This window comes from Rhopilema esculentum, chromosome 7 (assembly GCF_057945365.1).
Source record: "Rhopilema esculentum isolate cy_ngs chromosome 7, ASM5794536v1, whole genome shotgun sequence".
NCBI lineage: Eukaryota > Metazoa > Cnidaria > Scyphozoa > Rhizostomeae > Rhizostomatidae > Rhopilema > Rhopilema esculentum.
Window position 1 is genome coordinate 4,670,707 of NC_142821.1, and position 60,741 is coordinate 4,731,447.

General features: G+C 36.0%; 6 protein-coding genes across 10 annotated transcripts; 4 read left to right on the forward strand and 2 right to left on the reverse strand.

The window, feature by feature from the left end:
* Positions 1–2,048: 2,048 nt before the first annotated feature.
* On the forward strand, positions 2,049–14,215 carry LOC135683754 (tubulin-specific chaperone E). Of its 4 annotated transcripts, none has more exons than XR_010515809.2 (17): positions 2,049–2,161; positions 3,592–3,673; positions 3,784–3,972; positions 4,515–4,609; positions 4,967–5,066; positions 5,611–5,713; positions 5,881–5,960; positions 6,053–6,145; positions 6,483–6,541; positions 6,729–6,790; positions 7,393–7,468; positions 7,833–7,906; positions 8,253–8,409; positions 10,108–10,167; positions 11,331–11,390; positions 12,627–12,768; positions 13,005–13,096. XR_010515809.2 is itself a non-coding variant. In XM_065199103.2 (17 exons), exons 1-17 carry the CDS (start codon positions 2,077–2,079, stop codon positions 13,954–13,956), a joined length of 1,557 nt encoding a protein of 518 aa, XP_065055175.2. In that variant the 5' UTR covers positions 2,049–2,076; the 3' UTR covers positions 13,957–14,215. The 4 variants fall into 4 exon arrangements, 3 of the variants coding, with proteins under 3 accessions (XP_065055175.2, XP_065055177.2, XP_065055176.2); XM_065199103.2 differs by lacking the exon at positions 12,627–12,768 and adding an exon at positions 13,867–14,215; XM_065199104.2 differs by lacking the exon at positions 12,627–12,768 and adding an exon at positions 13,867–14,215 and having other exon boundaries at positions 2,098–2,161; positions 3,592–3,669.
* A 308-nt stretch (positions 14,216–14,523) lies between these two features.
* Positions 14,524–18,986, reverse strand: LOC135683758 (E3 ubiquitin-protein ligase rififylin). The gene is made up of 4 exons (XM_065199109.2): positions 18,487–18,986; positions 16,915–17,322; positions 16,387–16,606; positions 14,524–15,793 (listed from the first exon to the last, which is right to left on the reverse strand). The coding sequence occupies exons 1-4, from the start codon at positions 18,538–18,540 to the stop codon at positions 15,588–15,590; spliced, it is 888 nt and encodes a 295-aa protein (XP_065055181.1). The 5' UTR covers positions 18,541–18,986; the 3' UTR covers positions 14,524–15,587.
* Positions 18,987–21,020: 2,034 nt separating this feature from the next.
* On the forward strand, positions 21,021–28,368 carry LOC135683756 (uncharacterized). Its single transcript, XM_065199107.2, has 3 exons — positions 21,021–21,205; positions 25,647–25,961; positions 27,522–28,368. Exons 1-3 carry the CDS (start codon positions 21,055–21,057, stop codon positions 28,139–28,141), a joined length of 1,086 nt encoding a protein of 361 aa, XP_065055179.1. The 5' UTR covers positions 21,021–21,054; the 3' UTR covers positions 28,142–28,368.
* A 1,384-nt stretch (positions 28,369–29,752) lies between these two features.
* Positions 29,753–40,775, forward strand: LOC135683749 (uncharacterized). The gene is made up of 8 exons (XM_065199098.2): positions 29,753–30,046; positions 32,166–33,397; positions 34,471–35,980; positions 36,464–36,634; positions 36,803–38,338; positions 38,813–38,854; positions 39,628–39,702; positions 40,327–40,775. The coding sequence occupies exons 2-8, from the start codon at positions 32,260–32,262 to the stop codon at positions 40,427–40,429; spliced, it is 4,575 nt and encodes a 1,524-aa protein (XP_065055170.2). The 5' UTR covers positions 29,753–30,046; positions 32,166–32,259; the 3' UTR covers positions 40,430–40,775.
* Positions 40,776–41,123: 348 nt separating this feature from the next.
* On the reverse strand, positions 41,124–52,009 carry LOC135683760 (ribosomal RNA small subunit methyltransferase NEP1). The gene is made up of 6 exons (XM_065199110.2): positions 51,749–52,009; positions 46,804–47,047; positions 46,116–46,174; positions 43,360–43,411; positions 42,589–42,686; positions 41,124–41,572 (listed from the first exon to the last, which is right to left on the reverse strand). The coding sequence occupies exons 1-6, from the start codon at positions 51,863–51,865 to the stop codon at positions 41,459–41,461; spliced, it is 684 nt and encodes a 227-aa protein (XP_065055182.2). The 5' UTR covers positions 51,866–52,009; the 3' UTR covers positions 41,124–41,458.
* Positions 52,010–55,808: 3,799 nt separating this feature from the next.
* Positions 55,809–58,257, forward strand: LOC148959928 (uncharacterized). Of its 2 annotated transcripts, none has more exons than XM_089109502.1 (2): positions 55,809–56,167; positions 57,436–58,257. In XM_089109502.1, exon 2 carries the CDS (start codon positions 57,464–57,466, stop codon positions 57,986–57,988), a length of 525 nt encoding a protein of 174 aa, XP_088965628.1. In that variant the 5' UTR covers positions 55,809–56,167; positions 57,436–57,463; the 3' UTR covers positions 57,989–58,257. The 2 variants fall into 2 exon arrangements, with proteins under 2 accessions (XP_088965628.1, XP_088965627.1); XM_089109501.1 differs by having other exon boundaries at positions 55,809–56,164.
* The last annotated feature ends 2,484 nt before the right edge of the window (positions 58,258–60,741 follow it).

Consider the following 60,741-nt stretch of genomic DNA (forward strand, 5'->3'; position numbering starts at 1 on the left):
AAAATACCTTTTTTGTTTGCCGTTCCCCCTTCCTGTGACGCAATATGAATGAAAATCTTTACTATCCATCTAATACTGGGATTGAAAAAAAGATTCTGGAACTCATGGAAAAAATAATAACTGCATTTAGTGACTGAACTATTGAGGGGATGGGTACCTGCCTCCTTATTTAAAATAATCGAAAAACTTACTTCGACAATCGAACATTTTGTTTTGGGAATAGCAGAGAAACTCGATAATCTGAAGTTAAGGTCGAATGCTGCTCCAGGATAGAATTCGAAAATCCTCAGGGCTTCCCCTCTTAATGAAATGGAAGAGTTTCAATCACTGTCTACATTTTATCCCAACTATTCTCTAAAAATAATTAAGATAACTGCTTGATGTCAACCAGTTTTGGTGAAAAAGGAAAACCACTGCTTACCAGTTTCATGTAATTTTTTACACTGGGTGCCAGAGTCTAAAGATTTCAGTTCCAGAAATATAGTTATCTGTCTATTATACAGTATCATGTCGTATCATACGGTATCCCGGGTTTCTTGAGGCTCTAGTACTTTTTAGACCAAAATGCTTCACTCATGAAAGCTATTTGCGGTAAAACAAGTAAGATCAAGTTCAGGATTTACCAAAGGGAATCCAATCTTTGCTAGAACTTTGACCGCTAGGTAAATTTTGACGCAACCGTGGCGCAAGGCACAAGGCGAGCCATTCGATGATATAAAAGCGCCGAAGGCGCTAGATGTCTAACTGGGCATAATTGCCCATTGAGCTAGTGAGGCAAAATCAGGTCGCGCTCGACTTTGGCGAATCAGGTCGCGCGACCCTTGCGATTGCTCAACTGCAATCGCAGTATTGATTTCCACTCTTGAGATTTGGTCGAGCGATTGCTGTCAGTGCCCCAGAAGAATTAGGCGCGTAAACAATATGGCGATTTCAAGGCGATAAATGTTGATTCTCATTTTGTTGAGACGTTTATTAAAAAGAAAGGCACTACAGACTCATAAGAAAGGAAGATGCTGGGTAAGGAAAATATGTGCAGAGAGATGTGAAAAGGGAGAGTATTATCAGAGATGAAAGAGATGAGATGAAACTTTTAGACATTTTCAAACGCAAGATAATTTGACTGTACTGTAGGGAGTTGACTTTACTGAAACTGGCATAAAAGCTACATGACTTCTGTATCAACTGTTATTTTTCCATCGTCTTTTTCTCAGGGTAGCAGAGCGTGGAGTTGATTTTTTGGACAACCGCCAAAGAAAACAAGACAAGAGAATGAGGCATTTTACGTAAACCAGATAAGAAAACAAAGCATCTGATTGGTTCCTAATAATCTGGTCGCAGAAAAGTTAAAATCTATTCAACTCCCAAAAGCGTTCGCGCGACCGCCATTGCAAAGGGGAATCACTGTCATTGGTTGAATTTTAACCACAGAGCGTAAAAGATCACCATGAAATACTTTCAAATACGCAAAATTGGCCAAATATGTCTAAAATCGGTTGAGATATGGCTAATGAAAGATTTAAAGTTTGCTAACGAATCACTATCAATTTCAATTCAATTTCAATTTCATGTGTATTCTCAGCTTAATTACAATATACTGATCTAGTCAAACAATTTATCAAGATACAATTCCAGTTATACTTCAATACATACAAGGTTAAGATATTTAAAATAATTATTTGTATCTATAAAGTTATAGCTGAATGACACATGGAAATAACCCATAGGGGCTTTCGAGCCATGTGCCAACTTACCTGAATTTTGCCTGAAGTAATTATAAATCAATACACAATATTACTAAACAACAATAACACTGTTATTTTGGCTCTGTTCATAAAGTTATGAGGTTTGATACGGGGATAGTAAAAATACAGAGGTTTGATAGGGAGAGAACCAATAAACGAGTGGCCATATCTCTGCCATTTTGTAATACACTTGCCTGATTTTGCACATATGGGATATTTCATGATGCTCTTTTAGGTTATGGGATCCAAATTAGAAAATTCTAAAAATAGATTTTTGTGACGTCATCGCTTTGGAGCCATTGCATGACATTGAAAACGAGGTTCAAAAACAGTAATGGCGTTTCATATTGGCAAGAGATGTGAGTTTTCGGGCCACTATGGAACAATTAGATATTTCGGCGAAGTTGCATCAACTTCAGGTGAATTTTGCTTATTGATGCAAGAGGTGTTCTTGAATTCAAATTGAGACATATATCTGCAATAATGTCTAGGGATGTTCACATACAGAATCAAATGCCCCCGCGTTTTTATGTTTTTATGTTTGCGCAGCCAAGATCATCCTCCTAGACAGGTAACTTCCAGCAAGGAGTGAAGTCAAGAAAACTTTTTGGAGGGGTAAAGGAGTGCTTTTTGCCGACAAAGAGGGGCGTGTCTCACTTTTCAAGGGTGTGGTCAAAAGATAAATACTCTTATATGCTGCTTTTATGCGATTTTGTTTCAAAGTTCATACTTTAGTGCCATACTTTGAAAGTTCAGCTACGACAGAAAAGTTAAAACCTTGCCAATTGTTGCAAAAAGGTCCCAGGGTGAGCACAAAAATAGCTTCTTTTGCCTGGCAAAAATCCTCAATGTGCCGACGGAGAAATTATTGGGGGAGTACTGCACCCCCCGTATACCCCCTTTGGCGATGTTCCTGCTTCCAGCCGAAAAGCCATGTACACTAGCTTTTGAAAACTTGCTAACGTTACAATTGTTTATGAAATTTACAACAAATTTGCAAACTTTCAAGACTGTAAAGTATTTTTTTGCGTGGAAAATGCCAGAACAATTAAGTCCAAATTTGCAGATATAGAAAGCGAAGGTTTCTTGAGGTGTGTGGATCCTGTATGAGATTTAGGCAAGGCTTTCCAAGTGATCTTGTATTATTTATTTTATTCTTGTAATTTTGCCAAATATTGAGGAGAAGTTTAGATTTTGGAATATCATGGGGGAGAAACTGACCAGATAAACAAATATTATGAATGAATACTACAGCAGATTCTTCATAATGAGCAGGTAGAATGAAGGATGAAAATTGTTACAAAAACCAACTTAAAACTCTCAGGATAAAATGTCAGTTGAATGTCATATGGATTCAGTCAGGCCAGGTTATTTCGAGTGCAGCTTAACAGGATGCAACTGTACTTTGAGGTGTCTCTTTTTTATGAAAATCAGTTTTGGATGGCTCTTGTATCTAAAATTATGCACAAGCGATATGAATATCATTTGAATATGAATAGATTATTTGAATAAAAATGTCTCGAATGCATTGCCAAGTGATCTGTAAAAAGAAGAATCTCTGCACATTGTGAGGGTGCGGTCTCACAGACGTTTCCTTGTGATCATATCCCCCAATTTTATCCAGTTAGATATTGCTATTCAGTTAGATTTTGGTCTGCAAGAGTATCATCTCTAAACATGTCAATGTTGTTTTGGATGAAACGTTTGTCCCCTCCCCTCTCTGAAAACTGTGTCTTAGGCTGCAAATTTCAAAAAAGTTTCCTGATACTCTGTAAAACATTATTATTTGAGCTTAGCCAATTCTCTCAGGCTTTTACATTGAAAAGCATTTGCTCTGTTTTTGTTTAAGGTGACTGGTTTGGAGTTGAATGGGATGAAAAGAGGGGGAAACACAATGGAACTCATGAAAATAAGCATTATTTTAAATGCAAGTAAGAGCTTCATAAATTCATGATTTTCAAACAATTTCTTTTGCTTTTGTTTATTTTCTTTGTAAGAATAATCATACCATGCATCACATGTATTTGCTTTATTTCAATAGAGATGGGCACGGATCGTTTTTAAGGCCAAATAAGATAAACTTTGGAATCACTTTGAAGGAAGCAATTAAGAGACGATACGCTGATCATCCAGAGGAAGTAACTCAAGATGATATGTATGTTTTCGGCAGTGGAACACAAAAGACCTTAGTTGAAGTCATAGGCTTTGATAAAGTACATGAAAAATTGAGGTGTGTGATCAACCCTATATATTTGATTATTTAAGCTAATTTGCACAAAAAACAATTGTTTTGCCACAACCTGGTATAAGTGGCACTGTCATAAGGGCTTAGGGTATACTGCAAGCAGGTTGGCCAGTTTTATGTTTTCAGAGTAACTTTGGGAGCAGTGTTTTCAGATTGTGCCTACATAGCTGTCTCTTCAATTTTGAAAATGTATGTGAAAAATTACCCATATCCCTGTGTTACAAAAGCATTTGTATCATAAAATAATATTTAGCTATTTACAGTGTCCAGAAAATATCCTTGCCCTAGGTCATTAGGCTGTAAGCAGTCTTATTCACAGATAAAAACATGTTCTGGTGCAATAGTTGAATGCTCACTGGCCTTGTATCATACAATAATCTTTGGATACTAAATAGATTTTGTTGAATTTGTTTTGTCTCAGCATTAAGAATAATGGTAAGTGTCAATAACTATTTTTATCACTATATGCTATTTCCCTTAAAACACAACCCACATGCTACACCATTTAAAATTTTTTTCTGTTGCAGACAAGTTGCAAAATTAAAAAAAGTCTCTTTGGTTGGAATGTCTATTAAAGAGGATGATGCTGAAATTGATAGCAAGTTGCATAAAATTGCACCAAGTAAGAAAAATGTTTGTTACTTGGAACAATCAGTTTAAGAAGGTTGTGAGACATTTTTGTTTTTGTTGTTTACTGGATAATTAGCAATTTTTTTGAAACAACACAAAGGTTTTACTTCTTTCAGCAAAAGTTGCTACGTTTGGGGGGGGGGAAGGAAGGGGGGAGGAGGGGGGAGGAGGGGGGGAGGAGGCAGTGCACAGGCTTGGACCATTTCCATCATGTCTGAAAGCATGTAGTAATATATCTCTTTATAGCAACTCACTTACAAGAAAAAAACAAGTTTTTAATTACTGTCTTTCTAAACAGGTTCTTTTTCATAATGGCAGTATCTTTTTAATTTTCTTTTTGAATTTTCAGATGTCCAAGAGTTGGATATTGCAGGGAATTTGTTTGATAGTTGGTCTCAGGTTGTTGATATAATACAGAAAATGAAAAATTTGGTAGAATTGAATATAAGGTAATGTTCTGCTAAAATTCTGCTTTAAACGAGACTTTTTTGCTTTATACGGGCAATCATTGTGACAGAAAAATTTCTGAGTTTCTGGAAAGTGTGTTATATTTTGCTTCCATTTTAAGGTGGGTGTGATGTATATATTGTAAATTGTAAGTCTCATGACATGGAGATGAGACCTGTGTGGAAATTATTTGTGAAAATAACTGTTTATGCTGCAGTTTGCTTCTTTATAAAGCTGTGCGAGGATCTCTTCCATTATCATGTTTTTTAAGACTTGTGCATGCTACCCAAAGACAACTGTAGACTTTTACATTGGTACATATTTGTATGTCATAAGCATATATCTTTTGCTAATGATATTCCTGCTTTTCCTGTTCAAAAAATCTACCAAATGCATTGAACAATTGCAACAGTGTTAGCTATGCAGTTTCATTAAAGTCTGTAATGAATCTGATAAGATTTATAAGAAAAATTTAACTAGAAATGTAAATCACCTGAAAGCTAATTCTATTTCATATCATTATCACAACTTATTTTTTTCTTTTAGTGAAAACAAAATATCAGTAGATGCATTTCTTGAGGATGCTCATCCCAGATCTCTCACCTTGAAGGTTTTATTCGCCAATAGAATAAACATAACTAGTGATCAGGTTGGTTTTCTATTTCACAAAAGCTTATGCAAATTATCTCTTTTTCTGTCGTTTTGAAGAAATAGAGACTGCAGGCATAGTTAAAAGAGGAATCTTTAGTCATTTTGATTTACTGACATTTTCACCTGAAATTCTAGTTATTTCATGGTAGATCTCTTTTTTTACAGATAGTTGATCTACTTGATTTTGTTCCAAATTTATCAGAACTCCATGCCTGCTTCAATGGAATTCAAAGTATAACAAACAGGTATGTTCTCCACTTGCATCATACTTTAATATTGATATGCAGAAGCAGCCAATTGGGTTGTATATTATATTTTGTGATGTTTTCTCTTTCAGGCAGACTGCTCAGCTTCATTCCCTACGACTCCTGAACCTTGAAGGCAATAAACTGGAATGGAATGAAGTTATGAAGCTTTCATCATTGAAGAGGTTTCAATTTGCAGAGCTTGTATACCACAAAGATTTTGATATCTGAAAATTACTTAAAACAACTTCATAAGATATTTGTTTTGTTTAACTTTAGTTGCCAAGAGACAAGCAGTCTTGTTTGCAATGCCAGTCATCAAAATTGGTGTTTGACACCTTTCAGAGCAAGATGGTTTAAGTTATAACTCTGAGCATACTCCCAGTATACTCTGATCTTAAGGATGTTTTGGTCTTAAAAAGTCTGTTCTCATTCTGACATATAACAAGTATTTTGCTTGAGTAAGTTTTGATTTCATTGTCAGTTGTCATCTAGTGTAATTTCAAGTCTGTTTTGTTTCAGCTTGGAAACTCTTATTTTGAACAATAATAGAATATCCAAAATTTATCTCTCCGCACAAGGTAAGCTTAGGTGAAAATTTGTCTTCTTAATTTTCTGAGTTATTCCCCCTTTATTGTCATGTTTGTCTGAATTTACAGTATTTTTTGTTTTTGATGTCTGATGTCTGATTTCTGATATTTTATGATTGATGCTGATGTCTTATCAACTTCGTTTATTGAAATGATGTGTGATTCTTTTTCAAATTAGATGAAAACATGGGTTTTAAGGCTCTTGCTTCGATTTCTATAAGTGGTAATGAAGTGTCTGAGGTAGGTTTTATTAGGTTCTTTTAAAGCAAACAAATTTACTTTTATGTAGAATTGATGATAGGCTATTTTTTCATTGCTGTGGTATTATTGGATCTCTTTGAAAATTTTCAGTAATTGAAATTAATTTGAAAAAATAGGGTATTGTATATCATATACTTGAATTTTTACGAATAATATTTTGCCTTACACAGAAAGCGAAAAGTGGGGGGGGCCAAGGGAAAATTTAACACCCATAACAAAAGATTTTGAAAAAAACTCTATTGTTTTGCCAAGGCCCCCCCCCCCCCGGCCCCCCTTCGTCGGAGGCCCTGTTCTTTTCCTGAATACAATGCAAAAAGAAATCAATTTCTTCAATGACATCCCAATCTCATAAGAGGAAGGAAGACACGGCATGTGTAGTTAGTCAAAACAAAGAAAATCAGTCATGTTTGTTTCATACGATTCCTAGGAATCTTTAAAGTGTTTTATTTAGGTTTGAGGTTTACATTTTTTATGTCTCCTCATAAATCCCACGCTGATACCCAGTGAGGGTTCATTATGCAAACATGGTTTGGATTTACGTGCTTCTCTGTAAAGGTGAATATTTTATGTATTTTCTTTAGTGGACGTCAGTCAACAAGCTTGCCCTTCTGCCCACTTTGTCTAAAGTGAAGTTCAAATTAAATCCACTTTGTAAAGGTATGCCAGGAGTTTATTTTTTCATGTTTGGATTATTTTCTCCTTTTACTTATTTAAACTGATGGGTATAATCTATCATTTCAAACTATTACAGGATCTATAATAACCACTAGATTGAGGTTTTACAGCTCTCCCACGCCCTTGATTATTCATAATGATCTATGTGGTGCTTTGGATAATCATAGTTGTAAGGTGATTGTCACCATATATAATGCTGTCATAGTAGGTGCAACAAGCCTGGTGCACCATGCACGAAATTAGTTCTATTGTTTAATTCACGAACAGTTTTCTATAGAACGATGGTTACCTTTTTGTGTTTTATGCAAAAGCTTTTGAATAAGCAACTATTCGATTTCTTTTGCAGGAAAAACGACCTTTGATCTTAGACAAGAGTTGATCGCACGACTAGGGCGTGTGGTTGTTGTGAACGGTGGCGAGGTATCTGATGCATTTCAAAGCATTATTGCACTTTGAGCTCTTATCTATTCTGAATGCAAGTCAGTGCTACCTACCGCAGCAAAAATGGCAAGAGAAGGCAATTTACTGATGTCTTAAGAGCCTTTCTGTTTATAATTTGCAGAAGAAGTTTAGTATTTTTTTAGTGTATTAGAATACAACAAAGTTTATAACATTCTCTGAAAATTTCATATGTTTGGATTCAGAATTTTTGCCCATAAAATATTTTAACATTAAGGAGCATTCAGAAAAAATCCTTTTTGTCTTCACCTATTAAAGTTGGATACTTTTTATATTCAACCTACATTTTCTTTGATTTTCGAAACAGGTGACAACAAGAGAACGCAATGAATGTGAATTACTTTACATGAAAAAATATTGCCAGCTTTGGCTTGAATGTGGTGGAATCGATAACGATTTGAATGGTGAAAAGCTTTCTCAGCAATTCCAAGAGCTGCATCCCAGGTTCCTGGAACTGATTCGCTGTAAGTGGTTTTCATCTAATAATAAGCGCCCAGTTACAATGATTTGCTATTGAGCTTCTATTAATTTGCCCGACTGCAAAACCAGGGTCCAGCGTTGTTGCTAAACTTTGTTAGATTAAAGCACAGTCGTTTCATAAACCTCTTATTTGAAGGACCTAAAATCAATAAAGTCCAATTAAAGTACACTATATGTGGTTTTATCAGACCCGTTGATAGCAGTAAATAAAGCTACAAATTTCTGGTGGCTTGTTCATTTTTTTGCCTCTGATGATTTTCTTAAGCCCCAGCCCAACGCTCTCAATACTTCACTGAACGTTTTCGAACATTCGTGTTCAGTAAATGCTGAGACCGTTTGGCCGCCTTGTTCAGGCACTGGACATTTGTTGAAAGTTGTTCAGCAAATTTTGATGTTCAAAAATATTCACTGAACATTAGCTCGACTCAACCATGTGGCGACCGTTATGCCAACCTTGTTCGGCAATGTTCAGTGCAGGTATGCTTGCTAAAGTTTTTGCACACGAGGAAACGACTTGCAGTCTCGAGTTGGGAATAGGGATAATTTTAGTCTTTCTTGCCCTTCATTGACACCACACCGCCGCAAGCTCTTGAATCAGTCAAATGGGAGAGGAAACGGGGCATTGGTACAGTAGAAACCGTGAAGGTTGGGCCTTAAAATAAGAATAAATCTTTCTTCAGTGATACAAAGAAATTTTCATCCAAAAAGGAAAACGACGGAGTAATGAGGAGATATATAATTTGTTCATCGGTTGGGAAGTTTTTTTTATAATGTGTAGAATGTTCAGTGAAATGTTGGAACCGTTTGGCCAAGCAATGTTGAGCGTGGTTCAGCAAAAATGTTAATAACGTTTGGCTGGGGCTTTAGAAAGCCAAAACATCTCCTAGCGAATCGCTAAATTTTTAAAGCATGGATTTGCTTTAACTGTGTCTTCCCGTAGTGAGATTCGTTATAAACGGTTTAATGGAATCCTTCTCTAAACCAATGATCAATGACGTAAAATTATTAAGGTCTTCATCAGTGGGGATGCTTGAAAGTTTTTTCAGTACCACTTATAAAAAAATCAACTCAAAGCTCGTTTCCATTATTTTAAAGATTTGTATGATTGCAGTTTTAGTCCACAAGCTGTATCTCATTTGATTATTATCTTTGCTACGAACATTGAAAGTCGTTCGTTTGTTTTGCTTTATGATACCTTTTTGATGCTTATGGCTCCAACTAACACGAAACTATCAAAAACAAGAATTTCATAGAACAAATGTGTTTAAACTGAGTATTATAGGCAACAAGCTAATTTTTTGTGACTAGTAGTATCTCTTGTGCTTAACAACAAGATATTTTAGCTGATTATTTTGGGTCTGGAAAAACTGTTTTCGATACTTTTCAATGAATTTTGCTAATTGCGGATGGACCTCTCGCCCATATATAAAATGTTTGAGCGACTTCCTTGGGATCAGTACTATTTAAACATATAATCTTCTGCATTCCCGGTATCGTTTTAAAAGTTGGTAGATTTGAAGCCATAATAGAAAATATTTTTTTTGAAATTATACCTGACTTTATTAAGAATTGTTTGTTTGTCTTTTGTATTGTTTTTAATTTACACAATAAAAATAATCATCGCATTTCTTCAGTTCATAGCGCTAATATTTATTGACAGTTTTCTTTGTCTCTATTAACAGGCCACGGTCCTCCTGTTTTGTCGGTTCAAAAAGGAAAAACCCTCAAGGACAAACTGATCAGTATGCTTTTCGTGCCTATTATCTGGGGGTTTTCCCATTTCGCATATAGATGCTTTTCAACCAGATCTTAAGGTCACTGACATGTCATTAATGTGAAGCTTTATTAGGCCTTTTGTTACCAGTGACGTATATTTAAATGTTTATTGACATTTTTATCAAGCAATAAGCAAATGATAAGAATGATATTATTGATTTGACAAAATGCAACGGTTTCTTTGGATAGTTTAATACTTTACCCCTATTTTACCATTTTCATTTAATTTAATTACATTATATATTTGATCAACCAGGTTAAATCTTACGTGTCAGCTGAAGCTGATGTGGAACTCCTACTATGTCCATAGTAATATGAAATGTATAACTTGCTCAAAATTTCCAAAAATTAATAGAGTTTGCTTAGTTTAGTTAATTGTTAAAGCAAATAAAAGGTATAGAGAAAGATTGAATATACAAATTGATAATACAGCTTTGCTTTCGATGTATAATTTCCGTGTCTCAAAAATAGAAGGAAGCTTCTTTTCAAAACATAGCAATGTAACAAATTTCTGATGTCTTTGTATTTTCTCCTTGAACTGTTGTAGGCTACACGTGTTCCTTGTCTCGAAACTTAGTGTTTAACAGAAGTGTTCCTCTAACTATCACTGATGTACGTGCGACTTTTTTGAGAATTGTACGTAAATTAAAGGAGTATCTATCCCGTGAATGAGACAGTCTATTTTCGAAATGATCTTTGATGACTTCAGGAATCATTTCATATTGATGCATAATTATGCATATTAATTTGCATAATTGCGAATCTTTCGTTTTTAAATATGACCCAGACTGCTTTGAGACTTATAAATATGACCCATGGCTGTGTCAATGGATTGTATGGGTACAATAACATTTATTATTCGAACCATCATAGATCATTGAAAACTCACGTAGAAATTGGAACATGTTTTCTCTGTTCTACCAATGCTAGCCCAATTATTTTCCTTGTAAGTTGAAACCCAAAGCCTGCCTTTTAGAGCCTTTAACGGTGTTTTTTGTTCAAATACAATGAGTAGTTTGCAAATACCCACTTTCTTGTTGTTAAGTAATTTTCAAGATACAGAAACCCTTAAAGATGACTAATTAAAGTATTGTTAAATATGTTGTGTTGCTCCTTGACTTTTTACTAGTATTGCAATTCAAGTGTCCAGATTTGGATGAAAACAAAATCATTGAGAAAAAAGTGCCAAGTAAGTACATTTCTTTGTAAGTGAAATAATTGACTGTCATTCGTAATTATTTAAGTTTCGAGCCAGAAAAAGATCACGCAAAATTACAAGGCAAAGTTCTGCCCACGTCAGCGGTGTTTATTATAAGAAAGGCGAATATTTTCTAAGAAAGCTCGTATTTACGATCCCATCTGTTCTTGATATCTATTTTGCTTTCAAATTTTAGTTTTACTAAACATTTGTTTCTGGAAATAACGCACAAAAACATTGCAAAGAATGATCAGTTAGCAATTTACTCAATGTCTAGACACACATATGTTTCTCGTTTAACTAAAAATGTTGATTAGTTCAAAACAAAAATAAACAGTGGGCATCCAAATTGGTGTTTATACAGCACATAGTTTTCATATTTTTCAAAATTAAGTTTATTTTTTTATTGATTATCTTTGCCAAGATTAGAAGTTGAGATTTCTTAATGATTAGTGTCTATGGTAATTTTGAGATCAGCACAGAACTTAAGGCCTGAAAAATGTTTTGTTGTAATTTAATCGTAACCTCTCCAATTGAATAACATACCTGCAATCTTGTGGTCGGACTACCTGAGGATTTTCGGTCTACCTTCAGCATCTTTTTTGGTCGATTCCATCCTGTTTCGTCTTTTTCTCATGACTAAGTCAAAATATTGTTAAACTTGCATTTAACTCCGGTTTAACTAAATTAACTATTTCACAACTCAGATAAATTTGCATGGTTCCAGTCAACAGAGTATAAATGCTGCCATTGCATATGTTGGATTTTGTTGGCCTTGTATTCACTTAAGTTGGATCTTTTTGCGAAAAAGCATGACATAAAATGGAAATTAGCAAAATAACAAGGCTGTCTTGAACTAAAAACACATGACCGTTCTTAGATACTGTACAGGCATTCATGACATGTTTTATTTTGTTCACATGTCGTAAGTCATCTCTATACTTCAGATTTCATTACTTTTTTATTCTGTGGTGTTTCATAGGATTGTTCAATGTCGAAATTTAAGTTTTTACGCTGTGATGCTTCATGTCAGTTGATCACAATTTGCATATGTTAGGATATTTTATTTGTTCTGAAGAGATCCAGCTTATGTGAGTTTGACTAAGCATGTTAGTGCCATCTCAATCTTGCATCTTTTGATATCTCACAAATATTTATCACATGTACTTACGTCCTGATCTTCAAAATTTAAGCCTTGACCTTATCAAATTTCTGTTACCTAATTAGGTGTCTTCATGTTAGTGTTCAAAAGCTGATTTCACCTTAATGTGGATGAAAAAAATGTGATGAATTCACTCTCACTTTACAATATTTTCCATGAATTTGCACTAAGCTATTCTGTTCGAAGCTTGTAATGCATTTCAATCTTGTAAGTTATAACTTTTTATTAGCCAGTGCGTGGAGGTCAGGCTTATGTTAAAAAATCGGGTGAAATATTTATAAGTTTGTGCCCAAGTAGAATTGAAAATAACTTTTTTAAAATGAAAATAATTCTGTTTTCTCAGTCATTTCTCTATACTACATTATTTGGAATTTAGTTTTGTATGAATCAAAGAAAGTATTAGTTTATTTCAATTTGACAGTATGGTTTTGTTTTTCTTGTAGTTACAATGACATTGCAACAGTTAAAGAGCTTGCTGCAGAGACTGTTCAAAATACAAGCCTCTAAACAGCAAGTTTCATATCTGGATTCCAAGGTTTTTATGTTAATCTGTCTCTGCTTTAAAACCTCTCTTGGCAGTATCTCTTAAAAGTCCCTTCTACATCGAGTACCAAGCAGAGCTGGTGGAGCAAATCTTTAAGTGGGGGGGGGGGGGGTTAAAATTTGAAATTTAAGAAGCTATACAAATTATACAGAAAGCTCATTTGCACAAATTTTATAGCTATATCGATCAAAGAAAATTCTGACTATAACTTGGCTTTGCTGACCCTTCAAAGTTATTACCCCATTTCAACAATCCATTACAAAGAACATTAATTGAAACTACATTGGTAACAATGAAGTAAACAATTTCTATAAAATTGCTTTACAGAGGCTTAGTTGGTGTTAGTTGACAAGCAGTCAATTTCAAAAAATAGCTAAAAATCACCTTTTTATTATTATTTATTATTTGGAATAAATAATTGTTGGATTTTACTAGGTGCTAAGCATGCTCTTTACCAAGGACTGTGGAAGCAAAGGGGCTATGGGGGCTTTAGCCCCGAAATAAACCAATTACACAGCCATACAAAAAATCGCTCTGCTCTTGGTTTTTGGCATGTCTTGCCCCCTCAATATGTAATATGCCTTGCTGTCCTTGTTCTACACAATTGATTGAAATGATCTTAAGCCTGGTGATTTGGAAATGACACTACTCAATGGAAAATACAAAACTGATGCAATAATCATGCTCATCATCTGTATATTTCTTGCATAAGTAATATGATCTTAATTTTCTTATAATCATATCATTTTTTTTACTTGCAGACACATAAAGAGGTGAAGATGGATGACAATCTTCGTGACCTTGAGTTTTATTCAATAACAAAGAATGATATTGTCCTTGTTCGATCATAATTTATGGATTGCAAGGTTCGAGTATTCTTATATGTCTTTAAGTATAATAAAACATTGTTTGAAAGGGATGCTTCTCTAGAAATATTATGTATTGCACCAAGACTTTCTGCATCATGTATGTAGCATTTTTGCATTTAGCAGACTATAAAATGTAGCAAGACAGTTGTAAATTTGGTAGATCCAATCGAAACATTTCTTTACTAGTTGTGTTTCATGTGCAACCTAGAAAATCTTTGATTGAATGATTTTGATTGATTGAGGTATCGTCTCCTCTGTTGCCGCTTTGCCCTTTTTCACTGGACCCTGCATAGCTTTTGATATTTGAGAAGAAAGAGGTGTCCTATCTTGAATGAAATTTCGTTATGAGGCAAACTCAGTTTAGTGTAATTAGAGGCAACAATTCCTGAATATTTTTTTATCATTAGCATATAATAACTTATGTTTATGCATCATTAATACATGTACTGCTGGCAATTATGGCCTGTCTTTCTTTGACAAAGGCATTTGATGTATGCCTTGGCAAAAAAGTTGCATATTATAATAAACATGGATTTGCATAAAAACCTGTTTTGCAATTTGTCTAATCATGATAAACTGATTATTTAATTATGAGATACACAACAAAGTATTTTACACCATGCTTCCCAAATACATTTTCTGAATTACAAATATATCATTACTTAATATATATGCTTAAATGACAACCAGTAGTTTATTTTAACACTGTATGAATTATGGATTTACATGTTGACTCCTTTTTAGTTATGATTAAGACAAATGCAAGTTTGTGTGTGACTGTGATTGGTAGAAATTGTCTTGGTAGAAGACTAAAAATGTTAATAGTAAAATACCATGAACTCCAAACAAATTGAAAACAATGTATAATAACTTAACAACCCTGTCTTTTAAATTTGGTACTTTCTTGCAAGAAGCACTGAACTAGCACAATCAACCAGAACAGAGACCAGATCAAGGGGGATCTGTTAAGGAGCTGAACAAGAAAATAATGACACAGAAGGTAACCCAGTTGTTGTTTAGGTGCAGCAACTAATTTGCAGTCACATTTTGTGGGTAAAAATGTAAATAAAGTATGGGAATATCGGAAGATATCAACAATTTTTTCTATTACCCAGGCCTTTTCGTGAGAAATAGCCTAGGGAAGTGGCCCATCCCTCGCGAGATTTCTCATGCATGAGCGATCACTCTGATAATAAACAAATTGATCCTGATTAAAGGTACACTTTTGTTTGAGGTGACATCAAATGAAAAAGGATTGCTACGTTGATCTGTAATGTACTCCAAGAAAAACTAAACTCCAAGAAAATGTGCTTTGTTTATAAACTTTATGTACATCACGAAGGTCATAAAGACAATGTCTGATAAGTGTCTGATATTAAACTACTAATGCTTAATATTCTTTATCTTTTCCTATTCATATGGTTCCTATCAAGGCAGCTCCAGCCCTTTTCCAGTATCAAGACATGCTTGCTCTGGGTGTTATCAATATTCTTTTCTTATTTTATTCAAAACCAGGTTGTTCTTAGCTCATTCTGCTAGTTTGTGCCAGTTTAATGTTTTTTTAGTCAGTTCAACCAATTCCAGCAAGGTTAGATTTAAAACATGCATCCCCCTTATGCCCTGAAAACATGCACCACACGAACAACAAGTTGACGACATATTGGACACTCTGCTAACCTTCTCCCACATTTAGTGCAAGTTACAAGATGTCCACAGTCCAACAAAACACAGTCAATCTTTGAATCCATGCAAAGTTTGCAAAGGTCTTCCTCGTAAGGGTCATCACCTTTAGAATCTTTGCTAACTCCTTTGGTTCTTTCTGTAAAAAACAAAATTTGAAATATATGAAAATTTGATAAACAGAAGGATATGAAACACTGACTTTTCGAGAGAAAATTTAAGCATTTCTGGTGCCATTTTCCAGAGATTTTTGTTTTTGGCTTGTCCAAGCCATTTTGTTTAAATATGGGTTACTTTGAACTTGGAAAGTTAACTGAAATTGAAACTAAACTCAATGAGTAAGGGCCAGGGTAGACTTAAACTTATATGTTCTTTTGGTTGACCTTAATGGCTAGGTTCATTTACTTTATCTACTTAGAAGCTTGATCATAGGGGCAAGCACTTGGTCAAATATTGGGGGAGGGGCAAGCCTATGTGTTAAAATATTGTTCTAGAACAAAAGACCATTGTCTTCCAAAGTATGCGGGGTCACCCTTCCCCCTCAACCCAAGGTGTCCACTACTGATTGATCATTCTTGTAAGGTTAAGAATCGGGCAATCTGCTACTTGTAGAAATTTCTTCAGGATAACGTCTACATTTTCAGTATATACACAAAGCAAAGGAAAAAGCTTGTGTCTGAAATGGTAAAGCACAACCATTTTGTATCCCAAAAATAAACAGAGATAGACTACCTCCTGAATTTTGTGACGACCATAATCTTTTGACTCTTTCTATCAACTCCCGTTTTTCAAAACAGCCTTTGTAATCTACAAAATTCACTGTCAATATTTTCTTTAAATCTTTCACACACAAATGATCAATTTCATCCAGAGAGACAACATCTTCAATTGATTTCCATTTTCTTGCATTATCTTTTGCACTTTCTTTTGGCACTTCTGATGCAGTGCCAGGCTGTAAAAAACAAAATTTTGAAAGATAAGCCTTTCCTCTTGTCACATGTTGTAAAACATAGTGACTACAAGCTTAGATTCTATGTTCGTGTAACATTATTGGAAAAGCGACCTTTTTGATAAATAATTAGATTCTCTATGTCAACATGTCAAACAAAGCTCCAATGATTTGGCCACAAGCTGTCTACTAAAGGTTAAAATGTGAGAATTAAATTTCTGAGAAAAGTGAAGTGAAGTAAAAATTATATGAAGCTTATCATATGTAAGAAAACAAACAAGGAAGAAATATTACTATGCTTAGAAAATTACCAGGTTTGCTTCACTGATTGTTTCTCTAAAATCAAAATTTGTTCTCCTGGCATCCTCCTCTTCAAGTCTCTGAGCCTCAAGGCGCAGATATTCAACATGGGCCCTTTGATTTTGTTCACGCCTTAGGTCGGTTAAGGATTTTTGACCAGTTGCTTCAGCAAAGTTCATAACCAGGTCGACAAGATGAAATTTCTCTGTGCAGTTTTTGGTAGAAATTTGTTTTGATGTAAGAAAACAACGAAGATCTTTGGTACTCAGCAGTAAGAGATCTTCACGTCTGTATATGGAAAGACCAAATATGTTGCATCTAAGACATTGTTTTGGTGACAAACTATTTTGTACTTTCAACTTTGATGTCTTTGTAAAACAGTTTCCACAAAATACCCCATTGCATTTTCCACAAGTGAACTGAAATGAACAATTCAATTGAAAGAAAATGTCATTATAGATTTGAAAGGATTAATATTAAACAAGCAGCTTTTTCATCATCAGATTACAAAAGCTTCTTTTTGTTTCTTCTCATGTCTATTCTTTAATTTTTAAATTAAGGTGACTATGTGCTTTTTTCATCTTGACAAATGTTTTATCATGGTTGGGCATTTCGCATTACTAATGTAAAACCAAATTGGGCACACCCATGTTATACTTTTCTGTGCTACTTGATAACATGTTTTTTATTTTATAAAAAATTTTGATTTGGCATCCAAATTTTGGCCTTTTAGTAATTAAAAGTTTCTTATTCTGGGACCTAAAACTTGAGCATTTTTGGAAGAATATAAACACAGATCGTCACAGAAAAAACCAATGTAGATCAAAGTCTAGTCTGCTATTTTTTCCAAAGTTATATCAATTATAACAAAGGCTTCTACAGAGATAGTAAGTGTTTTGTAACATTCTTTCTAAAGATGTTTATTCATTCATAAACACTTTACCCATGGTCTTAGGGATTCAGAACTCAGCAGACTGATAACATTAGTAATAGGTACAATGCCTGTCAAAAGTCTTGGAACACTGATGTCAATTTCCAAGGTCAAAACCAATCATCCCCCTCTCCCCTACAGAACAATGTTGGTTTACTATCAAACCGGTTAGGATTTTAGGATGCTCTTTCTTTTGCCCTTTTTTATGATGTTTCTCTAAATTATCAACATTGTTTCAGGGGGAAGGGGGAGGAAGTAGTAATTTTTTCTTCATGAAAGGAATGAAAGATATCAAATGCAGTGTAAATTGCTGGGTGTCCCAAGTACTTTTGGCAGGCATTGTAGATGGAGTCATTTATGCATGCTACCAAAGATAATGAAATAAATTCATTAAAAAGCCTTTTAGGGGAATGTTTGAGTGCAGGCTGGTACTAGGCAGGGTATGAGATATAATCTGGAGAAACATAACAGCATATCTGGGAAAAATGTAATGTACTTAGCCCCAAATATTTTTGGCATGAGCTTTATTATAATGGACCTTTTGACAAAAAATAGTGGGTGATTTGAAATTTCCACAAAATTTTTATAGTTTTTGAATAGCCTGTCGCCACCATTTTAATAAGGCTCTGATTCTGAGAGTAACCGTACAAACCTTTCTTTTAAACAGGCCAATGTTTGTTGTACAATCTGCGCATGGTATTGGCATTTTCCTTCAACGAGAGTCAACAGGAGGAGGCTGAAAGTTGGTTGTAACTATTTGTCCTTTATTAAAAGAAAAAAATAAGTTTCTGACCAATATTCCACATTTATCCCACAGCTTTTCAATATTTTTCCAGAAAAAATTCAGATGAGATTCGCAGGAGCTTTAAGCACGACACTGACTTGGCCAAGACCGTACAATTTCAAAAATGGCGATGTTTCCCAGGACATCACTTTTCAAAGTCCTGGTCCGATCCCCTGTGTGGTTTTCTACAAAAAAAATGCTGTAGCTGAAAAATAATACTTTTGTACACCCGTATATGATTATATCTGGTAATTTTGACGAGTATTTTTCGTCCTTAACGCAAGCAATTTCCTGGACACGGAACACAACAAACTTCATCCACCTTCGTTACGTCAACTTCCATCAAAACAATAGTGCTTCGGAAGTAAAAGCTGTTGCTGTTGTCACAACTTTGCTTCGTTCAAAGTGGGACTGGATTCTAGTTAATCCTGCATGTGACGTCATTTCTTTTTCACGCAAATCAGCAACATTTTTGCTGCTCCTTTTCATTTCACTTAATATTTATTTAGTAATTGATTCAGTAGCAAGTTAAAATGTATTTTATTATTGCTCCAATTGATGAAAGTCGAAGGAATAAAAACCTAACTATCACTTTTTCATTTATGTTCTGATCGACCCAATATGAACGCCCAAAGGGCTGGGTGTGCCCCGCGGACCGCAAGATGCCTAGTCGTGTCTATAAAAGTGCATCCTTTTTATGAAAACCATCAGCCATCGGTAAGGAAACTGTAAATTATACAGGGCCGTCGGAAGCGGAGAGGGGGGCTGGGGGAAAACCCAGGTGAAAAGACGACCACTTCATTTTAATGTAACCAAATTCGGTAAGGAGGATAAAGAAGAAGCCAAAAATAAATTATGAATCACAACATACTAAATTCAAGCAATTAGTCTTTAGTTGGCAAATAATACAATGCCGAAATTCAGTCTGATGCCCCAAAGTGGACTAGAGAAACACGTTCTCTTTAATGTTATCATCCCATAATCATCTCATCATCCTCTCGGTTTCACCAAATGGTTTTCGGTTTCACCATCATTTTTCTCCAGGCCGTACTTACGGGTGATAGGGCAAAGTCATTGCTTTTGGCAATGCTGGGTGCCTTTTTTAAAGAAGTTACATGCTGGGTGCATTTTGTGGGGGGGGGGGAGCAATGAAAATATATCCTTGGATTAAGGGGGCACAACATTGTAGCTATATGAAATTGAGGAGAGGCCAAGAAAATAACCGCATTCTTCTAAAAAAAAATTTCCGCCCCACCCCCACCATTAATAATGACTGGTCCCAAGGTTTGTTTTTTAAAATTTCTTCCTAGCATTGTTATCAAGCCAGGTTACCTGTCAATGACAATTTCTCACTCTATATGTTTCGACAGAATTGAAAAAGAAAAGAATAATCTTTAAATTTTCAAAAAATTTGGAGTGATCTGCCCCCTGATTATGAATTCGTCACGTTGTTTCCCAAGCGGAGGATGTAGAAGGGATGACTAGGTGACTATAACGGCGCCCCTTTTGGCCTGACTAATGACTAGTACCAGGGGCGTCGCGACCGGGCGGGTGTGGGGGTGTCACACCCCCCCCCAATAGTATCTCAATAGGAAATTTCAGGTAAGATCCGCTCGGTGGAAGAAACGCTTTAGGTATTTCAGAGACCTTCATGTCAAAAAATCAATAAAGGATCGAGCAAAGGCAGTTTCTCCGTTGGTTGAATATGATTTTCCTTGATATGAATGAAGGTAAACAAACTAATGATTTGAAGATTTGAAGATTGCTTGTTGGCAATCAATCTAAAAATCCAGACCCTTTTCAGGTAAAATTGTGCCTTGTGTCCATTTCTCCTAAAGTTTCTCACTAGAAGCGTCAGCTGCAATTCACTCTATGAGCTCCAGATTTTTCTTAACATTCAAAAGGCATGCTAAGATGGGGAGAGGGATCTAAATTTAGAAGTAAGTGACAACCTGGTATTTTCCAAGACCACGGCGAAATTGTTGTTTTTATCTGCTGTAAATTTTTTTTGCAAAAAAACAATAATTTTCAATAGGATTAGGAGGATTCCTTTAGTGAAATTTTTGCTTAAAAGAGTGCATTTTCCAGGGAACTAGAAGCATCACAATTCGAAAATTTCCTCCTCCTTCCGCGGCAACCATGGTGCCGCCTCATGTAATAACGATATCCTTTGCCCGTCCAGATATAGAGATTTGATTGACAAAATGTATTGCAGAGGTTTGTGACAGCAGCTAAAAAATTTCAGGCAATAATTTTTTATGTGTGAGAAGGAAGAACCGCAGGATTCTGTGAATCTTGCAATGAGTGCTGTTATGAAAGATATGCAGGAATAATTTTTTAATCAGGTAAATTTGTAGTCCACACCCCCCCCCCAACGAGGCTTGCCTTGCGACGGCCCTGACTAGTACACCCTCCCACCCTCCAAGCAACTGCAAAATGGTGATGCCGAGAATGATGCAAAACGTAGTAATCCTTATAGTTTTCATTTTATGGACATTACTTCTTGTTTCTGTTGACATACCATTGGCTTGGCGACGTATTAAAAGTAGATATGGATTTTTAAAGGCCAAGTATAGATGTCAGCAAGGTAAGAGCATTGCATGGGCTTCTTTCCGATTAACTTGTTGGCGCTAGGCCAGTCACGAAAACCCACTTCCGGGAGCTTATGCGCGATCTTGTATCAAATTCCTGTCACCTTTTTTTTGTTCTTGTAAGCCATTTGGGCCATATATTTCGCCTTTAATTTTCTCTCTCTTTGACTGCGTGGGGCCTTTTTTCCAAATCCGCTATTCGGCATCTTGTCGGCCATATTTACAAAGCCATTTGGAGAAGGTTGAAAAATGTTTCATAAAATCTTAAATTACCAACAGTCTTACAACTTACACTCTTTTTTATAAGAATATTGTTTATAAGAACATTCAGGCTCAGAATCATCCAATTTTTAAGAATATTTTAAGAATATTGCTCGGCTTCAGATCACATCTTTGTGTCATATTTTCTACAGTTGCCTTTTCGCGATGCTCAAAACAGAGGATCTCATTACTGACACATCTCGTCTTTTCAAAAAGCGTGGTTTCTATTTGAGGGCAGGCGATGTTCCCCTGAAACCGTTTTCAGATTGGAAAAAAGTACGAATATTTTAAGAATGTATATTTAGGCTCAAAACGTAAATTTTTAAGAATATCGAGGCTGGGCCAAAATTATTGCATTTCTTTTCAAAAGAGGTGTGTATAAACGTAATTGGTTTTGCATATTGTCCACACGTTTGTATTCATTGCATGTGCAGGTTGTTTGAAAGGCTGATAACAAAGCCAGGGCATTGACTCAACCATTCAGAATTTTTTTTTAAATTCTGTACCTGTTTGGCTAAAGAATACTGACTGCTCATAAATAACTATGAAAGCTCAAATGAACTAAAAATCAGGACGAGAAGAAGATTGCTAAGAAAGATGTACATATGAAAAAATTCTAAGAACAATCAAACTTGCAGCAATTTAATTCACAGTCTGACTAACCAAACTTTACACTTTGTACAAGATAATTGCAACCTTGCAAATTAGCTTTCAATATGTGAGGTCAATTCTTCAGGGCACAAATGTACAAAATGTAGGCTACAATCAACAATGGGCCAAGAGAAGTTAAACTGTAATTGAAATGGTAAATGTAATTGTAATTGTTGCTACCCAGCATCCGAAGGTAGTTTTTAGGACACTGAGAAGCTATGCTTATTGAGCAGTGCCTGGAATTACAGAGAGCTGGTGACTCCCCTGTTTGGGTGAAAGTTTGGTTTTGTCAGCGACTCGAACCCTAGACCCTTCAACTGAGCCATCCTTGCACAGGTTAAACTCCCCAATGGTAATAAATATTGGGTGTTACATACTGTTTTCCTTGTCTTTCAGCTCTGAAAAAACCTGGGCATGCCCATGAAGAAATCATTTTTTATTGTGAACACATTGTTGCAAAATTTGAAAGCTTTGTCACCCTCTCAGAGTCACTACCCAAGATGCCCCTGTTAAAGAACCAAGTTTTCTGCCGAATAATAAACAAGGTTACTGGATGAAATGTTTCAAAAGTGCTGGTTTATTAATGTTACAGCCTACACAAATTTTATCATTAAAAAACAGTCCAAAGGTATCTGTATGTATGTACCCAACCATCAGCTTCATTGATTTCAGTCAAAGATATGCCTGCACCCTTTGCCTTATATGCAGATGCTTTAGAATGTCTTGCCTCTGAAAAAATAGCTGAAGAGAGCCTTTATTTCCTGATAGTGTACCAGCTCAAAGCTGAAGGGACTTGACAGCGACAGTTGATAAATTCTGACTAGTTGGGCAACATAAGCAGGTTCTTGCTGCACGAAGTAATGATAACTCTGATACCAGTAATCTGTTATATTGAGGATACCAAGAAATGTATTGCAATTATTCATTTGTCTTTATTGCCTATAACCAGATATCTCTATCACTGCAAGTTGTAGAAAAGCAGGATCTCATATTTCTTACATAATAAACAACATTCCTGTTTTTCATAAGGATCTTATTTCTACTATGAATTTGCTCTACCTGAGATTTGCTTTTTACTCCAGGATATAAATGTGATGCTTTTGTTCTTCAACTATCAATATACCTCTTGTGGTTTTACTTCAAATAGAGCACCCCTCCCAGCCAGTCTAAGGGGGGTCTGTTGTTTTGGGCAACACGTTTGGTATAGTAGTTGAACTTAATTCTTTGGATTGTGTACACGTGATCAAAGAATAAACCCTTTTTATTCATGTCATAATCTATGAGAATATCTCTTTCAATAATAACCCCTTATCACTTTTGGCTCCTCTCTATTTCTACTTTGTGCTGTACATATCTTTTATTGATAGTTCGAATTGAAAAAGAATAAACAATTGCTATCCTTACTTTTATGTCTTAAAAGTTCATAGCTCATCAATAATTATATTAGTTACATTTAAATTTTTGCTAGCTTTTTGTGATAAGAGCTTTTTTAATGCATTTTTAGTATATTGTTTCGATTGGTTTGGTTGTAAGTTAAGGGCCATCCTGGCTAATAACCTTGAAATTAAAAGAAATACTAATAAACAATGAAGTTCTTAAACATTTCTGTAAGGGTGGGGAACATTTTTGCAAAATAAGCGAAATCCTCAGCTGATAGGAGAGAAGCATTTTGGTTCCTGATGACAAATAATTTGCAATATTTGCATCGTCCTGAGATGACCCCAGGATATCCAAGAACTAATGGTTATTTAGGTCAGATCTAGAACAGAGCAGAAATTTGGAAAATTAACCTGACTTTCCATTGCTAAGACAGAATTGCTTCCAAGAGGCACTTTAATGTAGTAGCACCACATTATTTATCTCAAAATTAACAGAACTGCACTTTTTATTTTCACTCTTTTAAAAAAACTTCGGCTGGAGCATCATAGTCATAGTTTCCTAGGTGTTCTTCAACTCGCACACAGAGACATCTAATACTGTGAACTAGTTCAATACATCTAGGAGAAACCTGCAAGATTCAATGTGCAACAAACCTAAAGGTCAAAACATCACACTTAGGCCAGGCACCGCCCAGTCATTGGGCTAGCAGGGGCTATAGACGCCTTCCCCTTTTTTTTGCAATAATAGGTTAGACATTTTTTTTGGAAAATTTACTCTAACGCAACTGTGAAAAGTTTACTCGAACGGATAACAAGAAGTAGCAGTTCGTCTTGACTGGGAACCCATTTTCTTGGTGTTTTATCTTGTCAAATCTATTTTTATGGTAATTTATATCCTCTCTGAATCGGACTGTTTATAAGTGGAAAGAAGTAAGTATTTTCTAAAAGAGGCGTTTTCCGGCGTATTACCTTTAATTTATTTAAAGGTATGGGGACATGCCATTATTTAGGGGTACCTCATTCCTGAAAAGTGCGGTATCAGTTTTTGAAATAAGTGCAGAACTATGGGTACCATTTGAAGAAACATGCAGAAATATGGGTACCATTTTGGGAAAATATTGCAAAAACATTATAAGGGAGATTTAGCATGAAAAAAATGAATGTCCAGTTAAAAATGAAAGCATGAAATAAGTGTAATATTGGGATTTTGGAGCAGAGGACATGTCCAAGGGCGTGTATGCAAAATTTGTTTGAAGATTTTGTTTTGCTTAAAAAATGTTATTTGCTTTGCGGAATTATGTGTGTAGTTGTTATCATGTTTGCGGAATTATGGGTCACATTTTTAACCAAAATGGCACGTCCCCGTTCCCCCATAATTAGACTTAGTTACCACATCCCCCCCCCCGAGATTATACTACTTGAAGATTTTTATGGTCTTCTTCTCTAAAAAGACACTATACCTTTTTAAGTGCCATACCTTATTAAAAGAGATTACTCATCTGACTCAAAACAACTGAAGAAATCGCTATATTCGGCTTTAAAGTCTCTACTTTCAAAATGTAACATTTAGATGAAAGATGGACAACCATGTCATATTTTCTGTCAAAATAACAGTTTAGCTTTACAGGTGTTTTTTTTGCCCCCTCCGACCTCTCTCTATCTACGCCACTAAGGGAAGCAAAGGACGATTGTTTTAAAATCTATTCAAAGTTCATTCTCAATAATGTGATATTTGTTTTTAGAGTGAATTTAATTTTATTTAATTTTGATTACATTCAGTAAATACATTCAGTAAATTCAAATAATTGTACAAAAATGTGCTCTGCTTAAAAATCTAGGTATCCTTATCATAAATTAACATAAAGATCTAGTAGATGAGAACAAAAGAAAAATAAAAAGAAGAGAATGGGACTCGGAAGTAAAACGCACTTGATGCACTTAGATTATTTCTACTGGACTTTAAACTGGAGCAATGTACCTCAAAAATTGAAAGTTCAATCGATTTTGCGAAGACCTAGCAGCAATAAACTTTTTCAGTCAAATTTTAAGTAAAAAAACAACAAATTATTAATACCGTTGCTCCCCTCCTCTTTTGTCCATGGTAAATCATGTATGTGAATAGTAATGGATTTCTAATTTTTTCTAGGTGTCACTGAATTGCACCCAGAGTATTATACACATGTTGTTCCAAAGAATTCCCATCGGAAAGACAATGTGTTCCCTTGCTTCAAAGGGGTATTCAATGATACCCTCATTGTTGTGACATACAACAGTCCTTATTATGAAAATATTGAAGTCATAAACAAATTATACAATAAGGTTTTTGGAAAAGTTGTGCACTGTGGTGGTGAAGCAACCAAGGCAGATAAATATTCTCCAGACATAGTAACTGACGTATGTGGTGGCCATTGTGGATATGTGTGCATGGCACGTGCAATGGAAAAATATCGTGGTTACAAAGGTTGGTGTTGCTAGAGCGATATTTTTTTGACAAGATTGACTAAGCTTCCACCCTAGTCACCTGAGAACAGTTTGCAAACATTAAAGACTCATTGCTAACAATGAGCCTTTGCGAGGGTGGCAAATTATCCAGGCGACAATCCAAACAATGGCAGTAAACTTCTACGGATTAACCATAATTGATTTCAGACTGGCTCATTGTTAGCAATGAGTCTTTGTACAACAACATTAGAATTCAAGTTTCACATACAAAGAGGGTAAAATACAAATGAAAAGTTACCGATGACACCGCAAGAACCAACATGATGGTTATCGGGCCTATTGTCCTTCGTATTTTAACTACTACTACTACTACTACTAATAATAATAATAATGGAAACTTTTCATTTTGAATTCCAGTTAAAACTACAATTACAAATCTCACTATTACAAGGTAATTTGTAACTGGCTAGCCTGTTTTTACAAAAGAAGACTATTACAATCGTAGTAAAGAGAAAAGGAAAAAAACGTTAAAAAGGGAGTAGCTCTGGGTTAGTCCATGTTTTGTTCCTACAGCAAAAAATGTAATAGGTGGTACGAATGGATATCGTAGAAAGCTTAGAAATGAGATATCGTTTGTGTTGATCATCGATGGAAAGAGAGTCAGACATTTCAAGGAATGAGCCGCATGATTCGCTGAAGATGCCAAGAGAGCTGATGGAGAGATTTACAAATATGACAGATTTGAAATAATAAAAATAATAATAATAATAATAATAATACAAATATTTACAGAGGATGGCCTCAGTCACTCGAGGGTGCTTTTCATGACGGTCCTCTATTTAACTAATTCTATCGATTTACTAAAAACATTGCAATTAAAAAAGTTCATCATATTAAGAGTGGATAAAATCAGTTCACATTGTCCAAAACCTTTGTTTAAAAATATTAAAATTTCCTGCCACCTTAATTTCCTGCCTACTTAGAAGTTAAAATTATTTGATAAGATATAGAAATTTTTTTAGTTTGTAATTTAAGAATTTAAGATAAGGTTGCAAAAAGATTGGAGCAAAGGGATGTGGTTTTACAAAAGTCATTTCGTACCAGTACAGCATTTTAGCAAATGCGCTTCAAAATGCTTGCTAAATAACTTTTGCTGGATTCTGATCAAACCTCATTAGGCAAGGCCAAATCCTGCATTAGCATCCTTATTTAAAGTAGCTCTAGCCCCCTGGGGGTACTCTCATTTTGGCCTAACATAGGGCCAGGTCGGTTTGAGGGTCTTACCAACTGGCCCAATTTAGAGCAATAAAAGTATCATTTGGGGGGTATTTTGAGAGTTGCCGTTGGTTGACAGTTTGACACTTTCTGCCAGCTTGTCGATTTGGCAAACGGGGACCTCGACTTACTTGTTAATCGGAAAGAAAGGTCTTTCAATTTGTTAGTATTTATCTGTTCTACAACGTGAGTTTTTAAGTGTATTTCAAAATATTGCTCTTTTCAAGCCACTAGAAGATGATAGAATGAAACGATTCTCTTGAATCAACCATCCTGATACTGTATTTTTGAATCTTTTTTACAGGATATCTTTATGTAAATGACGACATGGTTGTGAATTGGTGGCGGCTATTAGACTTTGATAGAAAAAAGGTCTGGCAAGGTCCAGAAATTATTAACTTTGAACAAGGTGCGTATGAAGAAATCAAGAACAAAGAATGGATGTGGTGGGAATATCCAGTTGGTCTCGCAGCGTGTCGGGAGTCGTACCAAGCTCTTTCCTTGGCTGCAAAGGAAGACGAATCTTTAAATCGAGCTTTGGATATTTACATCAAAAATGGCAAAGGAAAGCCAAGATGTGGAAAAGGCTGGTCTGATTTTTTCTATGTTCCCGGCCATTTGGCAGACACCTGTCGAAAGCTTCTCGATACTTATGAGAAGCATAAGTTGTTCTTGGAAATCTCTGTCATTAACGTACTTCATAGCTTGGACTTTGCAGAAAATTTTGAAGTAGTTAAAGGGATTTTCCTCCCTGATCTTTGGCTCGTTGACCCCGCTAACGGCAGAGAGTTCTGGGGTGTATACAACACAAGCATAACTTTTATACACCCCTTTAAATACGGGTTTCAAGATTTTGCAGATATGAACAAGGCTCTTGTCAAGAACTGGATATTAGAAATAACTAATTCATTGACAAGCTGCTAAGCTGGCATAGCTTTGAAAATGTCATTATAATGTCTTCCTGATAGTAATTAAAGCTTTCATTAAATTTGTGTAATTTTATGTTGTTGAGATCATTGTTCAAATCTATTAATTTAAAAATTTTGCTTTTTGTTTGTTACTTTGTTTGTTTTTGTTTTGTCAGAGGTTAATTTGAAGCAAGAGCAATATCGATGAAAAACTATTATATTATATTATACAAATGGTGTATTTGGTTTTATTATTTTATTTGCTATTTGAGATACTGCTCTTACGGTATCTGTCTTGGAAAAGTGAAAAACAACTTTAGTTGAAACGTGAGTTTCTTTAGTTAAGCGTCATAACACTTACATGATTACTAAAAGAGTTATAATCAATGAGGTTGTGCGTATTGTACGTCGAAAATGAACAAAATTTGATGCAATAAAATAACGACTTTGTACATGAAATGAATATTTGGTACCACGTGTCGAGCATAACTTTTCATCAGGAAATATTCCTTTCTTGTGTCAGACAAATCTTGATTGATATTTGATAATTAAAATGGCCTTCCTTTTATCAATAAAATGACCACATTTTCAGACGAAATTTATGAATTTTCTTCATAAGTTCGTAGGAAAATCTTTCTATGGCATCGATTTTCTGCAATTTTACTAGACGCTAAAATTAGGGTCCCTTTTTAAGGATTTCAGTAACATGAAGAAAAGATTCTAAAAGAGGAACCAAGGAAGATTATGTTAAAATCTATTCAAAGTTCAACCCCATTAATATGCTTTATTGGTGTAAAGTTCATATAAAAGCTACATTTTACTAAGGGGAAAAAGGAGAATATTATGTATTGTGGGGCTAAGAAGAATTGAAGGGTTGAGCTTCCTAACAGTAAAGAGTGAGAATAATTTTCTGTTTTTGTTTGAGTGACTCTCGTATTTAAATAAGTTATAACCTCTAAAAGACCCATGATGTTTACAGGGGACTCTAAAAAACACATTGATTTATACCACAAGGAAGGAAGGGACGGGGGGAACGGGAGAAGAGAACAGCGTGAAAGGGCATCCCAAAGTCAAAGGATAAGATATACCCAAAGAATCTAGATACACTCACTCGTTTAAGTTAAGAGACAAACTTTCGTGCAAAAAACCAAACTACAGAACTCTTCCTGCTCTATTATCCCAAGGGCTTCAAAAAGAGGAAACAAAAGCTTAATACAAGAATGAAAGAATGAGCCTTAACAACCCAATTTGAATAATACAAAGCAAGTCAAAAACTCTAACTCAATTTCTAGGAAATCAAATTATCGACGTCCTTCGTGAAATTTACTCATTTTACCAGCATTGAGACTTAAAGAGAATGAGAGAATGAAGAAATATTAAAGAGAATGAGAGCGGGCAAAATTTGTCCTAGATAAACGATGTAGTTCAGAGAGATATAAGTCATTGAATGAGACATAAACCGAAAGGCAATGACACAATTTCTTCAACTTTCCAAATTGTTGGCCACCCTCCTCATTTTCTTTTTGTTGTCTTCCCCGGTCAGTGGCCGTGGGCCGTAATGTTTTCCTGGCCCTGGTTATCTTGTCGGAAAATCGTGGGCTTTTGCCTCCCCTCGAAAGAAATCCTGAACTTCCACTACTTATACCTGCGACGGAAAAAAGATAAAAAAGTCACAGTCCTATCCTGTTCTGGAATTCTTAGCCAAAAATGATACATTCTTGGCAGGCACATGCCTGTGTTGTAAGTGAATTAAGTAAACCCCCGCCCCCGGTGTCTCAAAAGGCTTCAAAATGAGGATAACCAGGTTTTGTTCTCGTTTTCAAACAGGGATGATCAATGGATCAACGAACATTCTCAGAATGTGAGCTCTGAAAGTCGAGTAGATCTGGGTGTTAGAGTGCGTGTAATCCTGCCATTTATCGTATGTATTCCATTACAAACAATATCATTTGATTAAACATACTTTATCTTACCTTTCTAAAGGCTGATTACACATTTTGATTGTTCCATCTCCGTGAGTTTGTTTTCTCAAGAGGCCTGCAACATGACAACATTGACTCAATCTAGGAAGAGCCACTCGTATTCGTATTGTTTGTAGAAACAAACATTTAGCTTTATTCATACTATATGTAGCTTTTGGTTTGAAGTATTTAGCCTATCGAAAGACCTAATCAAGAAAGAGTAATCGAGACTTGTAGTATACGTATTTAGTTGAGTTAGCTGTCAGCGGGTTGTCAAGGAAATCAGACGAAAGCCTGCCTGCATAAACCGGTATATGCGCTAAGGTCTTTCGAACTCGTTTTTGTGAAGTCTTGTGTGCTGAGGAAGAAATACAAATTTGAATAAAATCTGTTTTGACAAAAAAGAACTGTTTGGCAACACAAATCAGATCCGTACTTAGGCACAGACTTCTGCCTTGCCAAGTAACTTGAAAACTTGAACCCTGCAATCAACCTCCTGTAACATAAAAATCCAGAAAAATCAGTATGAGAAATCTAAAAAAGCTAAAGAAAATTTCACATATTTTGTATTTAGACTAGATATTGTTTAAAGAAGAAACATCTCCCATCCCATTGAGAGGAAGGACCAGGACACTGCTCGATAAGAATAGCTTCCCAGTGTCGTTCCATCTAGCAGTTTTTTAATCTATCTACATAAACATGAAATATTGCTGTTGTGTAGACAAAAGGAGTTCGTTTTCAACTTAGGACACCATTGGTAAAAGTTTCTCAATATGCAAATGGTAGTGATTAGGCAACCTCAACAGCCACGCCCACAGGTTACTGATATGCTATATGCTTTTTTCAATCCACAACTGGGTACACACTTAGTGACCAGCAATATTACACAGGCTGAGACAGAAATGGCAGAACTGCAGCAAAATTTTTTAGCTAACCAAAATTCAAATAGCTATAGCAAGTATGCAAATTGAGCCACGATGATTAAAGTATATGATATTAAAGCATCTTTAAAGTACCTGTGAAACTTTTATGATAAAAAAGTTTATCTTTGCATCAATTTGCAATATCTAATTAAAATGAATCAGGGACATAGTTACTTTATGCTTGGGTGTTAAGGACTACTCATTTTCCTCACTGTTGTTGGAGAATATGCTAAACGTTGCAGTCATAATTATTTGGAGCTGCAGTAAGCCTAATTTCAGTGGTCGCTTCATGATTATATTGCAACAGAATTCAATCAATAAAATATGTCACAACCTTCAAGTCCATTTTTGCTAACCAATTTCGATGTTGGTAATGGAAACTATAAGGTTCCAAATTACTTGAAGCAACATTTTGTCTTCTCATTGAATGAAAAGACCAAAATTTGGCACAATAAAATGTTTTCAAAAAGGTCACAAATTTAAATGTCCTTTGCTTATAATGCAGAGAGTTTGAATCTTATAATGCCAATCTTATCAGATGAATGGTGCAGCTGCCAGGAACTGTTTCTTCATTCTTGAAATTCTGAATTTTCATACAAATTTCCAATGGTAATGAAATTTCTTGCTGTCATTTTAGAGGTCATAAAATATTAAACAATAAACCTGCTTTTCTTGGGTCTTGAAAATTACACATTTTTTCCATTGTTTCTTTGATTCTATTCCACAAAGAAAGATTTGTAGAGTTGAGTGGAAAATACAATCTAGAAAATATATCATCCTTTCTTTTTGTATGAATATATTCTTTGAGATCTGAAGGTATTGTTAAGCATTCTTTGAATTCAGGTGAATTGAATTTTAGGGCTGTAAACTTCTGGTTTTAAAATCTTTTCACAAAGTGCAGGTAATCCACTCAAGCATAACTGGAATATATCAAACATGATAATGTTACAGGCGACTTTTAGCTCAGCTTATGTATTACCAAATTACATCATACAAAGGTTTTTTTTCCACTTACAGACTTTGCTTTTAAAAGGGTCAGGGTGTGTAGAGGCTTAAGAGAATGTTCCATTATTGATAAAATATAAGATAATGATACTGTATATATGGTCACATCATCATTATATGTTACTGAAACTCTTATTTCATTTTATCATAGATCAAGTTTAAAATTTGTGCTCTTGAATCTCGGAATGTGCTCTTCAGCAATCATGTGACCTAGTGGGAATGATGCAAAAAGTGTGCCATAAAGCATGGATGATCTTTATGACTGGCAGGCAAGTATTCTTGCTTCTGCAAGAGAGGATAACAAATTTTCACTGTGGGATCTTCTAAATATTATTCCAACAGACATACCAAAAGATGCATCAGAATTTGATGAGGAACTGCGTAATATCATAATAGATTTGTACTCTGACAGTTCAATTTCTTTGCATGTGAGTGAAAGTAATGCCAAATATCCAGTCAACCCTCCTTCACATGTTAATCAGATCGAAGAAAGTGTTGTACCCGGGAAGGTCCTGATTAAGAATGGACACAAAGAGAACATTGCCTGTAAAATTACAACTCCTGTAGACGGTTTTAAGAATGCAAATAAAGGGATCATTCATATTAGTCAGCAGTCTGAAAGTCCAGATACCACCAAAACTGAAAATGATAGCAACTATAAAGAGAAAAAAGAAAATTCTAATGCAATTCCATTTTCAATGGATATCACATCAAGTGACAATAATGATACATGTCTGGAACTTGCTAGAAACAAGCTTGACAATGATAAGGATTATAGCCAGGACAAATGTGAGATTAAACAAGAGGTTTCAAAGTTTGTTAGCAATGAAAATGATGCTGTGAAATGTGAACCAGTTGCTCTAGGTGCAGAAGGCACACAGCTAGATAAAGGAATTGGAGATTTTTCTTCCCACGAGACTGGCTTCGAAACATATCAAAGTAATTTGGATGAGCTTGGAGATGGACAAACAGCCCAGCTGCTTACCAGTTTTACAGACTGGATATCTAAAATGTCTTCTGATCCACCTAAAGACCTATTTGGCAATGTGTCCCTTTTGGGCGATCTTCCTAAATGTGCTTATCTAGATGTACACAGCAAAGGGTTAGCAATGGGTGAAGCTATGGATCAAATTTCACCTGTTAGTAAGCCTTCTGAACTGCTAGAGGATGACATATTAATCAAAACTCATCCATTGACTGTGATAGCGGAAGAAACTGATATTGTACTTAAGCAAGAAACAGACGTTGAGCTGGGTATAGATGAACCAGAGTCATCGCAATCGTCATTTGATCTAGGGTCTTCGACACATGATTCAGGAATAGGATCAATCATAGTTTTAAGCCATCTGCAAGAAGAAAGCGATGCTGCAATTGAACCTACAGGTATGTTATTCTAAAATGTCCTGTTCTAAAACATGCTTTGAGCTTTCACTGCATCAGTGACAAATACTTTTTTCCAATTTTTTTTAGAGTAACATTAATTTCATACCTGTTAACAAAAATTCGGTTTTTTCACGCCAACCTAAACCTTCAACAAGAGTTTGGGCTGGACCATGAAGGCACTGTTCTAATTAGCATATAAACCACAACTAGCAAACTTAATTGATGCGATGCCCATAGCATATTTTTATATGCATATATATAAATAAATATATACACAATTTTTGCATACTATATTTTAAATAAATATTAACAATCTGCAAACACGGCTGGATATGGTGTAATATAGATTCATGTTTGAACGTAAGTTAAACTAACAGCTAGGTTACCATTGACTTTGTCCTGTCCATGTTTTTATGCTTTTTTGCGATGTATAGTTGAAAAGTAGCCTGCTAACTAAGGTTATCTGTAGAATGTCTAAAGACGGAGGACGAACACAAAACCAGCAAGAGCGCTGCAAAGCAGTAGAAGAAGACTAGAAAAAATCATCATATTGATAATAATTCGCCCGGCCGTACGGGGCTTCCTTAAAGGTCGATCTCCATTTAACATTTTTTGTGCGCGCGGGCGTTGCGCCCAAATCTGAGCATGCGTAGTTAAAATCAAATGGTCTCGATTTTGCGTCCGCTGTGAGCGCCAGAAGGTTGACAGGGTCTCAACTTTTTTGTGCGCTCGGCCACTTGACAGCAGCACTTAACTATGCATGCTCAGATTTGGGCGCTACGCCCGCGCGCACAGAAAATACAAAATGGAAATCGGTCGTAAAGAAAACGATGTTCATCGGCTTTTGTTTGTTGAATTTCGAGGGTCCTCAAAATTAGATAAGCTTGACAAATTAGTATAACTGACCAATAAGAGACTATCTTTGTTATGTTTTGAAAACTCACTGAAATATAGTTTCTTCCTTTGTTTTTGTAAACCAATAGACGGCGGTACACACTGCCTTTAAATCGAAATCTGTGATTTGAAGTAAGAATTGTACTTATCTTGAGCTGAGTATTGTATGTTGTTTTTAGAAATCGAAACTTCAGCGGTCATAACAGACCGGGAACATGCTGAGAGCCAAGGCAGAACGTATATTAAGACCGGCCCCAGTAATTTCTGTGATGACGACGATTTTCTGGCAGAGCTGGAGCAGAGGCTAAATACTATTGATAAAAAGGCGCCAAAAAGTGAGTTGGTGTCGTCATCTGCTGTCGATAGCAAGCTGGATTCGCACATTCAAGCATTATCATCTGATTACTCCATCTTAATGAAGGAGAAGATGAAATTAAAGAAAATCATATGGAGTCTAGAGGAGGATCTTGCTGCTGAGAGAAAGCTACTTGAAATTAAAAATGAGGAAAAAATTGATATTCATGAACAGAAATCTCAGATAGAAGCTGTCGTTTTGGAACTGGAGGAGAGATTGAGGAACTTCGAGACTGAAAATGAAAGGCAGGATGAGTCTTTGAGGGAAACAGTGGAGAAGCTTCAAAGGATGAATCAGGCTTACGATGAATTGAAAAGTAAAATATTTGACACGGAGGAAAAATTTAAGCGACAGAATGGCGAATTAGAAAAAACGAAAACCGAACTCAAGGGTTGCATATCAGAGGCAAAAACATCAAATGAAAGTAAAGAGAAATGTGAATCGCAGCTTAAAATGCTTTCGGAAGCTTTTCAAAAATTGAAACAAAGTAAAGACTGGTTAGAGTTTCAGTTAAAAACTCTGAGTGACTCAAGAGCTAAAATGCAGTTGCAGTTTGAAGAGGCAAAGACAGAAAGAAACAACAAAGCAATTGCATTATCAGAGCTCCAAGCAGAAAACAAAAAGCTTTCAACAAAACTTGCTGAATTGAACTATGCCAGTGCCAGTGAAAAATCAGAAATTGTAAAACAAATGGAAATAGTCGAAAATGAAATAAAAGAGTATGATCTCCTCTATGCACGCCTTGAGAAAGAAAATAAAACTTTTAGTTTGTTAATAAATGAAAGAAACAAGATAATCGAGACAAATGAGGCAAAAATTAAAGAGTTAATTGAAATTGTCGCAGCAGCGGAGGGCAAAATTGAAAAGTTGACAACAGAACTTTCGAAAAGAGAAAATACTGTTGAGGATATGAAGAATGACATGGAAAATACAAAAGCAAAAATAGAGGAGTATGAAAGATTGGTAAAAGAACTAGAAGAAGAAAATACTATTGAAAAAAGCAGGATAAGAGAACTGGAACAAAAGATGCTAAATTTGCAAGGGGAAGTTGACATGAAAGAAGAAAGAATGTCTTTGCTTATTTCAGAAAAAGAGGGCTTGAAGAAGAACCTTGAAGCAGCTAACGAAGAAAAGGCTGAATTTGAAAGTGCAGCTCTGGCATTGAAAAACGACATGCAGAAGGTGAATATGATTTTTCATATAATGAAGAAGGACTTGGCTTCAAAGTCTTCGCTACTGCAGACCATTGATGCGAAGAAAATGGAGTTGATCAATGAAATGAAGGATCTGCAGGAATACATGAGTGAGCAAGGTCGAGTGCAAAATGAGCTCAGGTTTGTGGTCAATTTTGCAATCCTTGACGCATCTTCTTTGCTAGTGATCTTACAGCTGAGCGTTTTAGAAATCCTTTTTTAGGCCTAAATTGACTTGATGTTCGTATCCTTTTGCTACTGGTCTGTTTTTAAGGGCTTGATACCTTTTAGCTTTATGCAATTTTGTGTCTTGAAAAGGACGGTTTAGGTTGCAGCTCCGTGGTACACTCTTAGAGCAGTCATCAGGCAGCGGCGTAAATGAATTACTCTGTGCCTCTGAAATGCTACTTCCCTTAACTTGGAAGACGTTTCGGGTGTGTACGACTCAATCAAGGCTTGCACACAATGGTGTTCAGTATTAAACCCTCGCGGTTGAAAAACGAAGAAAAAACGAAAACGACCCGTGCCCTCCATGGGTCCTTAAGTACTCGTTGTGGCCGTTCTGTTATTCTGTTAAAATATTTACAAAGTGGACTTTTCTAATTGCAGTTTGTTATCTTTCAGGGATGCTTTAAAAAATAAGATCGAGACAGTCCGATTTCTGACTGAAGGAAAGGAAGCTCTTACTGTTGAGGTAGAACAATTGAAGACGAAATACAAGACAATGCAAGAAGATTTAGACAATGCAGTCAGAGCAAAAGAGGGTCTGGAAAGAGATTCCGAAGCACTGCAAAGGTTTCTAGCCATTTTTATATAGATTTGGAAGAGATAGGATTTTATTTGTTGTTTTATCATAGTATGCGGTCAAGGAAGCTGACAGTAAATTATTTCCTATCCAGCCCAGCATAGCTTTATATCTAAAGTAAATAAGCTCGTTTCATGAATGATGTATTAATTTTGTAGCGCATGGAGAAAACAGAAGGAGGAATTTGAAATTAAGATTGATGATTTGACAACGGAATGTGAAGCAATAACTTCAAGAAGTTCTGAGACCGAAAAATGCATGATAGAACTGAGAAATGAGTTAAAAGCCATGACGGAAGACTTTCAACGCCATAGAAAGGAAAGCCAGTGTGAAATAGCTAACCTAAGAGCCAAAGAAAATAAATTGACCACAAAATTAAAGGAGAAGCAAAATGAATGGCTGAAAAAGGAAGAAAATTACGAGTCTAGCATAATGTCTTTGGTAGAAAGACTGAAGGAAGAAAGCATCAAAGCTCAGCATTTGGTTGCAACTTGCTCTGAACAGAAAAAATTGATTGATGAAAAGGAGCGAAATTATAAGCTGTTGGCAGAAAAATTGAGAGGATTTGCTCATCATGTTGGGCTGTTAAAGCAGGAAAGAGACATCGTTAGCAGAGAGTTATTACGGCTCAAATCTTCTATTCCTAAAATATTTTCTTTTGTTGCAAGTGCAGTTGATCGAATGGGTTTGCAGCTGAAAGAGAGTTCTCAAAGTAATGATAATTTGATGGAAGTTGTAAATAATCTCAAGTTAGAATTAGTGAAAAGTGGGAATCGAACGGCGCTTATGGAGAAGAAATTACAGCTTGAACAAGAAAGGGTTGCAAACCTTGAAAGAGATGTTGAGACAAAGCAGGACGAGCTTAAAGGCGCAAAGAAGCAAATTTTAGTGCTGAAGAAGGATAAAGATTTGGGAGTTTTGAAGTTTGGGCAATACAAAAAGAGTGCAGAAGAAAGATTCACAGCAGCAGACAAAGAGAAAAATGAGCTGGCTGCTCAAGTAAAAATGCTAAAGGATGAAAATCGTTTGATGTTGGCAAAGCTTGAACAACGTGAAAAAGACCTAGAGGAAACGACAACTGAGAAAATCGAACAGGGAAGAAAATTATCTGAAATTGAAAAATCATATTGTGAAATATTGTCTGCTAAAAATGAAGCTGTGGCAAAAAATAGTAAGATTACTTCAGCATATGAAGAGCTGCAGGGCGTAATTTTTAGTCTTGAAAACCAGTTGGGAATTGAGCGCAGTCAAACGCGTGTACTGCAGGATCAAATTGGCAGCTTGAAGTGGCAGCAAAAGCAAGCCTCTGCGGAGGTGCAAGTAAAGAAAAACGAGCTAGATGTCTTGAAGTCACAGCATGATTCGGAGTTAAGAAACATTAACTCATTATTAGATGTAGCGAAAACAGAGCTTAAATGTCTGCGAACTGAAGTATCTGAGACACGGAAGGAAAAGCAAAAATGCAACGGTTTACTTATAGAAGCAAGGGAACGCTTACGACGTCAGGCAAATGACTCTGAAAGACTTCAGAAAGATATTTTAAAGAGAAACGAGGACCTGATTAGGTTGAAAGAAGATATGAGTGGATGCAAAAGTACTGCCACTCGAGAAATGCTCGATTTTATTGTGAAAAAGGCAGTCATAAAATTACCAAATTTGGACGTTTTGGAAGACGATGCTAAACACAAGCCAAGGTATGTTGCAATGTAGCCAGGTTATATTTCTTTTAATTTAAGCACCCTAAACTTCAGTTAGACATTATGTAATTTGTTTGATTAATCTCCAAGTATGCAGTTCATCATTTTCTAAGTAAATAAATATTGGAAAAATTCTCTTAGCAGATGCAAAACTGGCATACTCTCAGGCTCCTTCAAAATATATATTTCGATACCAACTATTTAAGTTCTAAGTAGATTTTGTGCAGTTGTATGTTCAGTTAATATGACCCACAACCCCCTTTCTATAAAAACCAACTTAATGTCTTCGGTTCGTCTTCAAACTCTTGGCACGTTATAGTTTTTGCTATGCCAAGACCTGCTATGCCAAGACTTGCTATGCCAAGAAAACCTTTACAAATTATTGCATTTATGATGCAATCGTATAGATTTCCTTAGCAGCATACAGCAGTAAATGATTTTCCTGACCGAAAACCTTCTATTATTTTCCAGCTCTGCCCTTGCAACACTGCGTAAGTGCATGTCGGCGTTACGGTGAGTTATTCGACGTTCTTGTTTGCAAAGGTCCATATTCGCTGAACCTCCTCTTATTCCTAGCATAAACGGTTTTAAAGTATGATGACTAAGGTTCATTTATTTACTATTGATCATTGCAAGTTTATGAATGATTATATCTCAGTTTTTATGCAAAATGGAGTGGTAGCACTAGAAAATACAGTTGTAACTTTGCGTTTCACGGCAAATGAAATCATCAAAAAACCGGAAACTTTTCTGAAGATTCATTTCGAAGGAAAACGTAGAGATTAATCCATTTTACTACAAAAATATTAATTTTTAAGGAATGTTACAAAATCTGTCCTTGTGTCGGATGAAATTGGATGAAATGATCAAACAACTGGAAGCCTTTGTCAGATTCATTCCTAATGAAAACGTTGGCATCAAACCAATTCTTATAATTATACATTTATAGTAAATGTAACCAATACTGCTTTGAATTCGACCAAAAATAGGCCTTATTTTCATTGGAAACTGATAATTCATGTTCTAGTCCAATCAGCTAAGGGCCACTCATCACGAATACCGAGGTTTTGATTGACCAGTATTAAGAAGTCTGCTTTCGTTTGAGAATACTGCTGGCCTCAATTCAATGCAGCTTCCACTATAACAATTTTGTCCTATATTTGCTGACAACGGGATAAGCATATTTATGCCCGAAATCATTTTTGGCTAGGTGGTTAATGGTCTAAACAATCATAATAAAATTGACATCGACTTTTTTGAATGCTGAAAAATTTGCAATTTTTTAGTGTCGAAATGGATACACTGCATACAGAAATGTCATCTCAACAAGAATGCTTACAGGGATCTCGAAGCAAGTTAAGGTGAGTTGAAATTCTGTTGATATCGGTCAGAAACTTAACGCGTTAAGAAAAAGTAACAACACTTCTGTCACTTAATGACGGTCTTAATCACTAACGGTGTTAGAAATTACTTTGAATTCTAGTTTTTTGCATATGTTTGAATAAATTGCGGCGTACAATTTAATAAATTTAGGCCTGGTTTCCATAAAGTTGTATCTATTTATTCTTTCATATATGTCGTATTAAGCTGGTATTTTTGTTGTACCTGTCCTACAAGTTGCTTGCAATGGTTTCCTTTACAAATGCGGATCAATCACGCCTATTTCCGTTGCATTGTTTGTATCTGTTTGTCTACTACTACGTTGCATACTAAAGTTTGTCGTATTGGGCTGTTGTATGGGAAGTTTCCATTAGAATGTTTTCATAGAAATGTTGCCAGTGTTTTGAGTTTTGATTGGTTTTAAACTTAAAACTAGCGTCAAATGGCTTCACAAAAGGGGTTTGAATTTCGAATGTCGTATTGTTTACAACTCCGTCGCCATTACTCGTTCGTCAAAGAGGTGCAATAATTGTCTTACCTAAGTGTATATGGAAGCAAGGTTTTAGCCTTGAGCAAATCTTTAATGGATTTTTCTATTAATCTAGTGAATTCCAAGAAAACTTTGGTCATTTACAATCAGCTTGCCAAAGCCTGCACCAGAAATCATCTCAGCCCAGTAAATCGGAAAACCACTCGAATGGCAAATGAAAAAGTAGCAATCTAGCAATGTTCTATACTTGGAAAACAACATTTCAGATACCAAATATTGATGTCAATTTTTTTGTTAACATTGCTCATACCAACTGTATTTAAAATGGCTTAAGTTTTTATTCTTTTTTGAAAGATTACTTTTCGTAATTTCGTTTTTGCTTGAATTGTGTTCTTGATATATTTATTGAATATACTTCTTTTATAAATAAATGTATTATATGTTTTTAAGTGGATGATAAAAGTTATTGAATATTTCCTGTATAGAAAGTTAGCTCAGAATGTTGGTCTATTTTACTGTATAATGTATAATAACTGTACAATTATTTGTCAAACTGCTCTCTGCTTTTTGTGGCACTTTTTTCCCTGACATGTCTGCACTCCTAGGCGATATGGGCCTAAATCAATCTACAATGTGCATTTGTTGACAATTCAATGGGCCTCATTGACCGAATCTGTGGGAATGAACACGTCTGATATACTTGGAGAGTGAGACAGCTTGTGAAATATTTGCTTAAACATAATATACACACTGTACGATGATATTGGTGCAATACTATTTATTTCAATTTCACTAAACAATCAATCGTTGGGGCAATTCAACGAAGCAAACAAGTGGTTCATCTGTTCCACGGTGTGCAACTTCAATGCAGGTTTCTGTAAACGCAGAATGACCGAGCGACAACAGAGCTGGCACCGATATATTTATGAATTCACAGAGTATTTACAAAACAGACGTGAATACAGAACAACAAAAAATTCTTAGAACTACATCCAATATCAAAGACATTATTTGTGTTTCTACTGCAACATAAAATAGTTTCTTAAAAGCAATTTACATAGTGTGTTTTAAAACACAAATGTCAATGCAAATGGCTAACATTATCCAATACATATGTTAGTGTCCTTTTGCATATTCCCGCTGTCTTTTTTTATTACTTCCATCTGAAAACCTCATTGATTTATCCTGCTAATATGCCCGCCATTGTATTGGTACGGACTGCTAGCAGTTCGGTCTGCGCAGATCCATTAATTCACGCCCCAGACTTCTTCGAAGGCCGAACAAACTTTGGTACATGTTAGAGCGGCAGAGAGCGGATATTGACTAATAGCAACATTTTCTTCACCATAATCAACTTGAACCTATAAAAAAACAAATTGTTTTCTTAGCACACTCGAGTAATACATAAAAATCTTTACAAAACTTTTTTTAACTTATCCCCTTACGTATTCTTGTAGATTAGGCCTTATCTTGTCAAATGAGAGTTTTTAAAAAAGATTTTCAGACTAAATACAGTAGCATGACATGCTGGGCAAATTGCTATAAGGGGCAGGAATCTTTGCAAAAAATAGCTCAGATTTCTTGACGAAAAATCCAATTAAATGTCTTAACTTTATGTCATACGCAAAAGTCACCTATATCGCTTTTGCTAAGATGTTTACACAATTAGTGAGGGTACATGAAGGCTCAACCACTCTCACCGCAATATTGGTTTAGTGAGCGGGGAGGGGGGGGGGGGAGTTGGTTGGGAGATAATTTACGACTAGCCAGATATTCCTGTGAGTGCCTCAGATTCTTGGAAGAATTCCAGTTGGTATAAAGATACCATAGCCTTTTCGAAAAAGCTAACACTCGCCTATAGCATTAATGAAAAAACCATGATCAGGTAAAATTTTCGTTCATGAATTGAATTCTAGAATGTCCAAACCTTCGAAATAGATGTAAATAATATGTCTGAGCAGATTGATACCATTAAATCAAAATTGGTTTTTGAAAAATTTAACCCTAGCTTTTTGACAAAAAACAATCTTTAAGGCTTAGCAAATATATGTTTTTAAGTAAACATTTTCCCCAACAATAAAGATCTAGAAGGTTCAAACGTTAAAGAAAAGGCAAATGACATACCTTTTATCATTAGGAAACCATGATCAGTTTTTGAAAAATTTAACCTTCTCTTTTTGACAATAGGGAAAACTTACAGGTTTTGAAAGACGCACCTTTTTGCAGTCTAAATTTTTGTTGGAAAATAAGGCTTCAGAGGGTGAAAGGGATCAAAACAGAGGTTTAAAAGAAACTAAACCTATGCTTGTTAATGGTAGGGAAGCTATGAAAGCCTCTTTGCTGCCATGTTTAGGTCTTGAAACACTGCTGAACTCACCGAGCCATGGGCCATTGCTCCGATGACAAACACAACTGGGTCATCTGCTGGAACATAGTCCCTTGGGTGGGCGCACTTTTCAGCGTTGTATGACATAACTACATAAACAACGAAGAACGGTTCAATCGTTTGCAAAAGAGCTTGCAGAAAACGTTTTGATCATGACAGAAGCAACAAAAATAATAGTTTGATCAGTAGATCAGAGTTAGATCAAAGTTTCATCAATAGACACTTTCCATTTCTTGATAGAAAACATTGACCAGGGTTCTGTATATACACAAGAATAATAATAAAAAATTTGGCAAAAGATACTTTAGCAATTTGGATTTCTAATTCAAAAAATTTTAGACAATCTTGCCCGGTACACTGTAGCTGAGTACTTTATCTATTTGTTAGATTTTCTACAAAATTAGATTTCAAAATTACTAAAGCTTCTTTTTCGATTCTTAAATCAAATATAATGGATCGTTGAAGGATGAATAGCTGTCCAACCGTGACAAGAATAAGACTAAACCAATCAGTTGTATACACTCCATTGTAGCATAACTTTCTAAACATCATGGATGTTTTGAGAAAACTCAAGTACCAAAAATCGCAAATAATATTGCCTTGAAAATACTACTAGGAAGAAAACCACGAAAAACATCTCTTTGCGCGCTAAGCTTCGAACGAGATCCAAGAATTCTTCCTTTTCAATCATATCGCTAGATAAGAAGCATTACCTGATGCAATAAAGACGTTTTAATGACAGTAAAATGCACAAGACGTTACCTATTTTCTTGCAACCAACTGGAAGATGATCGGTGATCGGGTTTTTTATTACCTGAGGAAAAAAGAAGATAAAAACAGATATAAACTAAAAACCATACGCCCTGTTTTGTATCCATGAAACGGGTCAAGACGACGTAAACAAGAAAAAGCGATCGACAAACCCTGTGTGTGTCATCTTAGATTAAATCGAAAATTTTCTTTACATATAAGACAAATACTGATGATATAAAATGATAACTTTTTGGAAATTATGAATAAAAAGACAAATATCCGGAAGAATAAAAATTCGAAGAGTTTTGTGACGGATGTGGCTAGCACTGCATTCGATATAGGCAAGACAAACTTACGATAGCTTTCGATTAGCGCATCTATACGAAGAATGAGTGAATAGAGAGAAGGGATGCATATAGCATTTTTGAGCTCTTATCGTCAAATCATTCTATATTTTCTGGGGGTGCATGCTTCGTTCGTATGCCACCACAGAAGACATTTCTTAATCATTAAAACACTCACAAGACAAATCCCCGAATCTGCAATCCACTTATCTAACCATTAACGTTCTCCTTTAGCTGGAGCTAACTCTCACCACAACACTGCCTGAGGAGTCAAGCTTAACTGAAACGTTCATTTTATTTGATCAAAATTTCAAATGACTGTAACAGTTAGGAATTTAAGCAGTGTAATTAAAGCATACATCAAATGGGTCACCAGCGCTTTAATACACAACTATTTTTAATACAGTGATACAAAACTCGAACGACAGCCATCAATGAACATGATCAAATCAGTATTCGAATTGATAATGAAATTGTGTAACTAGTTTACATAGCTTTTATATGTATCAAGTTTTAAAACTTTGCTCGATAACCATGGAAGAGAATGCATAGTCCCATATCTTTTGACAATTGCAATAAAAGTGAACAAATCTTTTCTCTGTACTTTCAACAGTTGTTTATGAAATTATGCTGTTTAACTAGCTCTATAAAAGGCCCAAATTATTCAACAGCAGTATAGGTGAAGCCGCATCAAGTGAAAATGTTTTAGAAAACAGCACTTGAAATGGACTAAATGATGAAGATTTCCTTTCTTTCAAGAATGCTACGAGCCTTGAGAAGGTTGTTTCATCCGTCTTAATTGACCGTGTTAATCTCTCTCTCACTGACAGGATGGTTAAAGCCTATCCGAAGTTGAGCATTTTGTTTTGTAGTTACCAATACATTGTTTAGGTTCTAAATTTGTGAAGGTATTTTGGCAACACTTTTGAAGGTATTGACACAATTTTACATTATCTACACAATCTTAGCCATTGCCTGAAAATTGATTTACCAAATAACGATTGAAAAATTTCTTAAGAAAATATTTTTGGACAATCCAAGCATATCTCTCCCTTTTTTCGATACAAGATTGCTTCTGAAAAACTTCCATATTGTGGACAAGTGTGCAAATGATTTCTTAAGATGTCCCTTTCCTTGGAACATCTGGAAACGCCATTTGAGAGAGTTAAAACAGTTTCTTTCAGCGTATGAGGCGAAAAAAATTATTAAGCCAGAGATTTAAGATGGGAGGTTTCACATGTATAAGATGCTATCTTGTCTCTAAAACCTTGATGAGATATCGCAACAGACTCATTGAACAGGCTTTCGTCGAAGCGCCTATGATAAGGGACACAAGTCGTTTCTGTGATGGATTTAGTCATCAGTAACGAGGAATATAACCAGTCGATCTTCATTCGCTCGATGACCTGTATATTTGCAATCATTGCTGGAAAATAACATTTACTTTTACACTATCGTACAGCCCCTACAATCTACCATCCATGGTACCACCAGTACCATTCACCAGAACTTGGTATTAGTGATAGCTGAAGAACAAAAACTGTCACATCACAAAAATAGTGCCGCTGCTAAAATAACAGTATGACACAATTATTCTTAGCAAATTATGTTTTTACTTCCAGAATCTTCGTCTCTTTCTCTCTCTTAATGAATACCGCAATGTATAAGTAACTGACAGTATCATGAATCGGATTGCTCGGGATAAAAGATCACAAATGTGAGGGACCAATGACTGAGAGGGAAACAGTACAACTGTAAAGGCAAATGGCAAGTATCCACAAATAAATGCTGCTGTAACCAAAACATATTATCATATTGTACTGCTGCTGTAACGAGTGTATCAAAGCATATCGACATCTGTTGGGTTGGCCATTTGGTACAGAATTCCTAGAGGTCTCACTTCGATACACCTGGCAAAAGATTGCGCAGTACAATATGATAAGAAACGTGTAATTAATGAATATCACCACTGCACTTAAAAGAAAAGAAGAGAAAAGTGGCAGGAGAGAAAGCATTCCACCATAATGAACAGCAAACAACCCAACACATGCTAGGCTAACAGTGAATCGATGCGGAGCCATGGTAATCTTCGCCTTCAGCGGAAAATCAACTGCAATCAAACGCTGCAAAGCTATGAAAAGCACGTGAAACATAGATTACGTCACGAAGATATTCATCATGCCCAAAACAGTATGAAAATGTTCTGAGGAGTAAAATATACAGTTTAATTTGAGAATACACGAGAATAGAGAACAAGTAGAAATGTTAACAGATTCACTAATCAGATTGCAAGTTATCCAGTAAAGCAGTGTTCATTTCGGATGGACGCATTATTGTCATAGCTCTATTCAACTGCTGGGTATCTAAAAAAATACCAATTTCAGCTGTCCAATTATAGATGAATACATTCATAATACATACCTTGAGAAGTTTTTGTTTGCCATCCGAAGCTTGAATGCTAAGTTTGTGAAGCAACTGAACTAAAAGACAAAACATACAATTAATGTATCTCAATGTCTGTAACAATGCAAAGGACGAAATATTTTCAACAAACCCTTTCTGGTTTAACACACCACACAAGCTTAGTTTTGCTACGAGTCATTTGTTATGATTCAAAGTCTAAGCATAGTTTTGTTTACCGTACATGGATAGCACTTCCATCCATTCAAAAGAATTACGTTACAATCAATTTACATTACAACCTCTTGTGACTTGCAGATCAAAAACAGCAACTAAAACATGCTATTCTGCTATCACGCAGCACTCACTGGTAAAACCCAGATTGGACCAAAAATGCTTAGAGCCAGTTCCGTCTAAATGTAAATACTGCCATTGTGTAGAAGTTTTGTACTTTGAACAGTGTCCGACGACAAGCTTGATTATGTTTCAAAAAGTCATTGACTTATAAACAGTTACTAGGGCAAACGTACCCCTCATTTAAAAAAACTTCAAACTTCAAATCAATGACATTTATCAAGAACTGCTAGAATTTCAAGAAAACTGTTACTTGCATAAAACGTCCGTAGCAGAAAACATATCACCCCCAACTATAAAGACAAACCAATGGAATCGCATGTTTAACACAATTAAAACGATGCTGTGAGCTTACCAATCAATCCAGAAAAGCGAGTGAACGTCCTTGGTATACGTGTCTGTGGGTTGATTTCGATGAGAGAATTCCTTGCTGTATGGACATACACCTGAAGAAGGCCAGCTCTGTTTAAAGGACTGTCCATCAACATCAACAAACACTGATGCGTGATGTCGGGACGGGCTGAAGACAAATCACGGCCCTGCTTCTTGAGCACGTGCTTATGATCATCACAGTTTAAAAGCTCAAAGCGTTTGCCATTCTAGGAGAGATGTAGCTGTGTTAAATCGTTAAACATCATTCTTTAGATAACATTAGTGGCTCACTGCACCAATTGAAACAATCTACTTTTGAAGCAAAAAAGTTTAACGATGTCATAGTTCTTCTTCTTTTTAAAGTTTTAAGAACAACGGCCCCTCTCAGTTTATTAATACTGGCTTGCCTAATAATACAGGAATTTTGCGGATTCTGCCGCAGGACACAACCATCTGGAGTGGCGCTAGAGACAAGCATTCTTGGTGTCTATATTCATATTCTACGTAAGTGTTGACCAAGGTTGTACAAAACGGCCGACAGAAAAACATTGAAGGGAAGGTCTATTGAGAGCATCGAAAGAAATTAAGGAACATTCAGAAATTAATACTCTCGTTAAATGTTAGTTAAATGCTTCTACTCAAATGCACTCATCGGCGTTATCAATTAACTCTAGACATCTGCAAAATGCCAATATTATTAGGGAAGCTGAGGTGAATTGGTTGCTGAATGAGAGCTACTAAAAATCCTGGGTGAAACCCTTCCCTTTGCTCCGCAACAACTGGCATCCATGTGGGTCGTTTTACGCTAGGCGCAGTGTAACGTGATTGATCGAAAACTATTAATTACATTTGAGGAATGACTCTTAATGAATCATAGCATGGCAGTTAAAAAGCCTGAGTGATTGAACCTGCTTGTAGATACGTTGTATCGCAAATAGCCGGTGTTTGTTCTTAAGACAACTGGTAATGCAATTTGGGCAGTGACCCGTTTTAGACACTTATACGCCAAACAAGTTGTATTATCCTTCAATCAAACCCAAGGAAATCAAACACAAGCAAATTCAAATATATATCATTACGCTTTATTGACTGAAAATGGGATTTGTACCTTTTTGTGTGTTACTGATATCGGCAGTACTGCTATGGTCAAAATCGACGACTACAATAACAGGCAAAGCAATAAACGATTTCAACATCGGTATTCTCTTTGCATCATATCAACTTGACAATATTTGCAAGTCACCTGTCCAGTTTGTCATGGCAAAGAAAAACAACACCGGTTCGTGCCAATGGGAAATTGCAACTGATTTTGAGCAACAGAAAGTAGACAACGAGACGCAGCTACCCACAGTTGACAGGGCTGGAAATTGTCTTTTTTCGTGTAACTATAAAGCAGAATCCCCCAAAATGACAGCTGAAGAGGCTATAACGTCATTTTTCTCTAAAACCACATCATACAAAATGTCTGATTATGACTTCTACACATATCTGGCCCCATGTGAGACAACAATTCGCGGTAACTTTTCTGAAGCTGACACAAACACATCAAAAATACTAGGGAATTTCGCGGGCGTCTACTATTCTAGCAATGGAGATGGCTGCAAAGGTTTAGGTTCAGAGGTTCAGAACGATGATATCCTCAGGCATACCAGTGTCACTGGCCTGCTTGCTGCACGTAAGAACACAAAAATAGACCTTTGTCGTGTTCAGCAAGCCATAAAAGAAATCAACAGTGGAAAAACGTCGCTTTCTGCGCTCCGATCTGAGAGTGAATGGTTGTATAGCGCAGCAGCAGAATACTTTGAGCAACATCCAAAAAAGCAAGACGATAGATGAGTGGAGAGGACGGAAATTTAAGAAAGATAGACAATTATACAGAAAAGGCATGTTTGAAATAACTGCAAAGGTTTCCAAAAGAAGATTCATGGACATGTTGAAGCCAAATTGGATCTTTGAAAACAATAAAAGACCCCTAAAATTCAAAACAAAATCGTAATATTGTGGATGCTTGGTCCGATGAATGAAGTTAGTGCATGAAACGCCGAACGTTTATACAAAACTATCCACAAAAGAGAAGTGCGACAGGATGCATGTTGTTGATGACATAAAGTTCAGCCAAAATAATCATAAGACCAAGGATAACACAGGTCATTCGGATATCCAAAATAGCGCAATAGCTTGCACTTATTGCTCTTTATTAAATTTTCTCATGTCTATGGGCAGGGATGTTGCCCTAAGGGCGTAAATAACAAAGGGGCGTTTACATTACATACAAAGATTACGCAAATGATTTGGCTTTTTCTCGGTGCATTCAAATACACTCTATTTTTTATAAGAACCAGTAAATTTGAGTTCTGGCTGACTGTTCTTAACTTTATCAAAAATATGAGACTGGATTGTTCTTAATTTACTCTTAAATTAAAAGAGTATAAGCAGTATGATTGCTAGCTTCTTCACTCTAGAGGGTGTTCAGGCCTCATTTGCCAACAAAGTGAGTGAGATAGCCTTCAACTTGACTTGTCACCAAGTTTGAATATTTACCCATCCACACATGGCTCAAAATCCTCACTTTTGAGATAAAACGTCGATAGAGATTCCATTTTACAGTAGTGCAGCCTCAGCTTTTGACCAATTTTGTGGCTTGTGTTCTTATAAAACTGTTCTTATAAAAAAAGAGTGTACAGTCCCCAAAGAGTGTGAACCAAGTCTTCCGGAGTTGAAATTACACAATATGGCAGAAATAAACTTTGAAATTTCAGAAATGGATTAAATGTTGAAAAAGAGAAAATGCAACTAAAGGCTTGGCAAAATATGCATTCCGAAAGACGGGTTTCTATCAGAATAGATCTGAACTTGCTTTTTTCTTGTACATAACAATATTAATCGCAAAGTTTTATTTTTAACTAAATGGAAATTTTAACTAAATGTAAATAGCAGGCCTTAATAAGTTGTAAATTAGCTGTATTTGTTTTAAGCCTAATGTAAATAAATAAATGATGATGATGATGATAATGATGATGATGAAGGCTGGTGCTTTTCCTTTCCCTTCCAACCCAAACTAGGAGGCTGTTTTGTGTTTGCTAAAATGCTTAGGCATCAACAGTTGTTAATGCCAATGCACCTAGTTTAGAATGCAACTTTGGCAGAATCTCCAAGTATTCTGTCTAGCAAATATTCTTAATCTTATATCTATGTTACTAGGCAATAATTACTCTTGTTGTTATTAGTAATGCAAATATGTTTCTCGATAAGTGGAAGGGATGCAGAGATCTAGGTTCATATTGATATCATGTAGTTTAGCAAGTGCGATTAAAGCTTTAAGCAATTCAAAACGAACACAGAGGTAAACAAAACAAACAAACAAAAAATATTGTTTACTACTATGTTTTGTCCTGGGTACAAAACAGTAGTGCATAAGGGGTGTGACACCTTCCTAATAATTCCTACAATTGGTCCTTATCATGAAATTTATTATGACACAGTGGAGCATCAACTTGCTGGGCCAAAATGAAAGTAGGCCTAAATGTAAAACTTTCACAGAACATGAACAACACTATCTTTTTCAAGCAAAGTGAAATTTTGAAACAAAAACTATCATTAGCTTTGTTACAAATGAATGAGCTATATTGCTCAATTCGGTTTCAGCTAGAAATGATACTAAATGAAATGGTTGTATATCAAAGATACTAGAAACAACCTAAAATTGACTTACATAAATTTTCAATAGATTCTTTTAGCATAGAAAAGCAGAGACATGTATGCACAACTATCAACACACAATCATGCCAGATTTGGCCTGCTAGGTCCAGAAATCAAATCCCTGCCCTAAGCAAATCAACATTTTCACAAAAAAGAGCTATTTTTTGAAAAGAGTTTGGCGGGTGTTTCACCCTCAGTAGCAAATAAGCATCCTCTCGCAAGGCAAAATGAATAAACTAGGCCAACAGGACTCAGGGAATGAGAGAATGTGGAATCTCTAAAAGGGAAATATAAAAAATGCAAAATATGAATTATAATAGCACTCTCAGCCTTCAGTGTACAGGATGAGCTGCATTAATGGGGAAAAAGTTTCTATGATCTTTCTGAACACTGCCTAAAGCAGCGGTGTATGCAAGGGAGGATGAGGGATCTAACCCCTCAACTATTTAAACTGGGCTCTCTAAATTTGTCCAAGAACATAAAGAAATGGTGACGATGAGGGAAGGCACATCAATTGCATTTTGACAGATCATATAAATATGTTTGAACACAATTCAATAATTTTCCTTATGCTCCAAAGTTAAAATCAGCATGTGATAAACACAATTTTAAAATGTACTAGATTGCGTGCGATTTAATGTTCCATTATTTATTCCTGACACAATTTACTTACATTCATAGTTATTATACAATTTTAAAATGCTTATCTACTAAAATCCTAACCAGGGCTTATTGAATTAGAACAAATTTGATGCTAAATTCATTATCTTATGATTTATATATGTGTTTTATTTTAGAGCCATAGATTGAAATCAAATGTTTTAACAAGGTAGGTGTATTCAATTGTAGCTCTAAGGCTGGTGGTTTTATCACCAATGATAGACTTGGTATGGAATACACAGCAATAAACAATACTCATAAAAATTGCTGCTCAGAGGCCCAGAGGTCATACTGATAGAATAAATAAAAAGAAGTTTTGTAAAATGTTCCCTATCATTATACTCAAATTCACCGTTTCAACTCAACTAAATACTGAACTACTGAACTACTAGTTAAACGTAAGATGAACTGGTGTGAAATAACAACAATGAAGAGTCACACTTTGTGTGAAAAAGAACTAGGGTGACATTGTTTGTTCAAAGCACAACTGCAGATTGTTCATGGCATAGCGTAACAAATACAGAGCAATTGAGCAGCATCGTTAAAGCATTTTGCACATATAACTTTACCTTGACGGTTTCCAGTGAAGCATGTTCCAAAATAACAATTAATCTTTTACCACTTTCCTTGATTTTCAACAACCGTGGAATTTTCTGCGGCGGCTCTTCTTCCTCAAACGCTGACATATCCCTGATTTTGATAATCTAACAACAACGATCTCTGCTTCTCTGCTAGAAGGGCACACGAGGGTTCCAGAGCCACCCAGAGCTCATAGACCATGTTATTTTGACCTCGATTGGATCTATATAAGCCTCGAATTGCTTTTGCAGCGAAACAAATTATTATGAATTCAAGCTTTTAATTACAGGCTACATGATTAAACAAACTTATAATTGATAAAACTTAGGGCAAATAAAAAGAGCTAAGATGAGCTATCGAGTTATTTGCCCTATTACACTGCATGCATAAAATTACATTGAATTAGAAAAAAAAATTAGATAAAGGTTAAGGTTAACAAATACAAAATAAAAAGACAACAATGAAGAACTAAACTAAACGAAATAATCGATAAATAAAAGAAAAGATGCCAAAACCCAATATCGAATCTAAATGCTCATAAATTGAGAACTGACAGTTTTCTGATGAGTAAACCAGTTTCAAGATTACAAAATTAGCCCTAAATCAATTTTTTTAAACCTTTCACAAAGTTATATTTTGTTTTGGATTGTTTTATTTCCAAGGGAATAATATTGCAGAATTTAACTCCTTGACTTACTATGGAAATTGCTTTAAGATTTGTTCTTACGGCTGGCTGTGATAGATTGCCAGATGTTGCTTGTCTTGTGCGGATATTATGCACAGAAGCAACTGATGTGAAAAGATCTGAAAGAGTTGTATTGGCTCATTTCTGAATGATATCAAACATGAATTTTGCTGATTCTATTTGTAGCCTTCTTCTAAATTATGGAGATTTAGTTGACGAAACAAAAGATCGCTGTTGGCAGTCTTTTGTTTGAAAGCAATTGTTAAGGCTTTTTTTAAGAGGGTCTAGGGTACTTTTAAAGGTACCTCCCCAATTTATAAGAGCATAATTAATGTGTGGTTGTATAAAAGAATTGTAAAAATTGATGAGTATATTTCTAGGAACATAATGCTTAAGCCGAGCAATGATGCCAATACCTTTAGAGATTTTCAAATTAATTGGCTGCACATGTGCCTTCCAAGAAAGTTCGTTGTTTATTAGCACGTCGAGGTAATTCACAACTTGAGCTTCGTCTATTTCAGTATTGTTGATTTTTCTTTTCATTTTCTTATTTGATTTCTTATTTTTTGGGGAAAAAATCAGGTAGTTTGATTTACTTGTGTTAAGCGACAGCTTCTTTGCAATTAACCTCTAGCTCAGTGTTTATATTTTCTTTAAGTATGGATATGTTACTGTGAGAATTAAAGAGACTTGTGTCGTCAGCAAAAAGATGTGGACTCGAAACTTTTGTTGCACTTGGCAAGTCATTAATGTAAAGCAAAAAAGCAAGGGGCCTAAAACACTCCCTTGAGGGACACCATATGATATAGAAAAGCTATCTGATAAATGATTTCCAATGCAATGCAAAAGAATCTCATGGTTGACAGTGTCAAAAGCTTTAGCAAAATCTAAGAAAATACAGCAGGAATATTCTGGATTTCGAGGGCCAAAAAGTTTGATGGGGCCGAACATGCTAGAAGTTCAGAGAAAGATTATTTTTGAATGTACATCTTGGGAATAATTGATCGGGGGGGCTGAAGCCACCTCAACCCTCTTCTTCCATGGTCGGGGTCCAGGGGGCGAAGCCCCCGGAAGCTCCTGACATTTTGTCATTTCTGAGGCATCAAAATGGCTCAGGATTCTTTAATATCTCTGTCTGTAATATGTTAATAGAAAAACAGTTCTTCGTAATCAATAGGTCAGTAATATCGAAGAACAATTCTAGAAGTGTCGATGAAAATGCCGTTCAAGGGCCTGTTATTTGCCCTTTGAGGCGAAGAAAGGGTGTGACCATGGCATCATTAAATGTAAATAGCCTCATCATGAAGATTGATGGAATACGGTCGCTTGTAAAAAACGAAAACATTGATATTTTGGCCATAAATGAAACCAAAATCGATCACAAAGTTGACGACAGGCTTATCTCATTAGATGATTTTTCTCTTTGTAGATATGATAGGAGTAGGCAAGGTGGTGGTGCTGCTCTCTATATCAGAAATACAGTCAGGTTTAAACCCCGGGTAGATCTTCCTAATAAATCGCTTGAGTTGATTTGCATAGAGGTAGAGCCCCCGAATTCAAATCCGTTCATTGTCATAGCTTGGTATAGACCACACAGTGAGCCTAATTCTTGCTTTGACAGCCTTCATAAAAACCTGAGCTTTCTTGACGGAGAGGGGAAAGAAATTATTATTCTAGGAGATACTAACTGTGATTTCTGTCATAGAGACAATACTCCGAGCCATATTATGCAGTTACGTGAGCTGTACGACCTTTTTGATATGAAGCAGATTCTTAAAGAGCCCACTAGGGTCACGCTAGACAGTTCAACTTTGTTTGATCATATAGCTACCACAAACTGTAACAATATTGCAGAGAGTGGAGTGCTTAAGATTATTCTTAAGCACTCCACTCTAAACAACGAAAAAAAAGAACAATCAAAATTATTACCTGAAGATAAAAAAAATCGTGAAAAAATACAGTGTCCCAGTGTTGAATAAAATATAGTGCTTTTGTTCACTTTCTGCTTGTATTTCCGTCTGTATTATGTCTAACTATTACTTTCTTGTCCTCCATTCCACTTTCCGTAAAACGGCCCCGTTGCACTCACTTCGATCGTTCGTCATGAAAGACTTCGAGTTCTTTGCCCTTATCACTTATTTATCCTTTAAAAAACTGGATTCGAAAAAATAAGCAATTTAACATGCAACTTTATGAACGATAATTTTGTGAATTCCTTGCTTCAAATCCTTGTCTGTCTTGAAAATCTCCGGGTAAGAATAATAATTTGAATGAACGACCCCCGAACTTGTTTTGATATGAACTTCCTATGAGCTTTGAGTTCTTAGAAATAAATCCTGACAGGTGGGAATAAAAGACAAAAGCACAAACATGATGGCCATTGTCATTGAGTGAGTGAATGACTTTGGCGAGACTAGACTTGCTAAAATACTTCAGTTTCAAGATGAGTTACTTGGGGCCAATGGTAAGATGTGTGCGAGATATTTCTATTGTTTTGGACATGTGGGAGCACCTGGCCACAATGGGAGTGGTTCCCAGTTTGTATCAGGAGGCAGAATATAGAATATACACGTTGAAGAAGGACGTAACTGACCAACTCTCATTCGTTTTTTCCTACGACCAGAGAACCTACGTGTCAATCGAAGTTGTTATTCGTGATACCAGCACTGGACAAGAAGCTGTTGTCATCTCTAGGGAAATTGACACAAACCTTGTATTGCAACTAAAATTCTACATGAAATTGGTTGTTACTGGATACAGTATCGTCAAAACCGCACAAGACATGTTTGATCAATTTCTGAAAGACGGTGGATATGAAGAGGTTTTTTGTGAATGCAAGAATTTCGCTGTTAATTTACTAAAAGGCCTCGGAGTCGAGCCTTCGTTAATAGCTGAAACAACTAGAGATACCACAGAGGGTACCTTGAGTCTGGCAGCAATCGTTGGAGCAACATCAAATCCACCACCAGAGTAAGGCCACATTTAGGCCAAAATATAACTGAAATCCAACACTGTAGCAAATAAAGCATTGTGGATTTAATAAATACTATTGTGTTGTATATACTAAAGTTCGTTGTAGAGTAGATTGTGTTACATTAAAATTGTTATTTTTCTTTTGCATATGGATGGGTCTATCTTTAGATTGGTAGCTTTCACTCGCTTTAGAATCCTTTTTCGCAAGAACCAGCCGAGGCTAGATGTTACTTTATTTCGATAATCTTTTACACGGTCCTTTTTACGTCCATTTTCCCTTAAGTTGTATTCTCTATTGTATCCTGCCACTGGCAAGACTCGCTGTATCCTGGAGATAGGTTACACTGTAACCTATCTCCAGGATACTGTAACCGTTACAGTATGGCAATAAAGTGTGAACTTTGAAACAGAAATGTAAAAAATCACCATATAAGAGTATTTATCTTTTGACCACACCCTTAAAGTGTGAGACACGCTCTTTTTATCGGCAAAACCACTTCTTTACCCCTCCAAAAATTTGTTTAGATTCGCCTTTGTTGAAGACACGTGCAAGGAACTGGACACTACACGTGATGTCAACGTGGGGAATTTACTTGACATTTCGTGACATTTTCTTTAGAGCCCTATTTGGCACTATGTTAATGTTTGGTTTTGTTGGTAGCTTTTTAAGCATGCTCCACGTCTTGCAGTAGTTAAGGACTGAAATTAGTTGTTTTCTTCTTGTCGTCCTCTGTCGCTGATTTGAGAGGTCGTAAGTTTATTTCATGATTTACATAACAGTTAAATTTTATGATTTATTTACAGTTAAACCTTATAGCAAAAGTGTGGCTCAACACCTTTGTACGGTTCTGGGACAGCGTGATCTTCTCGTTAGAAACATTAAGTCGTATTGAAGTAGTACTTAAAGTCATCTATCTAATTTATCCGTTTTGAAGAACACTATAAAAGTTGGATTCATTTAGTTTTAGCTTTGCATGCACTTTGTTTTAGCATTATTTCTTGTTCCCTAATGCACTTTCGTCTGTGGGAGTGACTTGAGATAGCAGTAGGGCTAAAGTAAGAAGATTCAATCAAACAGCCGAATCTTCTGGTTATTAGGTTTTTAGGAGGCCAGCAGAGCCAAAGGAAACGTCTTAAAATTCAAAATTTTCTGGGAAAGCATCCCCGGACCCCCTAGTAAAATGCATTTTCAGCTCATGTCCCTGTGCCCTATTAGTGTTTTTCTTACGTGCATGTTTTCAAAAAGGAACAATTTTAGCACACAAAGGTTAATATTTTTCATCTAGTTTCCTTATGCTCCCCTCAAAGTATTAAATTTCTACAACAGTTTCCCATTACACCATAATGCCAAGAAAATGAATTACCCATTTTACCAGGGCGCGAGGTGGTCTCTTGCCATTTCCCCCGACGTAGTCTTGAATTGATACATTTTTATTTTGGTCTTGAAGAGTTGGCCCATTTCGTGTAAGAGGCGGTCCAACTTGTCCTGACACCCCCTCCCCCTCTCTCAATTTTTTTTTAATTTGCGCCTCTGTGCAGGACCGTAGGAAGAGGGGTTGTCCCCTCAATGGTTTTATTACAATGTTATATCATTACCATATGAGCGATTAATTCGAATGTGATAAATGCACTTTATAATCGACGTAGGAAGAGGTTAAAAAGTGGAGAAGGGGGAAGGTAGAGAAAGGTCAATCAGAAACGCAAGCCCGAATGCCTATAAAATGTATTGTTCATCGAAATTGAAACAATGTACACTAGCAATCATTTCCGAGTTCTTGGAAATAACTACGAAGATAGATGGTTCTAGGATGGGCTAACATTTTGTTCAACAGTTTTCAATGTATTGAAAAGATCGTGAAATATATTGCTTGCTCACCTGTAGAAAATATCGTTAACAAGGTATAGGCAGGTTGACAGTCGATAGACTTCCGAGTTCTTGGAAATAACAACAGAGATAAAGGGTTATTTCCCTTTAGCCAGTCAATAGGCTGTGTGACGTTCCCTCTCGTTTTATTTCAGGCTGAGTTGCGCTGAAGGGCGTTGCAAAATGTGTGACCAGGAGTGTTTCGTGCAATGCGTGCGGGATTACGCTGCTCTTGAAGAAATGTGGGAACGCATTTCCAACCTTGGTTTTCTTCCTGCATTAGATCAGCTCGCTCAGTATAAAGTGTACACGCTGAAAAAAGGATTTGCGGATCACATGTCGGCTGTTATAAGTTACGACCAGCAAACCTACGTATCAATCGAGGTTGTTATTCAAGACAACGGTCCAAAGAAAGAATCTAGAGTTATTTCCAGAATTATTAGTACCGAACATGTGCTTAAACTTGAATTCTACAAGGCTGTGGCCATTACTGGACAAGGTATAATCAGAGCAGCAAAACAAGTATTTGAGCAGTTTGTGCAAGACGGGGAGTATCAAAAGGTATTCAATAATTGCCAACATTATGCAATCAATGTGCTGAAAGCCTTGGGTGTGGACAATGCGCCGTTGGAAGATGGAACCAAAGCCACACTTGGTACCTTGGGTGCAGGAGCAATCATTCTTGGAGGAAGTGCAATTAGGCGATAGATAGCTGCCGACGGTGGGTTGTACTATAAAACAAGTAAAATGATTTTTGCAGAACACAGTCGGGCACCAGGAGTCAACTCTACCGGAACAATCTAACTTGTATACTAAAGTCTCGTGCATATGAGCACTTAAATTATACTGTCTACTTGAGCAACTTGGGTTTGAAACTGTCTTTTTAAATTTGATGAAATTCATTTAGATAGCTAGAAAACTTTGTTTTTTGATGTTTACTAAAAAGAGCGTTAAAAATTGAAGGAAAAGTTTTTTCATTCCGCAACATCCTTCTATCGAGTAGGAAGGTCTTGAACATCGGAGGGTCAATTCAACTGTGAGATTAGAACGTTTCTATTCTGTGTTAGAATTGAGAAGCAATTGAAACTATTGTAGATCGCAATCTAACTCAATTAGGCTGGCTCGACTCGAAACATATATACTTACCAGAGTCAGGAAAACATTACGGTCGCACGGCCACTGACCGGAGAAAGGTGCACGAAGAACAATATAAGCTCCTATGACACACCCAAATCACGCCCACTTTCTATTGTTTTGTGAGGAAGGTTTGCTTTCTGGAATGTTTTTGTCTGGAGGAAGTGCCTTTGTGGTTCAAGTATGCCTTTGTAAATGTTGCGTAGTTTAAAAGTAGTGTCAAAGGCCAATGGCTGCTTTTCGTTTTTGTTCTCCTTAGGGCTTTGAAGTTCTTCTGAAAGGATTTTCTTTGCTTACTTAATACTATGCTCGATGAGATTGCTGGGATAGTCAAGCTTTAACAGTGTTGAATCTAAAGTAATTAGGTTTTGTTCTCCGTGGTTACTATAAGAGGAAATGAGTAGAAACGACTAGTAAACAAGAAGAAACAACAATCTGATGGCGAGTACTTTAGGGAGGGGAGTGTAGTTAATTAGCTTCTGCTTCTTTACAACTGGTTTACAAGGTGCGAAAATTATTGTCTCATGATCAAACTGCCCTGGGGAAAAAAGTGTTAATCCATGTTCGAGATTATAAAAAAACTGTTTGGCTGCAAACTCAAAGAAATCCCTACAATTCAAAAAATTACCTACTTTCTTGATCATTCATAGTGAATTGGGTGTTTTATGCAAACTTTTTAACAAAGCTAGCATATTTTCTGAATTGTCTATGTTATGGTTCCATATGAAGACAACGGCCATAGTAATGGCCTCTCCGCTCCCCTTTACTATTCATTAGCCTCATATCCGTAGTTCCTCCTGTCACAACCCATCACAACAATCATTTGTTAGTATAATTGCATATTTTTGAGAAGAAACATTATACGAAATAATCGATCCAAATTGTATCTGATAATGCCCCCACTGTATCTCCTGTGTTTTAATGCCAAATATTAAGTATCAAACAACCAGAAAAGCCTCTTTTTATACGGTTTTAGCCCGGGATGCCTGCCCAAGTTTAAAACATATTACAAAAGTATCGTGAAGTCAGAATAAGAGAAAAATTTCCACACCTAAGAAACACTAAAGTCATTATTTTCGCGTTGCGGTGTGTTTATTTTCAACAGTCTTGAAGCTAGTCTCCTACTATCTCCACCCACAATCCTGGCCAAAAATAGCGATTTGAACAAAAAAGGAATTCGCGTGCTTTATCTTCGTATAATGTGCGCTGGTGACCTAAACCCCCTTCCCCCATGTTGGTTAAGATGGTTACGGGATAAGTCGGGATTAATACATCGGTTACCAATCTAAACACAACATTGATTTGAGGGGAAGGGGGATGGGTGATTTGTAGGTGGGATTCCTTGTCTGCAAGTGTCTCAGCATTTTTGGCAAATTTTAGTTCTATTGTTGAGCTTGCATCGCCTGCGTTAGACAGTGCTTTTCTCTTCTTAATGCTGCATTTTTACGAAAACTTGATGGCATTTGTTGTCCGGCAATGCAAATTAAACTGTTCTCATTAGTATTTGCTTTTCGCCTCGTATCGCACCACTTTCATACGTACCGGTCAATATCAAATTTTCTACGTACTTTTCCATTCAATCCAGGGCAGGAAGGCAATTGAATGGTTGGCTCAATTTGCATCGTTTGGTGAATACCGTAAATAATCGCATTGGCCTTCTGGGGGCTTATTTATTTTTTATATTTTTAGATGAGGGCTTTTTCGAAAGGGGGAGCAATTCGAGGATCTACGGTACGTATTTGGGTTTCAAAATGATATAAGTCTCTCCTCTATTCTCTCTGTACATGACGCCTTTTATCATTCAAGTCCTTCACCTATGTAATCTCATTACATTGTACTTTAAGATTTGTACCTTATCCTATCGAGTGAATGTGCAGCTGTTGTCCTTTAGCAAAAACGTATTCTTACCATTGGTTAAAGTAAGAGGGGAAGACAGCAGGGCTATACTTTATTTTGTTCCAATATAGTCATAAACAGGTTTTGTAAGCTGCTTTTTATTTTTACCAATACTTAGAAGGTCTCTTGCCATCCACCTCTTTGTGGCTTGTGCTGGGTTACTCTAACAGCACAGCACCACGCAAATATTGTGATACAACCAGAACCAATCTTTGAAATTTTGCATGTGTTTTCTTTCTCTTACTTACATATCGTTAGATAGTCAGGATTAACGTAAATAGAGGTATAAAAATACAGGTAATTATCATAGACATCATGTTTATCTATGTGAAAATTTGGGCCAATTTAAATCTTTGACTTTGCAAACAAGTGAGGCTACTTGCTCCCCTTTGGCACGGGCCCTGACATGTAGCTGGGTGGAATGAGAGTTG

Excerpts from the sequence above, each read along its gene's own strand:
- LOC135683754 (XM_065199103.2), top strand. The coding sequence starts at position 2,077 with ATGGCGTTTCATATTGGCAAGAGATGTGAGTTTTCGGGCCACTATGGA. Across the intron at positions 6,542-6,728 it reads AATTTATCTCTCCGCACAAG|ATGAAAACATGGGTTTTAAG; the intron begins GTAAGCTTAGGT and ends TTTTCAAATTAG. Across the intron at positions 7,907-8,252 it reads TTGTTGTGAACGGTGGCGAG|GTGACAACAAGAGAACGCAA; the intron begins GTATCTGATGCA and ends TTTTCGAAACAG.
- LOC135683758 (XM_065199109.2), bottom strand. The coding sequence starts at position 18,540 with ATGCCAATACCATGCGCAGATTGTACAACAAACATTGGCCTGTTTAAA. Across the intron at positions 17,323-18,486 it reads TTGGCCTGTTTAAAAGAAAG|TTCACTTGTGGAAAATGCAA; the intron begins GTTTGTACGGTT and ends TGTTCATTTCAG. Across the intron at positions 16,607-16,914 it reads CAATCAGTGAAGCAAACCTG|CCTGGCACTGCATCAGAAGT; the intron begins GTAATTTTCTAA and ends TGTTTTTTACAG.
- LOC135683756 (XM_065199107.2), top strand. The coding sequence starts at position 21,055 with ATGGTGATGCCGAGAATGATGCAAAACGTAGTAATCCTTATAGTTTTC. Across the intron at positions 21,206-25,646 it reads CAAGTATAGATGTCAGCAAG|GTGTCACTGAATTGCACCCA; the intron begins GTAAGAGCATTG and ends AATTTTTTCTAG. Across the intron at positions 25,962-27,521 it reads AAAATATCGTGGTTACAAAG|GATATCTTTATGTAAATGAC; the intron begins GTTGGTGTTGCT and ends TCTTTTTTACAG.
- LOC135683749 (XM_065199098.2), top strand. The coding sequence starts at position 32,260 with ATGGATGATCTTTATGACTGGCAGGCAAGTATTCTTGCTTCTGCAAGA. Across the intron at positions 38,339-38,812 it reads GATGCTAAACACAAGCCAAG|CTCTGCCCTTGCAACACTGC; the intron begins GTATGTTGCAAT and ends ATTATTTTCCAG. Across the intron at positions 39,703-40,326 it reads GGATCTCGAAGCAAGTTAAG|TGAATTCCAAGAAAACTTTG; the intron begins GTGAGTTGAAAT and ends CTATTAATCTAG.
- LOC135683760 (XM_065199110.2), bottom strand. The coding sequence starts at position 51,865 with ATGTCAGCGTTTGAGGAAGAAGAGCCGCCGCAGAAAATTCCACGGTTG. Across the intron at positions 47,048-51,748 it reads CTTCACTGGAAACCGTCAAG|AATGGCAAACGCTTTGAGCT; the intron begins GTAAAGTTATAT and ends CATCTCTCCTAG. Across the intron at positions 42,687-43,359 it reads AGTTGGTTGCAAGAAAATAG|TTATGTCATACAACGCTGAA; the intron begins GTAACGTCTTGT and ends TTGTTTATGTAG.
- LOC148959928 (XM_089109502.1), top strand. The coding sequence starts at position 57,464 with ATGTGTGACCAGGAGTGTTTCGTGCAATGCGTGCGGGATTACGCTGCT.